This window comes from Rosa rugosa, chromosome 1 (genome assembly GCF_958449725.1).
Source record: "Rosa rugosa chromosome 1, drRosRugo1.1, whole genome shotgun sequence".
NCBI classification, from domain to species: Eukaryota; Viridiplantae; Streptophyta; class Magnoliopsida; order Rosales; family Rosaceae; genus Rosa; species Rosa rugosa.
Window position 1 is genome coordinate 33241311 of NC_084820.1, and position 68266 is coordinate 33309576.

A 68266-nucleotide genomic window follows, 5' to 3' on the forward strand; every position below is an offset into this window, starting at 1 on the left:
ACATATGTGACTTTATTCATTGCTGGAATTAATAATAAAAAGAGTAAATAAAGATTGAAACTATACCAACATACCTGAGTTTCTTTCAATTATGTGTAGTTCCAATGATGTGATTCAATTCGCACTGTACCACACTATATTTCAATTCGGGTATTGCATATATGATATGATGAATATCAATTTTGAAACATAATACACAGTAGCACCATTAGCTAGCATCGATTATACAATAAAATATGCTATACTATAAAAGATCCACTATGCTAGCTCTAATATCAAAAAACAAAATGTCATGGTCTAAATGAAAGGAGCAGGCTGCAATTGAAATTAAACAAAAGTACATATATAACACAGTAGTGATTATAAGGTACGGTCAAAAGCAACAAATTGGAAAAGTTAAGCAATTATATAATATGTAGAGAATCAAGTCATTCGTCATCTAGGAGTTCTTTGTAAAAAAAAAATCTAGGAGTTAAGAAACAAATCATATATCAGTTTTTGCATAATTGGAAAAGTTAAGCAGTCCTGCAATATGTAGATATCAAGGCAGGCGTATATCGTCTCGGGCTCTGTATCTATGCATATAACCGACTTGCAATATACAGGTATCGCAAAAAAAAAATCATCACAAGAATATGCAAGTTCTTTGTAAAAAAAAAATCTAGGAGTTAAGAAACAAATCATATATCAGTTTTTGCATAATTGGAAAAGTTAAGTAGTCCTGCAATATGTAGATATCAAGGCAGGCGTATATCGTCTCGGGCTCTGTATCTATGCATATAACCGACTTGCAATATACAGGTATCGAAAAAAAAAATCATCACAAGAATATGCAATCGCATAGGTCAATCTAAAAGGATAAACCCATAGATCATGAATTAGGTCAAAAAGCAACCGGCTTGCACCAAAAACTCTTAGATCATCATAGGGTTTTCAGAAAAATAAATAAGAGCAAAGCATGCTGATAACGTGTTATAAAGTAGAGAGAAGATGGAGAGAAAATAGTTGGGAGGAAGTAGAAAATGTTCAGATTCAGTCTCATTAGCCTCCTTTATATAGAGGTAGGGTTTACATCAAAGTACATAACTAATGAGTATTTACGTGGATAGCCACATAGATAATAATATTTACAACTGTTTGATTGTTCTTCTTTGTTGTTTTTGTCCTTGTTGTTTTGTAGTAATGTCGAATTATGAAAGCAATGAAGATTTTAACTATGAAGATATTGGCTTGGACAATGCAAACCAATCACAGCTTCACAACAATGTGGGTTTTGATGATAGTGAAACACAAGATGTAGGAGGTCTATATAATGCTCAAATTGAAGTCAATGGAGGCACAAATCTGGGAGGTAATCTGAGTCGTGCTCAACCTAAAGTCAATGAAAGCACAAATCTAGAAGCCAATGTAAGTGGTACAAAAAAGTCCAAAGGTCCAAATATTATTCACTGTGGAGAAGATATAGTCAGAGAAAGAATTAAGTGGGACAAGTTTGGAGATCCTTTGTGAATGAGAAAGAAATGTGCATAATTCCCAAAATTTATTGGGTCTTTAGCTGCTGACGGTGAGCTCTACCCTATCAATGTTACTGATTATCGTCACTTAAAAAGTGAGTCATAAAAAGGCATGGGAAGGAGTGAAGGTATAGATATTGATTTATGTTCTTTCACTTATGTTTTACATGAGATGTGAATATCTCATGATCTGATACTTTGAATCAAATGTAGGGTACTATTGATTGGTCGGATCCACAGACGGCTTGTAGGAGATCTATAATAAAAACTTATGTTTTTAAAAGGCTACAAGACCATTGGAAGCATCACAAGTCACAATTGAAGCAGAAATATTGGGTACCGAATCAAGGGAAACCTAAATGATCTAATTGCAATCTTGAATTGGTGGATAAAATTCAATGGAAGGAGTTTGTTGAATATTTGGATAAGATACTCAAGTAATGGAAATACTTGTCAAATTAATGTGAACTATCAATATGTGTTTTGAACTCAAATTCTAATTTACATGTTACTTGTCAGTTTTAACAGATGAAGGTTGCCATAAATGTTAATAATCGTTCTCAAAGGATAATACATCATAGCACAAGAACAAGGACTTTTCTGGCTGTTGTACATGAATGGGTAAGTTTTGATAAAAGTGCATTTCAAATAGGAGGCATATTAGTTAAAGGATTTATTGTTATAGTATTCTGCATACATTCTTGACATATATAAACTTTTGGGGTTGACTATCAATAAGAAAAGTACATAGACTGAAAACTTTGGACAATCACTTTTGTGGCTTATCCAATAAATTCTTCCATTGCTGAATACCCCACAAATGTGGCAATATCAGATTTCTTGAGGAAAATAGACTCAAGGGTCAAGAAGTCAAAGTTGAAATCTAAGACAGGCATATCTCCATCTGAAACTAAAAATCTGATATTGAATTTTGATGTGAATACCTTTATGAGTTTCAGGAAAAAGTCATTTCATGAAAATAAGATAACTCCATTTCATAGGTTTAGACACTAATAAAGATTCTATTAAGTCAATAAATGCTTTATATTGCTATAACTTCTTATCAGCATCTAGAAAAACAACATCACAAGTTCCACCCAGCCCTAAGAGTCCAAAGAATGTAACTTAATTTGAGGATTTGACATTAGCTGGATAAAAAGGAATCCCTTGCTGCCTCCCTATCTCCATCATATAAGATTGTTATAAATAGTGATATCTTTGTATCTACAACTTCAATGCAAAATATAACACAGTGAAATATGCATTAAGATTTGATACGCTCAAAAGGAGTGCCAATTTAAACCCTGAAAAGAAACAAAGCAGGGATCGTTCAAACCGGAGATTAAGGGTACTTACATGCAATACACTAAATTAAGAGAAAGAATCATACAATTTCACACGAAAATTTAAGAGAACAACATAAAAGCAACGAAAATAACAAGTATATATACATACAATTTCGAACCAAAGAGAGAAATACAAAATAGAATGGGTTTTGGAAATCCTACTCCTACTTATATACATTTGACAAGTCATAGTCACATTAGGAACTCACATACAACAAGGATTACTAGTCATACACTAATTAGGAATCCAAATACAAGTAGGAAACAAAATCCCTAAAAAACACAATTCCTAAAAAACACACAACAAATCCCTAAAACCCACCAAAACAATCCCTACAAAACACCAACTATAAAAGTCGGCCAACACTACTAGGATTTTTGCCTTAGACATTGGCCAGAAACCAATGTTAAAACAAAATTCATCCGATGTCTTAGTGGGTGATGTTAAAGATCACGAACAAAAAGACATCGGTCAAAAACCGATGTCCAGTTCAACAATAGATATCGAATAAGCTTATGGAGCCGATGTAAAACCGTTATTACGATGACATATTAGTGTGTTTAGATATTGTTAAATCTTCATATTTTGGCATGTAATGCTTAATGAAGTATAGGTCCAATAGCAGAAGTATTCATTTTAACATCGTTACTCATATTAGAAACGATGTTTTATATGGTATCAAACATCGAATTCTTTTCGTTTTGCCTGCCGTTTGTGAGGTTCACGCATATTTTCCATATATCCTACTATTTAAGATTCAATCTACATTCCTTAGTATTGTATGAATGATGTGCAATATTATAATAAACATCGTTTCCTTTTATAAAGTGATGTCCATTTTACTATATTACATCAGATTTTAGGTTAACAACGATGTCCATAATAATATTGGACATCGTTTCCCAAATTGTAAATCGATGTCCATTTTGATTCTAGACATCGTTTTCCAAATTGTAAATCGATGTCCATATTGATTTCCATCGTTTTCCAAATTGATGCTAGACATCGTTCCCTTTAGTTTACATCGACGTCCATTAGTTTTTTTAACATCGCTTCTTAAATATGGGGCATTGCATTAATTCAAGCAATTTGATTATACACAATCTTAAAGCATCAGTCAGTGAACAGATTTTGGACATACAAACCACGCCAAAATCGAATCAATACATCTTATTTCCTTAAGTACATCATAAATTGAGTAAAACTACAACCTTTCTTGAAACATCAAGTATCTAGATTGCTTCACGGTTTAGATAAGTGAGAGCCAGAGTGTAACAAATGTTGAATAAGAGAATGTATCCAGCCAATGCTCCTGCGCCAATCCAATACCAATATGCATGCGTACGAAATCCACGAGATTTCAGAATTTCAACTCCTAATCATTCGTTTGAGTTTGGAAGAACCTTTAACAGTAATAGATCAAAATCAGAGAATTACTTAGAGATGAACAACTACAAAATGTTTGAAATGGCTCAATGAAGGACTTACATGTGACCAACTCTTGCCAAGGAATTCATTAACTACAATTGCATTCTGCCCATACATCAAAGGTGATATCCAGTAGCCCCATATCCACCATTTCTTTATATTTTATGTGGAGTCAACCAAAAAACAATTCCAAAACTCATATTTACGTTTTTAATTGAATATTTTCAGATTATATCAAGTATTATTTACGGTTTCATGCTACCTTAAAATCCTAAATCGATTTTACATATGAACAAACACATAAACGTAAGAACAAGGGGGGTTTTAAAGATCGAAATTATAAATTTTCAGAAAACATAAAGTAAAGAAATTTTTTTTATTAACATAGGTGGGAAAAGAAGAATCTTTGGAAAACAATTCATCAAGAACAATTCAAGATCAATTCATTCATGCATCCCTTAATATTTATTAGTTACCATGGAAAATTATCAACCAAGAAACAAAGATCTAAGCAACCAATGTCCTTTTAATTTTCGATCTTCTTTAATCAATTGAGTTAGCAAAGCACTAAAACAATTTATTTTGAAAAGTAGACATCGCACAATCAAAGCAACTGCATTGAAAATCCGTTTTCAAATCATTAAGTCCAAGAAATAATTGATAAACATGCAAATCCAAGCACTCAAAGCAATTCAATTCATTACATGCACAATCTGATTTCGACTCAAAGCAAGCATTTACTACTTTTTTGAATTAGAGTTACAAAGTATAAACCTAATTACTAGCTAATTACATGCAAGTATTCCTATGTTTCGAACCAAGACAATAGTTAACATGCGTTAATCACAAAATCAGATTATTAATCCAAGTTTCGGCAACTAATAAAGATCAAGAACACATAAACGAATCAAACATTGAAAAAAACATCAAAATTGCATCAAAAAATCAGATTGTCAACTCATAGTTTCGGTTTACACAACATAAATTCCAAAGAAGATTTTCTAACTACAAAAAGACTAAACCGTGAAAAATAAAAGTACATGGAAGAGGTGGTATGAACAACCCTTGATCATGTCCTAAAGATCCAAAGCATATCCAAGGTGGTGCACAAGTGATGATCACGGTAAGGAAGGTGGATGGTCACGGCAAAGCTCCTTGAATATTGTGAAAAACCTAAAAACTAGAGATAACAAGTGAGAAACCAAAATTGTGGAGAAAGAATGTCACCTTGGAACGTCAAATACATTAAGTATATATAGGAGGACGTCCAAGGCTCTCCCAATCCGTTCCCAACTAATTTCTCCTAGTTCGTGTTGATTCAGGCTTTCCTTCTAATTTTCTGATTGGTTGACACATCCCTTGACCAATAAAATAATTCCACATCATCAAAGTAGTGTCACAGCCTCTAATCCATGTCCTTCTTGCCTTTTTTGAAGGGTTGACGTCAAGAAACCTCTAGATCTTTCATGACGTTCACGGCAAAATCCAATCCAAAACCAACTAGAAATCCAAACTCCACATTGCTTTGAAATCCGAGTTCCTTGTGACTTTCTCCAAGTGTGCACCGCACATGATCATTCACATGGCTTCTAGACATTTCTTGAGTCTTCCAAGACGTCTCCTAGCTTCCACAGGACTCCTAGTGCAAGTAGAACTCCGTATACAATCACGTTTCCTAGTTGAATACAAACTTCTTTCTCGAGATGTTTCTACACTCTTCCGGAACCTTCTTGAGTAATCCTTATCCAACAGGGACTCCTTATCACACTAGGTTTCCTTATCTGAGTAGAACTGAGTTTCATTGGTCAAGTAGAACTCCTAGTCCAAGTCAGCTTCAGACTCCTACTCCAACTGGGATTCCTTTTCCTAGTCAAACTGGGAGAACTTCCATTTCTTCATTTTTCCTTATTTCTGCATCAATTGTGCTTTCCTTAGTCTTTTTTGGACTTTGAGACTCCATTTTACCTATAAAACAAAAACTAAGTTAAATTGATCAAGTTAAAGGAAATAACTTAGCAAAATATAGGGTTTAAACATTATAAACGTCGCATTTTATGCTCCTATCAAGATTGTAAATATAGATTCTGATTTTCCTTATTATAATTTGCAGCAAGTTGAAATTTGAGTTGAGAAGGAACTTGACAGGTGGGATATTCAAGTTGACTCATTCTAGGAAAGGTTTTAAAGACCAGTACGTTGATGCTGCATCTACCATGGCAGTGGTGAGAATTTGTTTTTTCTTTTTAAGTTATGACTTGCACTATTACTCAGGTTAGCACTCATATTAAGCAATCATCTCTTAGAATGTTTTTATTTTAGTATTGATATGTTAAACAGATTGCAATCATCTCTTGTATTGTTTCTATTTTAGTATTGATATGTTAAACAAATTGTAGATTTAGTCATATCCACTACATGTTTTTTACGAATATTCCACTTTTTTTTAAATATAGTTTTGTTATGGTAAATATAAAATGTATAAGATGGATAAGATCGTAAAACAAACATATATAGCAGAAAATATCATTGTCATTTATTATATTGCAGTTGATGTTCAAGATTATTAAACTATTCTTTCTGCCCATTAATTGAATCACTAGTTCATACTATGTATAACTTGATTGCAGATGGAATATGAACATGTCGAGGAGGAAAGAAAGAAGTTGAATATTGAAATAAATCCACAAGTTAGAGAAGATATTTGTGTGGAAGTTCTTAGGGTAGAGAAGCGTAATATAGTGAGGGGGCTTGGAGCAAGAGTCAAATAGCGGGATGTTTCCTTACATTCAAACTGAAAAGAGGGTAGTTTCAAGAACTGTGGAAGCTTTCCAAGCAAGGTTTGAGGAATAACGGTTGGAAGCTGCAAGAATAAGAAGTGAAGCTGAAAGGGAGAAGGTTGAGGCTGCTAAGAGAGGAAAAGTTCGAATCTAAACTTGCTGAAAGGGAGAAGAAGATGGCTGAAGAGATGAAAAATTTTAGAGGATCAGATGACACTAATGGAAGAGAACTTGAAGATGGTGAAGGAAAGAGCAATTCTAAGAATGGGTCAATGGATGAAAGAAGATGAATTTTCAGGCATAGACACAGCATCACAAGCAGTTGTGGAGTAGATCACACAAGTTACTTCAACCCAGCCACAAAGTAGTATTCTAGTCATCCCAACATCATCTATGCAGTATGGATATCGCCCAGAAATGTCCAGAACTTTGACAAACTGATATGGTGAGTTATGGCAATGTAAATGTCATGAGAGTAGCTTTTTGTCTTTTTCTTTTTTTAAACTACTCTTAATCTAATCTTAAGGAAGTGTGGATGGTAAATATAAATGGGCTAGAATAGTGATGTTGTTGGACAAGGAATTTGTTGTTGAAGGGGAAAGTCATACTGGTCTTCCACCTTTTGTAGACTAGAAATGGAGCATCAAATGTTTGAAGTTCGTAGTTGAAAACATTTATTACTCCACTTGGAGTAGGTTTGCTTTTTGGCAAAGCAACAGCCGTCAACGGTCTTGATGAGTCTTTACCGTCTGCCGTTTGAGACGGGCTAGCCAATCCTTTACCCTGGATTGATCAGTTGAAACTAGTCCCTTGGGGCCTAGCAGGAACCTTTTGAGGATTTTTTCTTTGGGATCCTCCTGGGTTTCATGTTCTTTCCCAGTTGTTCTTCTACTTCTGGGATTGCGACCTTCGTCGTCTTCTTTCCGGCTGAACATGGCCAGTTCCCTGGTTAAGGCGTCTGGAAGATAGTTCTTGCTTCCTGTAATTAATTCAACAATGTAATCATATTGGTTAAGAAACAATTGTCAGTTGGCTAATCTTCCTCTATCAGCAGCTTTATCAAGTTTAAATTTTTTTGAATTCTTTACTCTAGCACAATCGGTGCGAACAGTAAAGGGTTTTCCAAGAAAAGCTGGAGAATTTAAAATCGTTTTTTTGACTGCCATAATTCCTTTTCCCCTGTGGGATAATTTAGTTCTGCAGGGCTGAACTTGCCACTACAAAATTTGCAGATCTTTTCAATGTTAGTTCCAGGCGTTTTCGCCAGAACCACACCAGACCAATAATTATCACTCACATCTGTTTGGAGGATAATTTCATCATTCTCTTCTGGTTGTTGAAGAGGAGGGAGGTTTTTGCAGAAATTTTTTATCTGCTTCACGATTTTCTCATCATCTTCTGTGAAGTTCCATTTTCTTTTGGAACTTGTCTTAGGAGATAACATTGCTGTTAATCCTGATATTTTGGGTATGAAATCTCTCCCATAGTTGATGACACCAAGGAATCTCTCTAGACTCTTAGCATCAGGAATTCTATCTGGGAATTTCCAGATTTTTTCAAGGATATGAGGTTGGAGTTTTATCACTCCATTCTTGATGTTTATTCATAGGAAATCAACTTCATCGAGGATAAAGAAGATCTTCTTTTCACCTAGGATAATTCCATGCTGAACTATCAGCTTTACAATCTCATGGAGGTGTTTCATATGTTCTTCTCTGTTTTTGGAGAAGACAAGGATGTCATCTATGTAGATGACACAGAACTCTGCAACATGTTTGAAGATGTTGTCCATCTTTCTCTAGAAGATTGAGGGAGCTTGCTTTAGACCAAAAGGCATTACCATCCATTCGTAATGTCCTTATGGCATTCCAAATGTAGTGAGAGGTATACTCTCAGGATGCATCTTGACTTGCCAAAAACCCGATTTTGCATCGAATTTTGAAAAAACTTTAGCTCCTCTGAGCTGGTTGATCAATACTCTTACTTGCGCAATTTGATAACCGTCGTTGACAGTCTTTTTGTTGACATCTCTGTAGTCAATCACCATTCTAGCTTTTTCTCTTAGATTTTCTGCATGATTTCTCACATAGAATGCTGGAGCATGATGAGGGCTAGTGGAATACTGAATTAATCTCTTGTTCAGGAGATCTTCGATATCTTTTCTGAATTCTTTTTTATCTTCCTCTTTATATTGAGGAATGGCTTTGACATGACAGATAGCATTCATGTCATGCATTCTTAATTTACAGACCACTGGGTCTTTTTCCCAAAACTTCTGGGGGTCTATATCGATATTCTGTTCGAGTAGTTTGTTGACTATAAATGAAGGACGATTTTGTAGACTGTTATGTTTTAAAATGTTACTTGAGTAGGTTTGTTTTCATTAAAATTTCGTGCAATGGGTTGTTGAGTTGAGAGTCAGAGCATGTGGATTTCTAGTTATTATTTAACTTATGTTAGCATGATATTGTAGGATTCGAACTTGATGTTCATTTGCATATCGATTGGTTAGGTTGAGATGATTTATGCATGTTTTTCCGTTTAGTTGTTTTGAATTTACTCACACGAGCTTGTAACAGCTTACCGAGTTTGTTGTTTCAATCCGGTGCACTATTCTATGGTGTAGGGGTTATCTTACAGGTTAAGATGAATGTAGTTGAAGCTGAAGGGTCCCTGTTGTTGCAGTTCTAGGTTTAGAAACTTATTGTTGTTTTTTTTTTTTTTTACTTGTGAGTCTTCCGCTGTATATATAGTAGTGGGGTGGGTGCATTTATATATTGAGTTGTTATTTCAGTTTAATTTGTAAACTTGATGGAATGTAATATGAGACTCTAAAGAACGAGTCAATATTGACATTGTGGGTGGTTCAATACATCTTCTTATACATGTTTTTAAAATGAAGACAATTTCCTAGTGTTTGTGTTGATGTCTGAACCCTCAAGCCCGAAGTAATTGTGTTTGTTTATTTTGTTATTATTTATCCTTGAAAATCGGGGGGTGACACAGACCGCCTCCTGTCGTGAAACTTGGTCACTAGAAGCGCCTCGACTTCAGGATCTAGGAACTGGAAGAACTTCAAGAACCGGCCGGAAAAGCACCGAACCGACCTCCTAAATGGCTGAACCGCCTACTAGAAACTACTTCGGCCAACCACCAGCCAGATGCACTTTTTTTTTGCCAACCTCTGGCAAAAGGATCTCGCAACCCCGATTGACCCTTTTCAAGGTAAGTTTTTCTAAAAAGTTCCCGCTTTTGAGTACTTTTCATTCTTTTCTTTTCTTCGGGGACTTGCAACCTCCCTTCTTCTACCTCCCACTTCTTTCTGTGTGGGAAGATTAAGCCGAACTATAGGGGTTCTTGCTATCTTCAAAGTTAGAGTGTGTTGAGATCTCCAAACTTAGAGTTTGTAGAGAATTTACAATCGACCATATACATCATTGTTTCGATCAAATCCAAGATCTCTTGGAAGCAAATTTCTTGGGATCAATTACGCTCGGATATTCTCTTTCTTTTCATGGTAGCCTTTTTGCTCCGAAACTAACCCATTTTCTTGTTCTTTTTCAGGATGAGTAACCTGAACAAACTGGACTTTGCTCCACATAACTGACACTGGATATCACAAGTGGGTTTGTGATGTTCGCCAGCATCGCAAGGCTCAAGTGATCCTATCAACGATCCTTTAGCCCTCTCAAGACGTGCCTACCATAGCCCAGGCTTAAGCTTTGGAACCAAATAGAGCAGCTATGGATGCAAACAAGGCAAAAGTCGTCATCCTAATGACTCATCATATGGATGATTCGCTCCAATACGAGTACCTGAATGAAGAATACCCCAGAAGGCTGTAAGTCTCACTCGAAGAGCGCTTTGGCAACGTCTATGACTCCCTGCTTCCATACCTAGAAGTGAGATGGCATAGTCTCAGTTTCTGTGATTTCATGACTGTTCTTGATTACAATTCGGAAGCACTTTGCATCAAATCCTTGATGGAATTCTATGGCAAAGAGATCACAGATGCGATGATGATTGAGAGGACTCTCTCAACCTTCCCCATCCTTGCATTGATGGTTGCTAAAAGCTATCAAATCGATGTTATAGCAAGACGGATCATAAGGTTTCAAGAGCTCATTAGAGCCATGAATGTCGCTGAAAAGCATGACAACATCCTTGTGAAGAACTATAATTTGAGACCCGTGGGAACAGAGCCTATTCCGGAATCCTATTATAGTCGTTCGCCCTAATCTTAGGGATACTTCTGTATGTTTTGGTCCATATAATCGTTCTACTTGGGAAGGTAACCGCCATAATAAGCGGACACGGAACCGAAGAGGTCATCGTGGAATAAGAGAGGGAGGCAAGGCCTCTAGCCATGTTGGTGGCGCCACCAACATTAAGAGTCATCCTAATAACGCTTTTTAAAACGCCTCAATGAAGGGAGCTTGAGCACAGAGATGTATGCTCTCGATGTGGAGCACCAGATCATTGGGCACACATTTGTAAAGCCTGTGAGAGTATTGTCACCGCCTACAAATTGTAGTCCCCGTGAAATTCCGAACGTCACTTTTGGAAATAGCTTGGGCTTGGGCTTTAGGCCCAAAAATAGCTTATGGTTAGAGTCAATAATTTACTTTGGACACCCAACAAACGGGTATGCTAGTGTACCTAGCCCAATGAGTTAGTTAACCTTTGACCCGAATATCTCACTTGACCCAATAAAGTTCTTGCAGCTCATGACATCATCCTTGCATAATCTTGAAATCAACTTGTGCATGCATTTACAATTTTCTTATTTTACTTTATTTCTTAAAAATTTGTGGAATTTCTATTCGCCTTACCCGACGCTTACTCATCAACCATCCCTCCGTCTTTCAAAAATACTATTTATTTACTCAATATATTTTTCAAACTCTAGCAAATTTCCGACAAAACTTACCTTGCCATTTTTCTGTTTAAATATAAGTTTGGTAAAACCAAATTCTTATTTAGTCTTGTCAACATTTTAATTTTGAGTTTTTCTTGTATTTATCTTTTCTACTTTTATCTCCCCACCATTCTAGTTTTACAACCTATTTTCTTACCCCATAACTTATCTGATTCAAACTCTTTTACTGCCCACAAGTTGAGCTTTCTACCTTACACGCAAAGCCCAAGTCTTTCTTTCTCTTGTTCCAGTCAAATTCCGTAGAGGGAAAGGAAAATCTCGATCAGCTAGTACTGTTCCACGTTGCCACCATGCATATGGAAACGTTTCCTAGAAAATCATCCCAGGCCTTCAAAAGGAAATATCCAAGCCAGAGGTTATCGTTCACGCTTCTCTTCTCACCCTTCCTCTCGTTCCTGTGCATATCAGTCTAATTGCATGCCCCAAAACACCTATTTTGGGACGTCTGATCAAAGTGTCTTCTTCATCGAAGTTGTTCGTCTTTGTCTCTTCTATCTGAGTTAAAAATTTCAGCCCTATTGGAGTCATTTTGAGACCTGTACACCAATCGAAGTGGGAGCCGCACAGAAATGAATCTGCTCCTAATTTCTGCTTGTATTCCTCCCCTTGCTCTACCCGAATCCCCCAAATCTTGTTTGAGATTGATTCCAATAATTGGTGAGATTATTGTGCCATCAAGTTCCTACCTCTTTCCTCAATTTTTTAGGCTCAAGATGTTGAAACAACTTTCCTACGTATTGAGAAATTTCTGTTTCACTTTGCATGTCCGAGATCAAGTAAACTTCTTGGCATGCAACTGAGCTTGATCAAATCAAATTCCCTCAGCTCTCTTTCAAATGAAGCCCTCAAGAAAACTCACCTTTTTGGTTGGTCTTGAAGGAATTGATGGATTTCAAAACTTTTTAATTAGTGCGGAATTAGTTTAACCATTAAACTACTAACTAAACATAAAAATCATTCTTTTAACCCATGATCTTGGCTTATTATGATATGTATATAAACATAGCATGCTTAGTAAGGAAGAACAAAGAGGGAGTTTATGTTCTACTCACTTTTGGAGCGTGATTTCAATCCGATCCAAGTGAACCACCAAAGTTCCTCTCCTTGATCTCTCCTTGTTTGTGTTTCCTCCACCTTGAAGCACCTTGGATTAAGAACTCCTTCTTGTGCTTGTAGACTCCTCTTTGATGTTACAAGTAGAGCTATAAAAGAATGTGGCATCTAAGGATCTTCACCAAGTGAATCAAGAGATGAAGAAAGATGAAAGGAAAGGAAGAAGTATGCAAGTGTTCTTCCTTCCTTGTTATAACACCAACTTGTGCAATTAGACAAAGAGAGAACTCTCTCCTACCAACTAAAAGATGATAGTGTGAAGACACACACTTGCTTGCTTTCTCTCTTTGTCCATGCTTTCACCTGATATAATAGGAAATAACTCCAACTACTAAAAGTGAAATATTGACTTTCACAAAGCCAATACGTTGGCTGGTCTATACATGCTATTGGGCACTAAAAATGTGTCTTGAGCTTTCATTTAAGTCTCACTTAGTGAAGCCCAAGTCTACACCAAAACCCGACAATCGTTTAGGCCCAATAGGTTCGGTTTTACCCGAAAAACCTAATTATGTCCAAATAATAAATCCAATTAATTATTTGGTCATAACCAACTCTTGTTTAATCTTCTTCATATACAATCTCAAGGATCCACTTAGATGGTGTGCGATCTCTTAGGTTCTAATTAACAATGCAGTGAAGTTTATAGAACCATTGTATTTCGTTTACGAATCAAAACTCTATTTTGATTCTCCCTTGTTATTAGGATCATAAATGATTATCAATCCTCGGGGACTTCACAAGTCATGAGTGACGTCTTGCAACATATCATGACTACCCTAGTTAATATAGAATTATAATTAACCTATTCAATTGGAATTACAATACAATACAGGCCTTTTCTAACACGAAGTTCTAAATCACATCATTGGGGTATGGAATTGATATGTCAACCCCCTAATGTGATTTCCATTCTTATGTGATTCTTAGAATGTGATTAGAAACTCCTTTTTAATCTCATTCAATGCTTTGGTCAAAGACTCATTGAATCACATCTTTGAACATACACCTTATTTACTTAAGGATAGAGATTCCTTATTGTACACTCACATGTCTCTATGACTGAATTTATTATACCAATGAATGCATAAATCATATCCATTAAGGGACATGATATTATTGCATCATCAAGAGTTAATCCACTCACTCATAAGACAACCATGGTGTCTCAGGTCAAAGGACTAATTTGTATTATTGCAATTTAGAGTTCAAGTTTGACATGTAAGTAAAACTCCATACAAGAACTATAATGATCGCGTTCAGTGTACTCTTTAAGATAACAACACCCACATACTTGTATTAGTGTCTCCACACGAATGACAAGAGACATATCATTCTCCATATTGAGCATACATAGTATGTGCTAGTCTTTCCGGATCATCAATGTTCAAATGATAATCCTATGACTAGGAACCTTTTAGGATAAGAGTGTAAAAGAGTAAAGGTCTCACATATCTAACTCTTTTGATTACTTTCTCTTTAACTCATTGTTAAGTGCATCACGAGTATGAAAATATGTGCAAATTGTGTGATGTTACCTACTCCCAAGATTAGGAGGTCAAGTTTTAGTAAAGGGAGACAGTAAGAGTATCGTACCCAAGGGATTGAGTAACTCTACCCTAACTAGATCACCGCGAAAATAAAACCTAGAAAACACATGCAAGTCTATCTTTTTACAAATTAATAGTTTTGGCCCTTTGGAAGCTAAAACTATCAATAATGATAATAAAATAGAGACTTTGATCAATGAGATAAATAGGAGCATAGGTTTTTGCACCTAGCCTCTCTCATGCATATAATGTAACCCATTTTCTAATAACAACATGCTTTGATAAATTTCCCCTTAGTGCTTTGATGAAGCTACCAAGAAACCAACTAATCGTGCAATTTAACAATCTCTTCCGAAGCAAAGCTAAATTACACAACTTTTATACCATTCAAATCTTCTGGATCCTAAATGGCCTATGGTGCTGTGAGCCTAAATTCTTCCGGAACATAAACCCACAACATCATGCTTTAATTTCTAGGTAAAAAACCCAAGCAATCTAGTTCTTCCCGTAAGAATAAGCTAGACCACCACCCTATTAGCTACACATGCTTCCCGGTCACAAAAGATTGTCAAGCTTAAGTTTCCGATTTCATTAATTCCTACAACATGCTTCTAGGTGACAAATCCAAAAACACATGTAAGAAAGCATTAAAGTAAAGTAGCTAAAGGATTCAAAACATGCATATTCATCAAAAACATGGCATCACACTATTTCATACATGAGTTTGGATAGGGCTAAGGCCTAGCTCCAAATCTATTCTACTCATAACCCATAGTTACATACATCAAACCCATAAACATAATAACATCAAGCAAAAGAGAGGAAGAGTGGAGAAAGTGGTTAGTTACCAAACTAGCTCCCCTTGATGCAAAACTAGTGAGAGATCAATGTTTTAAAGTATGGAAATTTTGGTTTTCTCAAACCCAAATTGCCATACAAATCCACAAAACTCTTAGAAAACTTGAAGAACAAAGGCTTGAAATGATGAAACTAAGGTGTGATTGATCAAAGATGTAAAGGATCTTTGGTTTTTGGTAAAAACCCAAGACACTTTACACTTTTCTCTACACAAAAGCTAAGAACTATGAATTACATGATGAAGAACTATGGAAAATGGATAGAGAAAGGAGATGAAATGGATGAAGGAAGGCATGAAAAACGTCCAAAGTGAGGGGAGGGTGTTTTTATAGGCCAAAAGTGATGAATGGAGGGTGGAGATCAAAGGAATTGAAGGGCTAGATGTGATTGACAAATGTGTAAGCACAAAATGTGGATCTAGTCTTTAACTCCACATAGAAATGACCTAGAAAGCCCATAGATATTTTGGTGGAGGAGAAAAAGTAAGGGTAGAAGGGTCATTGTGTAAGGAAATAAGATAATAAATGGGAAACAAAGGTGTAAGGTGTAAGAATGGAACCACTTGTCATATTTTAAATTTTGGATTTCAAAATAACCTAGACCTAAAGTCTCTAACCCTAATTAGCTCTTCCTTCTCCTCTGCACATAGTCTTGGCCGGCCAACTTGGGCAGAATCCGGCGTTGACTCTCATTTAGTCATGTTTTCGCACTTTCTTCCTTCAATTTAATCTCCACTAAAACTTCGGAATTAGCCTTCATTTTCTTCATACCAAATGTTCCTCCATGAGTGAACATCATCTTTGTAAAATTTCAGAGCTTAGTTCGCTGTGGTGTGGCCGGAAATATATGCTGCTGGAATCAGTACAGGTCTGGTTTTGCAGTTTTTGTCTTCTAGTGCAAGAATTTTCACCAATCTTTTGAAGGCCTTCCATTCCGAACTAGCTCTTTCACTCTTCATAACAAATGATCCTTAGGATGTCTAGAATGGATCTGGAAAGTTTCAACTCATTTGGAGTTCATTTGGTCAGTCTGCCGCTCCTCCTTCCTTGCCTAGCTCAGTTTCTCCTAACCGGAGTAGGAAAATGTGCTAAAGTTGAGTTTTTAGGGCATTTCCAAGCTTTTCCATTATTCCCTAGCATGATAAGAAAAACATAATAAATATATATAAATAAACACAAAGGTTAAGCAAAAGTGCAATATTAGGGGAATAATTACTAGGTAATTATGGACCTAACACTCATATTCCTTGGACCTTGTTCAATCAAATATTAAATATAAGTAATGAACAATAAACTTGCCCTTTTGTTTAATAATAATTACAATAATAATTTCATCAAAATGATTGTTTTAGGACACAACTCCTTCAGGTCTTTGTTGAGTATCATGCTTTCCTTAACACTATGTTTAATTTGGTTGTTGTTACGAATTCTTGAAGATTACAAACTTGTCACTGTTGTTGTTGGTATCTTGCTGCTTTAATTTTGATTTCTCATTCATCCTAATGTCTAGGACTTTTTCTAGGTCATGGCCATATCATGAGTATTAAAATCGTACTTGGTTTAAGGGTTTATTTGTTATTTATAGCTGTTCAAACATCATGTTTCAATACATCATATCATTGAGCTACAACACCTGCCCATTTAGTATCAGAAAGTGACTCAAGCTTTTGGTCTTTAGAAGCATTAGACATATCCCTCAAGTGTCTTGGGTTCTCTTTGACTAGCCATATTGGGTACCAAAAGAACTTTGAACAAAAGAACAACTCTCTGCAATTTTTCAGTTTTCAGTACATTCTGACCCAGTTGCATTTATTTCAAAACTGGTGCTAAACCGGTGGGAATTTTGGATCAGTTTCTTCTAGAGAAAAATAGTAGACACAAAAATGAATGTTTCAGAATATGAATCACTCCAAAAAAATTTTTCTATAATTAGTTATGGAATTTTGAAATATGTGTACAAAAACTTATATTTCTGGAAAAGATCTGCACATTGTTTTACTCTAGCATTTATGTCCTTTACTCTATGAATGGCTTAACTTAAAATTCAATAACCATTTCAATCTTACTGAGTTGGTTGTTAAACAATCCTTCTTTCAAAATTTTCTCAAGAATTTACCTTTAGTATTTTAAACAATTTTCCTTGACCTATGACAGTTCGTTTTTAAGCTCTGTTTTCAGCTTTTAGCAGCTTGTCTTTTAAAAGTGTTCTTACCACTTTTTTGTAACAACAAGCTCCTTCTTGGAACCCAAATGGTCTAGTTATTAGCTAGTAAATTAGATTAGAGGAGGAGTTTTCTTCGGAGAGTATTGAGAATGAATTGCTAGCCTTGTTTACCGTTGTTTGTGTCGCTTATTTGATCTAGGCTCGACATCTTGGTTGGATCTTGTGAGGTTGGTGGTTGATATAAGGTTGCATTTGGGCCAAGTACTGCAAGAGAAAGCTCGGATTCCGGGTAGGGGATGCCTTTAACTCTATCTATGCTTTTCTTACATATACTACGTTTTATATGAGGCCTCTTGCATGATTTGAAAATTATCTGTTTTTACACTTGAAATGGTTTGCATGGTTGGAATGTAGTGTTGGCAATTGATGGGGATGTAAGGAGATGGTTTGACCCTCCTTGGGGATTGGATATCCCAAACCACCGGTGGTGGGCAGCGTGCATGGCCCGCGGCTGACGTATGTTGTGTAGGGCACAAGTACATCCTGGTAATGTATGATGGGCACCTATAGTGAGTCATGCGTCTATGCTATCCTTGTTATTGATTTTCTTTCTTTGTCTCTAGCCTTGTGATAATGATTGAATTCTGGAAAGTGATTGGCTAGATTGACGGTTATGATGGAAGTTGTGGAAGGAGATCAATTGCCGTGTATTTACATTTACGTGATGAAGATCATGTGGGATTGCAAACTGGTTTTATCTACTACATTTTTATCAAAAATATAACTTGTGTTTTCAAACTTAGACATGGGGGCGGGCATGGGCAATGACTGGATGTAGGAGTTTAACCCCTACCTTAGTTTGTTTTGCAGACTGTTGCTGTCCAAGCTTGGGTACAGAGGATTATTTTTGGAGGCCACAAATTGTTTCATCTAAAGTTTATTTTCCTAAAAAATTTCAGTTTACCCCCCTGAGGTTTGGGGGTGTCATCATTTCACCTCCCAAACTCTCAATTTCACTTTTTTACCCCCTGAACTTTCCAATTTCAATCAGTCGTGTCCAATTTCTACTATTTCGTCCAAATTGGACTTTGACTCTGACTTTTGAGGGGTAAAATGGTAATTTCAAGACAAAAAAAATAAAAAAAATAAAATAATAAAATAAAATAATTCGTTTTTTTTTTTTTTTTTTTTTCTGTTTTTTCGTTTTTTTTTTTAATTTTTAATTTTATGTTTCTTCGTTTTTTTTTTTTATATTTTATTTTGTCTTCAACCTATACACCACAAGTTATAATAGGTTTATAAAAATAAAAAAAATACTCTAGGTGGTTAAAAGCCGCTCGCTGGTCTACGATATTTGTTATATATTTCCGATAAAGTGAAGAATTTTAGGATATATCCCCAATAAAGTGAAGAAATATCTGTAAAAAATAATTTTACACTTTATCTGTAAATAAATATCTGTATATCCCCAATAAAGTGAAGAAATATCTGTGTAAAATCATTTTTGGTCTACGATATTTGTGATATATCTCCAATAAAGTGAAGAATTTTAGGATATATCCCCAATAAAGTGAAGAAATATCTGTAAAAAATGATCTTACACTTTATCTGTAAATATCTGTATATCCCTAATAAAGTGAAGAAATATCTGTTTAAAATCATTTTTTACAGATATTTATTTACAGATAAAGTGTAAAATTATTTTTTATAGATATTTCTTCACTTTATTGGGGATATATCCTAAAATTCTTCACTTTATCAGAGATATATCACAAATATCGTAGACCAGCGAGTGTGTAAAATCATTTTTTACAGATATTTATTTACAGATAAAGTGTAAAATTATTTTTTACAGATATTTCTTCACTTTATTGGGGATATATCCTAAAATTCTTCACTTTATCGGAGATATATAACAAATATCGTAGACCAGCGAGCGGCTTTTAACCACCTAGAGTATTTTTTTATTTTTATAAACCTATTATAACTTGTGGTGTATAGGTTGAAGACAAAATAAAATATAAAAAAAAAAAAAAAAAAAACTAATTATTTTATTTTATTTATTTATTTTTTTTATTTTTTTGTCTTGAAATGACCATTTTACCCCTCAAAAGTCAGAGTCAAAGTCCAATTTGGACGGAATAGTAGAAATTGGACACGACTGATTGAAATTGGAAAGTTCAGGGGGTAAAAAAGTGAAATTGAGAGTTTGGGGGTGAAATGATGACACCCCCAAACCTCAGGGGGGTAAACTGTAATTAATCCTTCTTTTTATTTAACATGTCTGATCTCGTTAAATTTTTGTAATGGTTGATAATGTGTGTGATTGCTTACCACCAAAGTGGAACATTATGGTTAGATTTGGTCATAGTGGGCTCGAACTAAAAGACTCGCATTAAAATTCCATTTAATGAACCTATTGTAAACTTGGGCTAAAAACTAAAAATGATGTAGGTTCCAAATACAACACAACACCACCTTCCTTTTTCTCATCCTTGCCTAGTTCGTAACCTTATGGTTACGATCTAAGCCCACTAATGCAAGACTAACAATATTGGGCTTATAGACTTCTTGTGTTTCAACTTAAAAGCTTTGTCTCTTTAAGGAATTCTAGGCCCAAAACACTTACTCTCTACGTGTCGCGGGTGTAAGGTTCCTTAGAGAGGCGGCGATGTGGTGGTCCGGTCTTCAGGATGCTACAACAAAGCATATTGTGAAACAAGAGAAGTTCACTATGTGGAACAAGAAGATCAAGAAGATGATCTCGAGTTAAGGGTGGAAGACTTCAAATCAGGCCAAGATCAAGAGACTGGCAATTTTGTATAAGTCTTTATTTTTTCAAAAGATGTAACAAGGCAATTGCCATAGTATCTTTAGTAAATGTCATTCGTTTGATTTTTCTTCAATTAGGCTCATCTAAAGTGAGTATGATGTCTAGTAAAGTTTTGAGATAAATGGTACTTAAGTGAGCTTTGATCCACCGACATCTCTTTACTTTCCTGGTCATATTTATTTTAGAGTTACTGAAAGAAGCTAAACGACTACCTTTGTCTGTATTAGTTAGTTTCGGATTAGATTTTCTTTATGGATAAAGAAACAATGATGTAACCTGTTGACTCATTAATAAAACTTTGAGTTCATTTCAACTCTATGTTTGTTTTATTTGCACCAATGGTTCTCATGCGAAACTGAGTTCCTTTGCAACACCTCTAATGATTGTGAAAGACTGCGCATCTTAGAGAAACTTATGTGTCTCTCTAGTGGACTTTATGTCACCACTTTCGAGCTATTGAGTCCAATAAAGTTATGACAAAAGATCTCTTGGATATAGACACATATTGGCTTTGGCATGACAGATTATATCATCCTAGTCGTGACATGATGATCCGTATACTAAAGACTTCACATGGACATCCATCCTTTCGAGCAAAAAGAAGCAAAAATCAAAAGTTGATTCCTAGACCAAGTGAGACCGCAGCCGCCATCCTTGGCGCCACCGCCGTCCCCTCCCATGGCGTCCATTATGGTGATGATGCCATTGGTGATGTTGTAGTCACCAACTTTGCTTCCTATAGCATTTCAGACGCTCAGGCCCAACCAAAATCCTCATTGGTAGCTTTTAAGACCCCTCGCTCGTTCTGCAAAGCATGTTCCTTAGGGAAATTAAGACCGAGACCGTGTGGACTGATTCAACCAACTTGTGGATTTTTTAAATATTTCATGATGTTAGTTGACGTGCAAACACGTTGGTCACGTGTCATGCTATTGTCCACTTGTATTAATGCTGCTTATGCTACACTCCTAGCACAGATCATATGGCGATGGGCTCACTACCCGGATCATCCCATTCAGTCAATTCGGACTTGACAATGCCGGAGAGTTTACATCGAAGACTTTCGATGATTATTGCATATCATTGGGACTAATATTGGTCATCATATTCCCATGTACACACCCAAAGAGTCTCGCAGAAATGACTACAATGGTAGCCCGGACATTGGTAATGCGCACCAATATCGCATGCAGCTATGCTAATTCGTCTACGACCCACCTCCACTCACTCTATCTCTGCGTTACAGCTAGTGATTGGGTACCAGTATCTCGTACTTATGCATATTTGAGTGCACGATTTATGTACCAACTGCGTCACCACAGCGCACCAGGATGGGTCTTAGGATATCACACATATCAGTTGCAAACGTGCCTACAAGGATGGGCGTCCCTACGAGAGGACGTAGCGCCACCCTACAAAGAGGTAGGCATGGCACCAACGCCATAGATAGTGGCACTCTGGCGTCACAGGCCATATCCTCAGCTAGGATGCGTGGGAGGCTCGTGGGTTCGAATGATACTTTGACACAACCTGATCCTTTGATCATCGACACTCAAAATCTGTCTCATGAGAATATTCTGGACTATGGTTATTATTGGGGGACGCCTCAACGTCAGAACCTATTCTTGAGAATATGGAGATATCTGAAAATTACACTAGTATACATGAGACATGGGATAGAAACTCCATCATTATTAATGATGTATTCACTCATTTCATTGCACATTAGTTTGTTTAGTCTGATGATATCGAACCACGCTCCATTGATGAATGATGCATGCCAGCGTAGAGAAAATTAGCCTAAACGGAAAGATGCAATCTAGGTTGAATTTGATTCTCTAACGAAGAGGAAGGTTCTTCGGCCAGTGATGCCAACACCTTCTAATATAAAACCTGTTAACTAATGGGTCTTCGTTAGAAAGTGTGTTGAGAAAAAGAGTTTGTAGACTCGCCTTGAGTCGCAAGGGTTCTCACAAACACCTTGGAATCGACTACGAGGAGACATATTCTCCCTTAATGGATGTCATTACACTCCACTACCTTGTCAGTTTGGTAGTTTCTGAATAACTAAACATGCAGCTTACGAATGTGGTCACTACGTATCTTTGTGGGGATCTAGATACGGGAATATACATGAAGGTTCATGGTGGACTTCATTTATCCAAGTCAAGTGGCTCTAGACCACGGAGCGCGTTTGCAATGAGGTTGATACGCTCACTAAATGACTACTTGATAAGGAAGAGATATGTCAATGATGAACTATGCCCGCGCGTTTTTATGACAAGTTTCAGATTCAATCATGATTCATGTTGGTGACATGAATTTCATTGGAAGCTCTTAAAGAGTTACGGTAAACCGTTGAACACTTGAAATCCGAGTTTGAGATGAAAGATCTTGGGAGAACATGATTTTGTCTCGGTTTGGAACTTGAGCACCTTGTTGATGGATGCTTAGGCATTTTGACAATGTCAAGCCTTCAAGCACGCCCATGATCGTCCGTAGTCTTGATCCTAAAAGAGATCCATTTCATTTTAAAGATGATTATGAAGATGTGCGAGAGGCAGAGGTGCCCTACTTGAGTGCAATAAGCGCATTATTGTACCTAGCTCAATGCACAAGACCGGACATCTCATTTGCAATGAAATTGTTAGCTAGATATAGATCTACACTAACGCGATGCCATTGGACTGATGTTAAAGATATCTTTCGATACTTGAGTGGTACAATTGATACGGGCTTGTTCTATCCCTATAAAGAGATAATGAATTTGGACCCATCACACATCAGGAACACCTCCAACACTGGCCTACATCCCTATCCCCATCCCAAAACTATATTAGCGTTTTGGAAGATTTTGTTGATGCTGGGTACCTCTTTAACCCACATAAAAGGTCATTCCCAAACTGGTTATGTGTTCACCATGGGTAAGACTGCGATATCTTAGAGGTCTATAAAACATATCATTGTCACTACATCTTCGAACCATGCAAAGATTATTGTTCTTCACGAAGTAGTTCGTTAATGTATATGGATTAGATCCATAATTATGCATGTCCGAAACAATTGTGGTTTGTAGTCTATCACAGATGACCATACGAGCATTTATGAGGATAATGTTGCTTGCATTGAACAAATGAAGCAAGACTACATTAATGGCTACAACACCAAGCATATATCGCCCAAGTTCTTTTATAATCAGCAACAACAAAAGCACCTCAAGATCAAAATGAACTAGGTTCAAAATGAGGACTATGTGGCAGACTTGTTTACTAAGTCATTGCCTAAATTCACTTTCTAGAAACATGTTGCTAGCACCGGTTTATGGAAGTTATCCGAACTCCCATGATTGTAGTTATCAGAGGGAGATGTAGACATCAGGGGAAAATGTCTACATGTATGGTCTCGAAACGTGAAACGTGTGTTGTACTCTTTTTCTCCTTCGATTGAGATTATTTTTGTCCTACCAGGTCTTTGTTACTTGACAAAGTTTTTGACGAGGCAACGAGAAGAGCAGCACGTTTGGGTGACACAAAGTGGAGTGTTTAAGGACACCTAATTTGTGTGTTTGACCCAAACTGTAGTTACTTATTCAAGTTATAATAGAGTTAGTCTTACAGATATCTATAGAGATATTCCAATCATTGTACTATTCAGTTTCCTTGTAACACGCAGATTCTTTGCTTATAATTATCTATATAAAAACAACTTTAGCAGACTCTCTATTTTGACTCCTTAGCTATTTTGGAGAGCATGTTTAGCTTTTTATATATTTTAGCAGCTACACCAGACTCCTAAGTGGCTCTCCATTATAACTTTTAGCTATCTCGCTCCTAAATATAGAGAGCGAGATGAGACTCTCTATAATTTAAAACATTCTATTTGAGTTATCTTATGTAACTTATAAGTATATTTAAACTATTTAATCTTCATTTAAAAAATAATATAAATTCAAAACTAGCTAAAATAGAGAGCACTGGTACAGTTGTATTTCTAAAGTGGCTAACTAAAATGACTTTTTAGTTTGACTAAAAAATAGCTAGAATTGCTAAAGATTATAAGTATATTTAAACTATTTAATCTTCATTTAAAAAATAATATAAATTCAAAACTAGCTAAAATAGAAAGCACTGGTACAGCTGATAGGCTAGCGCACCTTGCTAGTTTATTTTCTATTGATGATGTATGATTAGATGAGACTCCTGCTATTATTCAGGATGTTCTCTACGAGGATTATTGTAATAGTAATTCTGTAGCTCGGGGTTCAGGTTTTATGTCCCCCCCCGATGCAAAATTTTAATTCAATAAATGGAACCGGGCGTGGGGCTGAGCCTCCCAGCTAGGCTGGGTTCCAAACCCTTTTCAAAAAAAAAAAAAAACAAATTCCTATTTTCAATTAAAAAAAAAAAAACGAATTTCTATTTGTAAAAAAAATAAATTGAGTTTGATTGGGACGGGTTCGGGTTGGCCCGTAGGATTATCACGCCAGGTGATTTTAGCTTGTAAGCAACCAATTGTGGTCTCGTCTACTCCAAAACTCTGGTTTGAAATCAAACCAACATTTTAGTTCCGTGTGGCGTTCCAAATTGGTTGCTACTTTCTTTAAATAGATATATAAATGGAAAGTTCCAACATTGAGATTGTCGGATGGGTTGCGGAGTAGTCTCTCTGCCACCTTATCCTCCTTTTCTTAATTTCCCAATATCCCAATCCCAATTTCATATTCCCAATCGTATCAGATCAATCAAAGCGGCGTCACCACCATATCGATATCCATATCGTTATCCTTTCACACTTCCCCATAAATCCAATTTCTATTTGTTGGTATTGTATTGGTTTTCGTTTATTTAATAACTCGCGCCTTCCTTTCTAAGCAGACCTGGAATCTCATTATTCTGGGTTTCTCTTTGTAGGTACTAAGAACCCATTTTTCTCCCAATTTGTGTTTGGTAAAACCCAGTTGGGTTTTCAAATTCTGGGGTTCTTCAAGGATTGGTTGGGGAAACCCACCTAGCTGTTGAGCTGGTGGGTCTTGCAAATTGCGGATTTGGGGTCAAGTTTCTCTGCTGGGACTTGGAAAGCTTCAAAGAGGTTGGAAAATGTTTCATGTGCAAATAGTGGTTTTCTTGTTTCATTTGTTGGGTACCGTCTTGTTTCAATTGACCTGAAGGTTCAAGAATTTAGAAATATCTGATCATTGAGATTCTGGAATCTTTTGCTCCTTTGCAATTGTTCAATTTAGGTTCATAGAGGCCATTCAATTGTCTTTCTCATTCTTTTGTAAACTTGGAGAGCTAAAACTGATTTGTATGTTAGTAGAGCTCTTCAGCTTTGTTGATCTAGGATACTGACCTTTCCCTCAAAGATACAAATACATACATTCTGCTTATTCCAAAGTCATGGATATAAGTAATGAAGCCAGTGTTGATCCATTTCCTATTGGACCTTCAACCTTTGTTGGTCGGACCATTGCTTTCCGGGTTTTGTTCTGCAAGTCAATGTCGCATTTGAGACATCAAATCTTTCATATGTTGTTTAGCCTCGTCTTTAGATTCAGGGACTTTTTGGCTCCTATGTTCTCATGGTTGCATCCTCGAAACCCGCAAGGGATATTGGCAATGGTGACAATCATCGCCTTTCTGTTGAAACGATACACAAATGTTAAAGTGAAGGCTGAAATGGCTTATCGGAGGAAATTTTGGAGAAATATGATGAGGACTGCATTGACATATGAGGAGTGGGCTCATGCTGCTAAAATGCTTGATAAGGAGACCCCAAAGATGAATGAATCAGACCTTTATGATGAAGAAGTGGTTAAGAACAAGCTTCAAGAACTCCACCACCGTCGTGAAGAGGGTTCTCTCCGAGATATAATATTCTGTATGCGAGCAGATCTTGTTAGAAATCTGGGTAACATGTGCAACCCTGAGCTTCACAAGGGGAGACTTCATGTGCCCAAACTTATAAAGGAATATATTGATGAGGTCTCAACTCAGTTGAGAATGGTTTGCGATTCAGACTCAGAAGAGCTCTCATTGGAAGAGAAGCTTGCTTTCATGCATGAAACAAGACACGCTTTTGGGAGAACTGCCTTGCTCTTGAGTGGGGGTGCTTCTCTTGGATCGTTTCATGTCGGTGTAGTTAAAACGCTGGTGGAACATAAGCTTATGCCGAGAATAATTGCTGGTTCTAGTGTGGGGTCCATTATGTGTTCTGTTGTTGCCACTAGGTCTTGGCCAGAGCTGCAAAGTTTTTTTGAGGATTCTTGGCACTCGTTGCAGTTTTTTGATCAGATGGGTGGGATTTTTACAGTTGTGAAGAGGGTCATGACTCGTGGAGCTGTCCATGAGATCAGGCAGTTGCAAATGATGTTAAGGCATTTAACCAGTAATCTAACATTTCAAGAAGCTTATGACATGACAGGTCGAATTCTTGGGATAACTGTTTGCTCCCCAAGGAAGCATGAGCCACCTAGATGCCTTAACTACTTGACTTCACCTCATGTTGTTATATGGAGTGCAGTGACAGCTTCTTGTGCTTTCCCAGGCCTTTTTGAGGCCCAGGAGCTAATGGCGAAAGATAGAAGTGGTGAGATTGTTCCTTATCATCCTCCATTTAATTTGGGTCCAGAGGCAGGGACAATGCCAGTGCGCAGGTGGCGGGATGGTAGCTTGGAGATTGATTTACCTATGATGCAGCTAAAAGAATTGTTCAACGTTAATCATTTTATAGTCAGTCAGGCAAATCCTCATATTGCACCATTATTAAGACTAAAGGAATTTGTGAGAGCTTGTGGAGGCAACTTTGCTGCCAAGGTATGTATCTATGAACCTCACTTTAGTTCTTTTTATATCTATTGTCTTTGTCCAACGGTTCGTGTTCTGTTTGTGTAGCTTTAGTTCACTCATTAGAAGTATCAATGGCTGTAGCCTTTTCAACATGATCTTTCCTTATTACTGCTTCCTTTTCTTCTTCTTCTTCTTCCCTTCATTATCCTCTTCCACCTGTTTGAATTATAATCTTTAGCTGAAATAATACAATAGTAAATTAATAATAATCTGCTTATGTTCACAACAAGTTGGAGGCCAATTCTTAATAGTCAACTTGTATATCACTTTGAACCACAACTTGGGCAGAATGTTGCTTGAAATGTGATGCACCAAAATTTTCCATTTATGTCCTGGGTGCAGTTCTTGTTTTTCTGTATCATTGCTTGTTCACCCCCCTGCTTCTTAAAAAAGTGTTTTCTAGTAGCTGGTGTATAACAGCTGATGCCGTTCTCGACTGCTTTGTCAACATGTCATTAGAGCTTCAGTTAGAGAAATCCAATTAGTTTAAACTCGTGGTGAGAATTAATGACATAGAAAATGTTTCTTTAAAAGCGAAGATCAGGCTACATCTTTTGGGACTCCAGGTCCCATGGCTTTGGCAAGGTTACTGTTGATAAGATTTGAATTAGTCTTTCATCTTAGTTAATCAATAAGCACCTCATTGCAAGAATAGGAACTGTAGAAATTGGAGCATCCAAATCAAAACTTAATGGCAATGGGTGAAGAGGCCCAAGATCTTATAAATTGCTATGCAAGACCATCCCACTCTGGGAGATACTTTCGACAACAACATATGCTGAATTGTTTGTCTGTTGTCTCAAAAAAAAAAAAAAATGCTTGTCTGTACTTGTCCATTGGTGGTGGTTATTATTGATGGATTACTGTTATACTATTTGTTGGTTTTAACATTCTGATGAGATAAAATTAATTCATTTTAGTATATGGATTGTGTAGCTTGCTCATCTTGTTGAGATGGAGGTTAAACATAGATGTAACCAGATCCTGGAACTTGGTTTTCCATTAGGTGGACTTGCAAAGCTGTTTGCTCAAGATTGGGAGGGTGATGTTACTGTTGTGATGCCTGCCACACTAGCTCAGGTAAATGGAGGATAAACAGATAATTATAGACAACATTTCAGCTAGTCAGTACTAGTGAATTAGGCTTATTTTTTTCTTTTCTTTTTCCTGGCTAAATATCATTAGAATTTAAATATCATTAGAATTTATTGAATGAAGAAAGAGAAGACCAAGGGGATCTTAATCTTTAGGCTTAGGCTTCATTTTAAGGGAATCTTAATTTGTTGTTCTTGCTTAAAAATATTTTTAAATTATTTGATTTTTAATTAGGATTGATTAAATTGAACAAAGTCAAGTGCTACAAAGTTTTGTTTTGGAATATTTGAAGATCTCTTTTTTCTCTTTTATCATGTGGACCAATTGCTAGTATTGAGAGAGACTGATAACCTCTTCTTCTTTTTTCCTTATTAGTATTCAAAAATTATACAAAACCCAACATATGTTGAGCTTCAAAAGGCAGCTAACCAAGGTAGACGGTGCACTTGGGAGAAACTATCAGCCATAAAAGCAAACTGTGGCATTGAGCTTGCTCTTGATGAGTCTGTTGTTATTCTCAATCACATGCGTAGACTGAAAAGGAGTGCTGAAAGAGCTGCTGCTTCTTCTCATGGCCTACCTAGCACGGTCAGGTTCAGTGCATCAAGAAGAATTCCATCTTGGAATTGCATTGCTCGTGAGAATTCTAGTGGTTCCCTTGAAGAAGACCTCCTTGGAGATACTGGTTCCTCATTCCATCATGGAGTTGGTCCATCCACCAGTGGTAAAATCTTCCATACCCACCGTAACATACATGATGGTCATGGAAGTGACAGCGAATCTGAGAGTGCCGATTTAAATTCTTGGACAAGATCCGGTGGACCCTTGATGAGGACGACATCAGCAACTAAATTCATCGACTTTGTCCAAAACTTGGACGTTGATGCTGAACTGAACAGAGGTTTGTTGGTTAATCCTAACTCAGTTGCGACGCTTCAGTTGGGGGGCAGTAATCAATACTATCACAGCCCAAGGGGGACCACACCAGACCGTAGCCCTGACAGCACAAAATTTGATAAGAGGGATTTCTCGAGTGTGGCTTCAGTAAACGGTTCTAGCATTATGGTGACAGCAGGTGATCTTTTGCAGCCGGAAAGGATACATAACGGGATTGTGTTCAACGTTGTGAAGAAAGAAGACTTGTCATTGTCAAGTAGTAGGAGTCAGGATATGGAAAATTATAACAGTGAAGTTGCTGAGTGTGTGCAACTTGACTCTCTTGAAAAGGAGATGGATACTAGATCTGCATCTGAATATGGCGATGCTGATACTGCTTCAGAAATCGGGTTAAATGATACAGCACCTTGCCAGTCCACAGATCAATCTAACATTGCTGATGATTCTAATAATCAGAGCTCTGCAGAGTGCAGATAGTTGTTAGTTTTGACAGAATATGAAGTTTTTGTTTATTCAAGAAATCAAAATAAATGTTTCAAGTTGATTAAAATCTCGATTTCTTCATATATGAAGGCGTATTCTGTAAAAGTAGTATGTAGTGCTTTATGTAAATGGTATAGAATAGTGTCATTCTTATAGCTCAGTCTCTCTCTGATACATGCCTTGTGCTGACCGAGAATTTTGATTCAATCTCACCTTCAGTCAAATGGTAGGCTTCCACTTGTTTGAGTAGTCGAGTAGGCTTTCCGATTAAGTGAAGGTGACTCCAAAGTTGACCTCCACCTTCCCTAAAACCTGACCTTAACCCATTTTCAAGTGCTTTCTGGAGGCCATCACGAAATGCACACATTACACCACCCTCATGGGGCTACCATTTATATTATATATGAGGTCATAGTAGTTGACTGAGTGGATCGGTGTTGAAACAAAATTGAGAGCGGATAATATTTTGGCCATGAAAAAAAAAATTTAATCTTCTCATTCAACGATCGGTTTCTTTAGTTTCGTATGTTGTGATGTGATAGCTTTTTGAGGAATCTAATTAATAAATATAAAGTTAAAAAGATAACTTGGGTTAACGATATGAATCGAAGTTTTGAATTGAGGAAAATATTGGCTAATTATTTTGGAATAGGCATAAATCCGATTCATATTATGTTTTCCTATTTCTAAATTCTCAGTGTTTGTTAGTTTCGAATTGTTAATTCTTCTTTAAATTATATTATTGTATCCCCTTTTAGCAGATTTAGGTGATAGTTTTTATTTCATCGATCTCTGGTAATGTGTCTTTTTTCCTGTCACTGGATAATTTTAGCTGTGGTGGGTTTCTAATTGTTTTTGTATTGGGGTTCAGGTGTGATGAGTTTCTATTCCAGCACATCTTGGATTGGTCATCTTGAACGTTAACACTCAAGATGTGCAATGGTCCTCTTGGGTTTTGAATTTCATCAGTGTTATAGCCTTGCATCCAAGTAGTTTATAATTATAGTTATGTTTTTTTTTTTTGGATTAATTTCAGTTTACCCTCCTGAGGTTTGGGGGTGACATGATGTCACCCCTCGACTCTCAATTTTGATCTTTTACCCCCCAAACTTTTCAATTTCAGTCAGTCATGTCCAATTTCTCAGATTCCTTCCAAATTAGACGTTAATTCTAACGATCTAATCCACTTTGAAGCCTTTTATGGTCATTTCAAGATAAAAAAAAAACTCATGTGTCCTTAAAAGGCTTCAAAGTGGGTTAGATAGTCAGAATTAATGTCCAATTTGGACGGAATCTGAGAAATTGGACATGACTGACTGAAATTGAAAAGTTTGGGGGGTAAAAAGTCAAAATTGAGAGTCGAGGGGGTAACATGATGACACCCCCAAACCTCAGGAGGGTAAACTGAAATTAATTTTTTTTTTTTTTTTTTTGGGTCTAATGGACAGCTATATGCATGAACTTCTTATTACACTTCGAACAGAAATTTGGCGTTGGAGTATGGCTATTGTAATTGACCATTGTTTTCCTTTTTCTTATGGTTAATGAGAGTTGAAAGATGGTTCCAACACATACTTGGATTTGAATTATAGATTTCCACTGGAAAATTATACAGGCATACCCACCTATATGTTCTTATGCTGTTTCTTTTTTCTGTATCCAGCCTTTACACTCTTGAAGAACATGGAGTTATCATATGATACTAATCGGAAATAACATCGCTCAGGTGAGGATTGTATCCTTGCATACAGTAGTCTGTTTCTGTAATTTGAATGTGTTCTGAGTTATATCTATTGAGTTAGCTTCAACTATGGTGCCAAGTTACTTTTGTCTGTGATCTGAAGTGTTCAAAATATTTTGACACCAATGTCTCCTCAAAATTATACAAATAATTCATAAATTCAATCTTGTTTTGGTTCTATTGTGCGCATTAACTTTTCATATAAATAAATAGTTAACCTTAAAGAGTCTTCAACATTTGTCTATCCAAGCTTTAGGTAACCATCCAGTTTTCACATGGAATCTTATTCATGGAAAGAAATTAATTCTTTACTTCTTCGGTACAACCTTGCTCCCAGACTTCTACACTCTCTTTGGGCACTCCCATTAAACAACTGCTCTTTGATCTAATGTTTATACAGAGGTAAGAACCATACCCTTAATTGAATTGAGAACAAAGCTAGCTTATGTTTATGAGGCTCACAAAATTTCTCGTGGATACCTAAAGCTCTCTACATTGCTCCCGATCATATTCCAATGAGAATTAGTAGGAAATGAACTAAGAAGAGAAGTGTGAGTTTGTCACACCCCAATTTTTCAACACAAATAACAAAAAAAATAAGAATGACAAAGTAAACGTGGCGTGATGATTTAGACCGACCCTAAATACTAGGAAATTTTTTTCTTTTAAACTAGTGTACAACGAGTCATGAACTCACAATGTCAATACAGATTAGTTCTTTAGAGTCATATATTACATTAGACAAAGTTTACGAATTAAATTGCGTTACCAAAATAATAAGTAAACGCTCCCTCAAAGTTTACTACAAAATGGAAGTCTAAAAAGAACAAAGCAACAAAACAAGCTTCCAACACCTACAACAACGACCGCAAGATTTTGACTTCAGTTATGATTACTCTGACCTGCAGGATTAACCTCTACACTATCAAATAGTACACAGGGTTGTAACAAACAAATCCGGTAAACTTTTGAAGCTCGTATGAGTAAACTCCAACCAACAAAATAGAACACTGCAAAATCAACAATTCAAAAGATGGTAATCTTTGCATATAATTTAGTTTAGGAGATTACATTAAAATCATACAATTCTACATATGATAAATCCCTGCATATAATTTAGTTCAGGTGATTGAAATATAAACAAACAATTGTAAACATATAGTAATCCTTACGTATAATTTAGTTCAGGCGATTACATCAAAATCAGACACTTTAAGATCCAAGTGGTGCAAAGCCACCAACAATCAATAATCTCAAAATCAATATGCATTTAACTACGAGAAAAACATAAGTCACTACAACGACAAACACAATCATTTTTATCTAACAATAAACCGACGCATTTTACACAAAACAAATAGTACACGGGGTTGTAACAAACAAATCCGGTAAACTTTTGAAGCTCGTATGAGTAAACTCCAACCAACAAAATAGAACACTGCAAAATCAACAATTCAAAAGATGGTAATCTTTGCATATAATTTAGTTTAGGAGATTACATTAAAATCATACAATTCTACATATGATAAATCCCTGCATATAATTTAGTTCAGGTGATTGAAATATAAACAAACAATTGTAAACATATAGTAATCCTTACGTATAATTTAGTTCAGGAGATTACATCAAAATCAGACACTTTAAGATCCAAGTGGTGCAAAGCCACCAACAATCAATAATCTCAAAATCAATATGCATTTAACTACGAGAAAAACATAAGTCACTACAACGACAAACACAATCATTTTTATCTAACAATAAACCGACGCATTTTACACAAAACAAATAGTACACAGGGTTGTAACAAACAAATCCGGTAAACTTTTGAAGCTCGTATGAGTAAACTCCAACCAACAAAATAGAACACTGCAAAATCAACAATTCAAAAGATGGTAATCTTTGCATATAATTTAGTTTAGGAGATTACATTAAAATCATACAATTCTACATATGATAAATCCCTGCATATAATTTAGTTCAGGTGATTGAAATATAAACAAACAATTGTAAACATATTGTTTGGCTCCAATTTTGCTGCAGCTGGTCAACAGTCTCTTTTCTTGCGCGGGCGTGCCAGCACCGTTCGGGTGCGGTCGTCGGGGGTGTCCCTTGACCTGACTTCTTTCAAGCAATTGTGGACGAGGAGAGCACCAACCTCGTCGTGGGATTCTTTCTGCCTCGTGGCGAGGACTTTTGCTGAGCTTCTTGAAAATCACAATCGATACTCGATGTTGTAGATCGAGCAGAGCGAGAACCACCGGGAAGTAGAGAGAACTTGCTAAAGCGTGACTTTAGCTTGGCTGGGTTGCTAGGGCGTTACCCTTGCTTGGTTGGTTCTGTAACCGTTGTGGTCGCGGCACTACCGTCGGCTCCCGAGGAGACTAGGACCGAAGCACGTTGACAGAGGGTTTGGTGGCACTGAAAGTCGGCTTCTGAGAAGACTAGGACTAAGAGTGTGATCACCGCTAAGAGAAAGAGAAGGAGAGGAGTTGCTCTTAGAGAGGTTTGCTCTAGAGAGAACTTAGATCATCTTAGAGATGTTGTTGTTGTATGTGAATGTGTTGTGAATGAGAGGAGAAGGTGTTTATATAGGGAAGAAAAAGAAGAGTGAAATGATGAGTGGAAGAAAAATAATGAAAGTAGATCTAAGTTCACTTGTAAAATATGGAAAAGATAGAGAAAAGATGAAATGAAAGCAAAGCATGAAGGTGCAGCAACATGGAAGTGGTGATGATCTATTAATGAGATTGTAGAAGAAAAATATATCCAAGGAAAAAGAGAAAAGCATCTAGCTTTCTTCATGTGGGTAGGAAACATGAACATGTGAATATTGCGCTGGTTTTAGGTCAGTTTCTGCCCCTTTATTCCTTCAATTATTTCTCCAACAAGACTTCATTATATGCCTTCGACTTCTTCATATGAAATGTTCCACTATGAGTGTAGATCATCCTAAAAAATTTTCAGATTTTTATTCCATGTGGTTGGGCCGAAAATGCTGCTGGACCTCTTATAGGTCCAGTTTTCCAGTTTTGCTTCTGTAGAAAATTGGGCTGATTGTTTGAAGGCCTTCCACTCAAAAAAAGCTCTTGCACTCTTCATAAGAAATGATCCTTGGGCTGTCTAGAATGGATCTGGAAAGTTTCAGCACATTTTGATTTCATTTGGTTAGTCTGCCGCCCCTCCTTTCTTGTTTAGCTCGGTTTCTCCTAGCCGAAGTAGGAAAATGTGCTAAAGTTAACTTTTCATGCTTCCATGCTTCCATAGTAGGTTTTATTTAGCCTCTAAATATATATTTCGAGCTTGTCGACAATATATAGCTTGAGCCACTGACATTGGCTCAATTTCTCCAACACATGCCTTGTCAGGCCAAAATGTTCATTTTGGGTCCAAACATTGCCCCCCAGACCTCGAAGTCAAAGGTCCTCGTCTTGACTGAAGAGGTCTTGAATCAGCACTCCTCTTATAATGTCGTTGCTCCAAAGCCACTTGTATTGGCTTGACTAAAATTACTTGAACAGTAGCCTCTCTCCCTCTTAATTATACATAGTGAGCATACATATATTAATCGCCAGTCTTCCTTCGCGAACCATCCTTTGCGAGGCCATGTAATTAAAACCACTTCGCTGCCAACAATTCGCAACCCAGCTTTAGCCACAATTATTGGCAAAAATATTGATTTGACCTCCTCCACTGCTAATACCATACTAGGCATATTAAATGCCTCTTGTATATGTGCCCAGACCAATACCAATGGCCTCTTAAGTATATTAGCAAGTTCCAGCCACTATTAGGCAAGAACACAATTTTTTTTGCATCCTCCGCGACGCACAAATTTGAAACTCTTTTTGTATTTTTGTATATATTTTTTTTTTTTAATTTTTTTAACTGATTTTTTTTTTTTTAATGAAAAGAAAACTAGAAACGAAAAAATTAACAGAAAATTAAAAGCAAAGAAAGAAAGAAGCTAGCAGCACCATGTTTGGCTAACCTCTAGAAGACCACGGGGGAGGCCATCTATGCTTCATTCCAAGCTCCGATGTATCAAAATTGGTAGGGTAAAAATCCCTCCTGTGAGAGCTTGTAGGAAAAGAACAAAGATACTTCTCGTTGAAGAATTTGGAGGAATTTGGCTCGTGAGAGGAGTCATCTTGCCCCCCAAGTATCTTTGTTGGTTGACGAGGCATGATCTTCAATTGTAATTTGGGAGATGACGGTGTCCCAAGATCGGCTTTGTCGCCAACTGTCGCCAACTTCTCTTGATCAAAGGGATGATCATGGGTCATATCTTGCCCCCCATGCATCTGATCAGTAGCCACATATTTGGCTTGATCAGTGGAGACATCAGATATTTGTTCAGAGACAATTTTCTTGTCTGAAGAACAATCTTGTTGATGACGTTCTCCATAAGTAGCCTCTATGTAAGGCTGTGATTCACCAGTGAGGCCATTAGGTTGATTGCCACCTATAGGCAAATCAGCCTCATAAATGACCTCTTCTCGAGCGTTCTGCTCAATTTCTAGGTCCCAATCGCGAAACCTCTGCTTTGTTTTTGCGATCAAAATGGCCATGTCCCTGGCTTGCTTTTCTTTATTCCTCTCGATGTTGGCCATGATGATCGCGAGCTGTTCATCAATGCTTGCCCCCTCTGGGATGGGAATAGGCATAAACTCATCATTAATGGCGGTATCGCCAATGGTGGCAACATTGTCCATCAATTCACTTTAGGAATTTCTTTTGGTAAAGATTTTCCCCTGGCATCTCAATGATGACGAAAAAAGACTCTAGTATAGTCCCACTGGGCGTGCCAAAATGTTTGTTTTGAAGCCCGGTGGTTGAATGTGCTTCAAGAGAAAAACTTTTGATGTAGTCCCACTGGGCGTGCCAAAATGTTTGTTTTGAAGCCCGGTGGTTGAATGTGCTTCAAGAGAAAAACTTTTGATGTAGTCCCACTGGGCGTGCCAAAATGTTTGTTTTGAAGGCCGGTGGTTGAATGTCTTCAAGAAAAAAAAAATTCTAACCTTGTCCCACTGGGCGTGCCAAAATGTTTGGCTCCAATTTTGCTGCAGCTGGTCAACAGTCTCTTTTCTGCGCGGGCGTTCCAGCACCGTTCGGGTGCGGTCGTCGGGGGTGTCCCTTGACCTGACTTCTTTCAAGCAATTGTGGACGAGGAGAGTACCAACCTCGTCGTGGGATTCTTTGTGCCTCGTGGTGAGGACTTTTGCTAATCTTCTTGCGTCACCAAATCGATACTCAATGTTGTAGATCGAGCAGAGCGAGAACCACCGGGAAGTAGAGAGAACTTGCTAAAGCGTGACTTTAGCTTGGCTGGGTTGCTAGGGCGTTACCCTTGCTTGGCTGGTTCTGTAACCGTTGTGGTCGCGACACTACCGTCGGCTCCCGAGGAGACTAGGACCGAAGCACGTTGACAGAGGGTTTGGTGGCACTGAAAGTCGGCTTCTGAGAAGACTAGGACTAGGAGTATGATCACCGGTAAGAGAAAGAGAAGGAGAGGAGTTGCTCTTAGAGAGGTTTGCTCTAGAGAGAACTTAGATCATCTTAGAGATGTTGTTGTTGAATGTGAATGTGTCTTTTGTGTTTCAATGTAACCTCTATTTATAGGCTACCATGCCAACTACTTTGGCATTAAACAAATGAAAGTGGAGCACTAATTGGAGATAAGGGAGGTGGAGGTGTAGGTGGAGCACTAATAGGAATGATGAATTTGGGAGATAAGGGAGGTGGAGATGGAGGTGGAGCACTAATAGGAATGATGAATTTGGGAGATAAGGAAGCACTTTCGGCTCCTTTATTCCTTCATGTATATCTCCATCAGAAATTCAGATTCTGGCCATGATGTCTTCATAAAAAATGTTCCACTATGAATCTAGATCATGCTGACCAAATTTCAGAGCTCCCTTCCATGTGGTTGGGCCGAAAATGCTGCTGGACCTCTTACAGGTCCAGTTTTCCAGTTTTGCTTCTGTAGAAAATTGGGCTGATTGTTTGAAGGCCTTCCACTCAAAAAAAGCTCTTGCACTCTTCATAAGAAATGATCCTTGGGCTGTCTAGAATGGATCTGGAAAGTTTCAGCACATTTCGATTTCATTTGGTTAGTCTGCCACCCCTCCTTCCTTGTCTAGCTCGGTTTTTCCTAGCCGAAGTAGGAAAATATGCTAAAGTTGACTTGTCATACTTCCATAGTAGGCTTTATTTAGCCTCTAAATATATATTTCGAGCTTGTCGACAAGGAAAATTCTACAATATGTTAACGTATGACATGCATACAATTGCCTTAAAAGTTGTAAAATGAGTCCTCAAAATAGTAATATTAGTCCTCAAAGTGGTAACATGAGTCCTTAAAGTGGTAAATTTTCTTAGTTACTACATGAGACCTCAAAATAGTAATATTAGTCCTCAAAGTGGTAACATGAGTCCTTAAAGTGGTAAATTTTCTTAGTTTACCATATGAGTCCTCAAAATAGTAATATTAGTCCTCAAAGTGGTAACATGAGTCTTTAAAGTGGTAAAAATAGTTGATGTATGAGAAATGTTAACATACCATAGCTTTACCCTGTCGACAATATATAGCTTGAGCCACTGACATTGGCTCAATTTCTCCAAGACACGTCTTGTCAGGCCAAAATGTTCATTTTGGGTCCAAACACATATAGTAATCCTTACGTATAATTTAATTCAGGAGATTACATCAAAATCAGACACTTTAAGATCCAAGTGGTGCAAAGCCACCAACAATCAATAATCTCAAAATCAATATGCATTTAACTACGAGAAAAACATAAGTCACTGCAACGACAAACACAATCATTTTTATCTAACAATAAACCGACGCATTTTACACAAAACAAATAGTACACGGGGTTGTAACAAACAAATCCGGTAAACTTTTGAAGCTCGTATGAGTAAACTCCAACCAACAAAATAGAACACTGCAAAATCAACAATTCAAAAGATGGTAATCTTTGCATATAATTTAGTTTAGGAGATTACATTAAAATCATACAATTCTACATATGATAAATCCCTGCATATAATTTAGTTCAGGTGATTGAAATATAAACAAACAATTGTAAACATATAGTAATCCTTACGTATAATTTAGTTCAGGAGATTACATCAAAATCAGACACTTTAAGATCCAAGTGGTGCAAAGCCACCAACAATCAATAATCTCAAAATCAATATGCATTTAACTACGAGAAAAACATAAGTCACTACAACGACAAACACAATCATTTTTATCTAACAATAAACCGACGCATTTTACACAAAACAAATAGTACACGGGGTTGTAACAAACAAATCCAGTAAACTTTTGAAGCTCGTATGAGTAAACTCCAACCAACAAAATAGAACACTGCAAAATCAACAATTCAAAAGATGGTAATCTTTGCATATAATTTAGTTTAGGAGATTACATTAAAATCATACAATTCTACATATGATAAATCCCTGCATATAATTTAGTTCAGGTGATTGAAATATAAACAAACAATTGTAAACATATAGTAATCCTTACGTATAATTTAGTTCAGGAGATTACATCAAAATCAGACACTTTAAGATCCAAGTGGTGCAAAGCCACCAACAATCAATAATCTCAAAATCAATATGCATTTAACTACGAGAAACATAAGTCACTACAACGACAAACACAATCATTTTTATCTAACAATAAACCGACGCATTTTACACAAAACTTACTTACATTGATCACCGCACAGATTGTTGTCATGACAACCCACTACAGGCCACTACACTGGTTCCCCCATACCAGACACCATGTACATTCTGCTACGTAAGCCACTCCATTGGTACAACGACAATAGTTCAATCACATCTCAAAACACTCACAATAATAGTAAATTTTTTTTTTCAATCAAAATAAAAAGTCAATACTTTCATAAATCTTTTCTAAACTCATTTGTTTTCCTCAAAGAACAAGTCACCAAATAATATTGATCATAATCGCAAAACATATTATTTTCACATCAAGACTCAAATGCAACCAGACACATAAATATATATACACACACACACGTAGTCATCCACTCAGGGATACCACTAATACCAACTATAGTTCACAATTTTCAAAACTCGAAAATCATTTTATAACAAAACTTCGTTTTAACTTATCCATGAACTGTTAACAATCAAGTTCATATATTTCAAAACAAATATTTATTTTCGATAAATATGATTTTATAGTTAACAATCAATCCTAATAAAACAATAAAATAGACTCAATCATGACCCAAACCAATGTGAGATTTACTTACCTCAAAATTCAATTGTGTCTTCACACAAAACTAGAATAAGCACAGTACCACAAAAACTCCGCTCAAAATGATCTTGTCAGGCACCTAAGCAACACGGTCTCAACTCAGTAAAACAAAGCATCAAAACGTTTAAAGTCCGAAACATATACTTGAACTAAAAACCAAAGGTTCTGTCAATCGAGACAAAAGTTTACTTAAGATCACCCAAGGTCTTCGGAACACTTCTAGGATCAAAATGACAAGAAGAAAGGACAATCCAACGATTGGATCCTCACGAATTGAAAACGGAATGAACTGAAACTGCCTAACTCGTCCAAAAGATCGAGCAATGGCAAAACTAAACACACTTACACGTTCTTATCGACGAGCGGAGGCTAAGAGAGCAAACAACTACTCAAAAGAAGGCAGGACGCGCCACCCAACCAACTTCAAAATCTGCAAAATCACCTCCGATAAACTTATAGAGCACAACAAGAGGAGCAACCTTTCATTCCTACCACTAAGGCTAATTCGGCCTGGATTAAGCTAGATCAAGCTCGAAAGTTTTCGGTGGCCGAAACTTTAAATCATGATCCTGAGCTCTACACTTCAAATCGGTCTTCAAGACTTGTATAGATTGAAAGAGGAAGCAAGGATCTTCAAAACCAAATCGGTTTCAAGCCGTGAGGTTGCCAAAAAACAAAGATAGAATCGGGTCATTTCCGTCGTGACTTTCAGCCTTCGATCCACCTTGTACGGTGTAAACCGGTGGACATGAGTGGCAGATGGAGCAAGAGGAGACATCGGCGAGTTGATCTGGGCCAGTAGCGCGGCCTATCGTCACCAGACCGAGGAGAAAATGTCGTGTTGGGTCGTCTATTATCCGGGTTAGGTCGGCCGGTATCCCGGTCGAGTTAGGGTTTCTGGAGAGAGAGAAACGGGACAAAACTTTCCAAAAATAGTAAGTTTTGGAATTTGTGATATTTTCTTGAATTTTTTCTATTTATAGGAAAATTTTCAAAAATAGAAAATCTTCTACTGACCATAACTTCTTTATACAATCTCGAAAAAATGTGTATCGCGTGTCTACGAACTCGTATCAACGTGCTCTACGACATTTGTGGAGAAAGTTTTTTGAGAATCAACAAATAAAAAGTCGACTCTCGACCCCCTCAAACATAAAAAGTCTTTGAGAAATAAAAATCCAAAATACAAATACTTCATCGACGACTTCAGAAAAGCCATACCAACAAGAGTAAATGCACAAACCAACATATCACTAATTTCAATAAATTAACCAAAATCTAAAACGAATTTTTGAGGTATAACAATTTACCCTCCTTAAAGAAATTTCGTCTCAAAATTTAAGCTCACAAAGCAGTATAAAGATACGGATAACATGTCTATAAATAGTAACTAAATCAAAACACTGATAATGAAACACATGCTTCTCAAGAATCACAATGACTACCATTTCAAATCAATCAACAAGCATAGATTTGCCATAGTCACACCATTCCCAACATCACCACAAGCATTGCACATAATCAAAATTGCTAGAAATCTCTAGCACGACAAAAATGAGAGATGCATCACACAACAAACCACAATCAACACGTAATAAAAAATGAAGCTACACGCAAATTTTAGCGAGGCAACAGAGTAAACTCAACACATCGCACAATAACAAGGGAAAGAGGTAATCTAATGTCATAATTCACCCCAGCAGATAAATTGAAGACCGATAAGGTACCTTCTTCCCTTGCACCTTATTGACAAATAGCAAACACTCTAGGTTACCCCAGAGGCTGCTGCCTCTACTGATTCCCCTGTCTCATTCCCTAAGGCTGGATACACTCCTCGGCTCAATGTCTTGCCTACCCACAATTATAACATGACCTAGTTTTCAGCATCAAATAATTCCTTGCCTGTGATACCCCGGAAATTTGTTATTAATTTTCGATGATTTTCCAGATATTATTAAGTTGGTTGTTAGGAGTTAGGACGACTAGGTGGTTTAATGGGACCTGCCCCGAATTTCACCCTGAATCCAAGGTGAATTTAGGAATAACTCTACCTAAAATTCGGCAGAGTCACCCCTAAAAATAGACTACCCAAAACCTGTAAAAAACACATCCACACTTCTAACCTGTAAAAAACTCTGATACTCAAGAAAATAAGACCAACCCCACTGGTTAAACAAGATCGGACTAGTCCCGACTAGTCAAGTAACAGAAGGATATGGGGAAGAAAATATCACCATACGAGTAAGGGATCCTCCTAGGCTCGGGTCGGAGCCTCCCAGGCTCTAGAGCATCCCATGCTCTTTGCCCGACTTACCCACAAACACATAGTAAGCGGGGAGGAGTACTAATAGGCTAGCTAGAAATAAAATAAAACGACCCAGGTATGGTTGAGTAAAATCATACGAAAACCGAAAACCAATAAGACTTCCCCAAAATCTCGCAAAAGAAAGCACGAGCACGATTCCCAACCGTATTAGGTAAATTTCGTGATAACCAAATAAATCAACGAAGTGTCCCACACGCCAAAATGATATTCTCAAATCCATAAACAAATAAGCGAGAAATAATAGATGAATACAATTTCCTCGAAAATCCCATTTTCGAAAACCTTTCAAAAATTTCAAAATCGACGAATAGCATATAATGTTTAATTCCGGAAATCACCTCGGAAAATAATTTGTCGAAAATCAACATAAATCATAAATCCAAATCCGAGCATAACAAACTCATATCCGAAATTCATGATGGAAATCCAATCAATAATCCAAATTATAATCCGAAACCAATTCATTTCTGAAATGAAGTTATAATCCAAAACTAAAATATATGCTCGATAATTGAAATGATAAATCAATAAATCAATAATTCGGAAAATATTTGCATGCATCATTTAAATCAAAGGTCCACTCACTTGAAATCCTTATAACTTCTTCGTTACAACTTCAATTTTAGAGTGTCACATGTCCACGAACTTGGTTTAATGTCCTATACAACTTCTGTGAAGAAAATTTTCTCAAAAACTGAGCTGAACAAAAAGTCAACTTTTAGGGCCACTAAATGATAAAAATGAAGGTAAAAGTAAATATTTTATTCCTTTACAGTCTAAATGACCAGTAAATGAGTAAACTAACGTACAGGACGTAACATGGTTCGTGGATTGTACGGAATTATTTTCGGACAAATAATTATTCGAAACGCATAGTTTTAGGGAGCTCAAAGGTTTACTTTTATACATTGAGTTTCTCTAAAAATTTCCTTCACGAAAGTCGTAGAACGCGTCGATACGAGTTCGTAAACATGTGTAACGCGTAAATCGGAGTTTGTATGCGAAAGTTATGGTCTGTGTAAGTTATTTCCATTTTTGGAAATTTTGTATAAATAGGGAAATTTTCGGAAAAAGAGCCACTTTCCCATTTTCGCAAGATTTCCAGAAAATTGTAGAAACTATTCTCTCTCAACTTTCCGGTTAACCCGACCCGGACCCAGATTGAAGATCCGACTTTTCCAGCGAACCCAGGCGACGACACGTACCCAGATCTCTTCCTCTCCTCCGTTCGGTCCTCCCTATGGAGGTCTCTAGTGCCGATTCTCACCCACTGCAGCGCATCAAAGCGTCGAAGGTTAGAGGTGGCGGACCCGATTAATTCTCTGATCTTCGGTGACAGCTGGACTTGAAACTGGTCTTGTTTTTCTCGTGGAAGCATCCTCGTTCGATCTTTGGTAGTGGTGTTGCTCGATTTTCACCAGTGGAGCTTCAACTCACGGTAAACAGTGGTTTTTTGCTTGCAGTAGCAATTTAAGCTGAGTTAGCTTGAATTCCAGGTATTAAAGTTGCTCCACTTGATGTAAACTCCATTTTGGACGATTGGATCAAGATGGTTTTGTGTTTGGCACAGCGGCACGTGGAACCCACGTGTAGCCACATGTGGCGGCGCGTCCGGCCATGTCTGGGGAAGTTTCTCACTTCATTATCATCTACTCGTCAATTCGAGCATTTTGATATATGATTTGTAACTTTTGGAGATCGTTTGTTAATGTTAATGTTAGGGTTTTTCCGTAATTTTGATTATCTCGGTTTTCGATCTGTGAGGATCCGACCGTTTGATCAACTTGTTGTTTTGACATATAGATCCTAGAAGTATTCCGGAGACTTTGGGTGGTCTCAGATGAGGTTTCACCTCGATTGGCGTTACTTTTGGATTTTAGTTCAAAAAGGGGGGATTCGGACTTTATTCGCATTGTGAATCGTGTACTGAGTTGAGACCATATTTTCCTTAAGTGCTTGACAGAGTGTGTTCTGTAAGTGTACTTGCATAAGCATTTGCCAAGCATAATTAGCTATAATGAGCCACGCTCATGCTACAGCCAGCTGTACCAACAATTACGAACAGTATGACCTACGGAAACACAGCCAAGCAGGCTATCACCTGAGCCCCGACTTACCCCCAGATCACCGCTAACAAGCCGCCACGCGCCGCGCCAGTGTCGGCTCACATAAACTAGTTCGTAGAAGTGCAACACCTCCGCCACTGTCAGACCTTCTCAACCAGAGAGCCGCCACAGTGAGTTGAGCGCCATCAGTAGTCTCCACATATTAGGGAAAATTTTCCCAAAGGCAAGGTCGAACTCGCAGAGCAAGATCTGGAGATTTGGCAGTAGCGGAAGCGTTACTCCCTAGCTGAAGATGGCCTCGTGAACGGCGGCGTACCCCGCCGGCAGAATTTACTCCTTCTCATCCCTCGTCGGCGGTCGTAACTTCACCTCGCCAGGGAGACGAAACACCCTCTTCAGATGGCTAACAGCCGATGCAGTCATCGGACCGCCCGCCTCATCAATCGGCGTACCATCACGAAGAACCCAGGCCGATTTTTTCTCGTCACCACCAGCATCTTCCCCACCAGCAGAACCGCTAGCCGCATTGTTGCTGGCCAACCTCTCCTAGAGCCGCTTACGAGCGGCAGGTTCTTCCCTTGCCGTCGAACTTTCCGGGCACCCACCTCGAGCCATAGCCACTTCCCAGGGTATGGTTTGTAGGGGTTCAATATCTAGCGGTTCCGGCAATGAGGTTCCTGCAGGGGAAGATGGACGCAACGAGTCAATAAACATCCTATATGAACCGCTGAGCGACATATCAAACCCAGAATCCTCACTGCTCGAAATCTCTATGACACTAATCATCGGAAACACCCTAAAACCCAAGTCATCAGTCAGTTCCAAAACAATCTAAACTATCCCTATGACAGACTTTAGCCCAGAACACCAAGAACAGGCATACCCAGAAAACCCAGAAAATACCAAAACAAGAAAGCAACATATGCATACCCAAAACCCAGATTAGACCATCTAGCAAGTATACAAGCATCAACTCTCTGCCACAAACTCCCAAACCCGCCCCCAAAACCCTTCTAGACCCTCAGACACCATAGCATAGCAGCAATCGCTTCGAACAACCAAAACATCAACTGACAGAAACAAGAAGCAACAAAATCAACACGGGGCTTAGATTACCAACCTAAAGAGTGGGAACTCTGATGCACTTTGAGATGCGTGTCTTCGCTTCAAGAGATCTCTGTCCTCCAAGATTAACAACCTGGCATGATTTGCAGAGCCCTCGCCTCAATGCTCAGAGCAAAAGTTGGAAGACGACGATATTGGTTCACAGTGCAGAAAGTGTTAAACCACTTGGTTTCCCTCTCTTTTATGTCAACATCAACCAGATCCGAGCCATCCGCTAAAAAACGACATCACACGACAGCCGTACACTTGCCCCACGATCGTACTTACTCTCCGGATTAACTGAGGCGTCGCCTCGGTTACAAAATCGATAATTACTTGCATTAATGGCGAAGAGATGGGCATGCTGAGGAGATATTATCCCACACGCTAACCCAATGCATGGTGGCCACGTGTCTGGCGCTGTCAGACGAAGCGTCTATCCGAAGTAACCGTCCATACCGGGCATACCAATCGGCAAGTGAGACAGTCACCGCTAAGCGCAACACCGCTAGCGGAACTTCTCCCTTTCGTCTTGCAAGTGAGACAGTCACCGCTAAGCGCAGCACCGCTAGCAGAACTTCTCCCTTTTGTCTTGCAAGTGAGACAGTCACCGCTAAGCGCAACACCGCTAGCGGAACTTCTCCCTTTCATCTTGTAAGTGAGACAGTCACCGCTAAGCGCAACACCGCTAGCAGAACTTCTCCCTTTCATCTCGTAAGTGAGACAATCACCGCTAAGTGCAACACCGCTAGCGGAACTTCTCCATCCAACAAGCAAGAAGGTCCCCGCGACACTTCTTACCTCTTACTATCAGCGGCGAGGCTTCCGCCATTGATGATTCCTGAGGGAATGCCCCACAGTGACAATGACCGCTACGCGACATTGTAGTCAAGTTATGTTCCTCCAGGACAAGTAAGGGAACACGTCAACAGTCTTCGACGGTGATCAAGCACGTTGACCCCCGCTACTCAGGTATCAAAGATTGGGTTCGCTACCCAACACCCTCTGCTCAGCGCAGCTCCCCTCAACAAACAATATACCGGCCAAACGGAGGTCTATCTTAGCCGGGGAGTGGGGGACTCCCTGGGGGGCCTAGCAGGGGCCCACCCGAAATGGTATAAAGCGTTTGCTCATAACAATCCATGGTTGACAACGCACTGACGCTAATTATGCCTGTGCAAGACTAGCAGAAGTAACGTTTCAAAACCGCTAGGCAACTCCCCAACCAAGATTGACCTCCTTGACTGGGGACTTGGGGCACTTGTACTTGCATAAGCATTTTCCAAGCATAATTAGTTATAATGAGCGACACTCATGCTATCGCCAGCGGTACCAACAATTACCACGGTATAACCTACGGAAACACAGCCAAGCAGGCTATCACCTGAGCCCCGGATCACAGCTGACGCGCCGCGCCAGAGTCACCTCGCTGAAGCATCAGAAGATGGGAACTGAAGCATATCAGTCCCACATCGATAACAAGGAAGAGGTCAGCCTCTTCCCCACCTATAAAAGGTTCACTCCTCTCTCCTCATTAATTACGCATTTACTACTTACCTACTGTTATTCTGTCAACATAAATACATTGACTAAATTAGGCATCAGAGAAGAGAAGACCACCCAACGCGGTCTCCCTCTGACGCCCCTTTGTATTTTACTTGATAGATAACAGAAGCTCCGAGAACATCACAAGTAGCGGTCCGCCCACCGGACCTGCGTTAACCGAGATTAGGCTACCGCCCAATCATAAACATTAACAGTAAGTTACCTAGTTATGTGAAGACACAGCGGGAATTTCGAGGTGAGTAATCTCACAATGTGCATTTACGAACGAAATTACCTTATCGTTTTGGGAGTTATTTATTTAACTGCAAACTATAGTTGGTATTAGTGGCATTCCTGAGTGAATGATTATGTGTGTGTATATATATTTACGTGAAATATATATGTATTTGTGGATTTGTTGGGTGATGAAAACAATATGCATGTTGGTGCTCATTGATTGTTTTGAAATATGGCTTTTCGGTAAACAAAATGTTGTGGAAATGATGATTTATATTGTTTGAAAAACATTGTGATTTGTGTAACATTTTGAGTCGTGTGCGATTTCTTTAAATGTTTTATTCCGAGGGACAGAGACGCCCGAGGATTTAAGGTCACAGGGTGATGTTAGGTTCATAATTACCTAGTAATTATTCTCCTAATCTTGCACTTTTGCTTAACCTTTGTGTTTATTCATATATATTTATTATGTTTTCCTTATCATGCTAGAAAATGATGGAGGAGCATGGAAATGCACTAAAAAGTCAACCTTAGCACATTTTCCTACTTCGGGTAAGAGAAAGCGAGCTAGATAAGGAAGGAGGGGCGGTAGCCTGAACAAACAAACTCTAAATGATTTGAAAATTTTCAGATCCATTCTAGACATCCTAAGTATCATTTTTTATGAAGAGTGCAAGATCTAGTTCGGAATGGAACGCCTTCAAAAGATCCGTGCAAATTTCTGCACTAAAAGACAAACTGTAAAACTGGACCTGTACGGATTCCGGCAGCATTTTCGGCCAAACCACTATGAATCAAGCTCTGAAATTTTACAAGGATATTCTACACATATGGAGGATCATTTGGTATGAAGAAGTCGAAGGCCAATTCTGAAGTCTCGGTGGAGATTCAATTGAAGGAAGAAAGGAGAAGAAAGTGCGCTAAAGGACGAAAAAGAAGTCAACAGAGGTCAACGCCGGATTCCGACCAAGTTGGCCAGTCAAGAACATGTGTGGAGGACAAGGAACAGCTGTTGACAAGTTTAGAGACTTTAGGTGAGAAGATGTAGTGTAGGTTGTTTTGAAATTCAAAATTTAAAAGATGACAAGTGGTGCCCCTCTTAAATCTTATATCTTTGTCTGTCATTTATTACTTTGTTCCCTTACATAATGACCCTCATACCCTTACTTTATCTTCTCCACCAAAATATCTATAGGCTTTTAAGTCATTTTGATGTGAATTTAATGACTAGATCCACATTTTGTGCTTACACATTTATCCACCACATCCAACCGATCATTTTCTTTGATCTCCACCCTCCATTCATCACTTTTGGCCTATATATAGACCCTCCCCTCACTTTGGACGTGTTACATGTATTCCTTCATCCATTTCATCTCCTTTCTCTCTCCATTTCCTCTCCATTCTCCTTAGTTCTTCATCTTGTAGTTCTTAGTTCATAGTTTTTGTGTAGAGAAGAGTGTATAGCTTCTTGGGTTTTGTTCTAAAACATAAGAGTCTATACATCTTTGATCAATCACATTCTAGTTTTCATATATACAAGCCTTGTTCTTCATGGCTTCTAAGAGTGTTGTGGATTTGTATGGCAATTTGGGTTTGAGAAAACCAAAATTTCCATACTTTGAAACATCTCTCACTAGTTTTGCATCAAGGGGAGCTAGTTTGGTAACCAACCACTTTCTCCACTCTTCCTCTCTTTTGCTTGATGTTATTATGTTTATGGGTTTGATGTATATAACTATGGATTGTGAGTAGAATAAATTTGGGGCTAGGCCTTAGCCTTGGCCAAACTCATGTATAAAACAATGTGATGCCATGTTTTTGATAAATATGCATGTTTTGAATCCTTTAGCTACTTTACTTTAATGATTTCTTACATGTGTTTTTGGATTTGTCACCTAGAAGCATTTTGTAGGAATTAATGAAATCGGCAACTTAGGCTTGACAATATTTTGTAACCGAGAAGCATGTGTAGCTAATAGGGTGGTGGTCTAGCTTATTTTTACGGGAAGAACTAGATTGCTTGTGTTTCTTACCTAGAAATTAAAGTATGATGTTGTGGGTTTACGTTTTGGAAGAATTTAGGCTCACGGCACCATAGGCCATTTAGGATCCGGAAGATTTGAATGGTATAAAGGTTGTGTAATTTACCTTTGCTTTGGAAGAAATTGTTAAATTGCATGACTAGTTGGTTTCTTAGTAGCTTCATCAAAGCACTAAGGGAAAATTTATCAAAGCATGTTGTTATTTAAAAATGGTTTACATTATATGCATGAGGAAGGCTAGGTGTGAAACCTATGCTCCTATTTATCTCATTGATCAAAGTCTCTATCATATTTTTATTTGCTTACTTTATTTTCGTGCACTTTAATTTTGTTTGCTTAAAAATTAAAATCAACCAAGCCGTTCATTACCACAATTGTTAATATCATCCTCATGTTCTTTAGCTTCCAAAAGGCTAAGATTGTAAACTTGTAAAAAGGTAGACTTTACATGTGTTTTCTAGGTTTCTTTTTTTGCGGTAACCTAGATAGGGTAGAGTTACTCAATCCCTTGGGTACGATACTCTCACTTTCCCTTTACTAAAACTTGACCTCCTATACTTGGGAGTAGGAGACATCATACACCAAATTTGCACTTATTTTATACTCAATGATGTCCCTAACATGTGACTCTAGGCAGTAAATCAAGTAACCATGCCCTTAGCCGGGTTATGGTTACTATTCAGTTAGAGCTCTAGTCTGTTTGTCAGGATATCTCATGGGGTAACAGAGCGAGGTTATTTTCAACTCATGAGTATGTGTTTTGAAAGGAACCAAACTGTGAGTTGTTTTCCTTTATTACGATTTGACAGAAATCAAAGTGTGAGTTGTTTTCCTTATTTTTAGTGTGAGTTGCTTCCTCAAGTTGATTTGATTGGATTCTCATGGATTATGTGAATTTGTAATTCGCCTTCGAGCGTGAAAATGATTTCAAACATTACTTAATGTGGTTTTGTTTTGACTATGATAGTGAAATTGAGTGCTGATTTGATGTTTGAGCATATTGATTTGGTCACAAGTGGATATGTCGATGCATGCTATTGAATGATGCTAAATTGATAGTTGATACCTGATTTATGCTTATTTACTGTTAGGTTGAGAGGATTTAAGCATGTGTTCTGTTTTTGGTTGTTGAGTTTACTTATACAAGCTTGCACTATTCCATGGGTGAGAGTGGTTGAAGCCATAGAACTTCCTTGCTGTTGCAGTGGTAGGGTTAGTACCTAGCTGTGTACTACACTTGTTAGTCTTCCGCTGTGTAATGAGTGTAGTGTGTGCTGTTACTTATTGAATTAATGTTTCAGTTTAATTTGTAAATTTTGTGTAATGTAATATGTGACTCTAAAGAACGAGTCTGTACTCACATTGTGGGTTCAAGACATCGTTGGTTGCCTTTGTTAAAGGAAAAATTTCACAGTTATTAGTATTGATGTCTGAACCATCACGCCAGGGTATTTTATTTATTTGTATTATTTGTGATTGAAATTCGGGGCTTGACATTGCCAAATGACCAACCTCCTTGCAGTTATAAAATGTCAAGGGCATAACCTGCCTAATAGGTATAGCCCTAATATGTTCAGCTGCAACTCCAGCTGGAGCCTGCCCATGAGTCCTCTGCCTTTTCCAGGACCCACCCTAAGTACCTAGCGCACTACTTTTCTCTACAACTACTTTTCCCTTCCTTTAGGTATCTCTTATAGCCAACATTCCCTTCTGACAAGTTAGATGATTCTGTTCAATTGTCATAGATCAATCCATGATGCGAGATACAGAAGGGAGGCGAAGGCTAACTACACCATGTCTGATTGAGGGATGTAATCATCGCTCGAACTTTCGAGCCATAGTCTCTACATCCATTGGCCTGACAAAGCGATACAACTGTAAGAAACGAGCCTTATACTCCCTGACGTTCATATCTTTCTAGACTAGATAAAGGAATTCACTCTCCATTTGTTCCCTCACGGAAGCTAGAAAATACTTGTCTGGGAAGAGTTCTACAAAACCTTCCCAGGTCAAGGTGGCCACATCCTTAGTCCTCTATACGCAATTCCACCATTGTCTTGCCTCATCCTGGAGGAGAAACGTAACTATCTTCCTCTTCTCAATGTTGGTACAGATGATCATCTCAAAATAGCTCTCCATGTTCTCAATCCAACGATTAGCTAACATGAAATTTGTAGCACCTTGAAATGCGATTGCTCCCAACCTAGTGACCTTTCTAGCCAATCTAGATAGGTGAGTAGCATCAACTGCCTCAACAACAGATGGTACAGGTTGCACCACCTCATCCTGTTCGTAGAACTCCTCCTAAGGGGGAACCCTGCCTCTACCTCTGGCCCTACCCCTACCTCGGGGTCTGCCTCGGCCCCTAACTCTGCCTCTTAGATGATCCATCACCTAATAAGCATAGCAACACCTAGTTAAATTACTTGTACCACTTCGAAAAATGAGTACATGTCAAACACCATGACCCTAACAACCAACACAACTGAGATAACAAAGATGGAAACAAATCCTATGAAAATAATCACACCCGGTCATTTGTATTAAGGTTCGTCTACAATATATCAATATACTTATTTATGAAGTATACTAATTCGATTGACAAATAAAATTGAAGACAAGGTAAGACTTAGGCTCTCTCTCTCTCTCTCTCTCTCTCTCTCTCTCTCTCTCTCTCTCTCTCTCTCTCTCTCTCTCTCTCTCTCTCTCTCTCTCTCTCTCTCTCTCTCTCGAAAGAAGAGGGTGGCTAGGGTTTCCTTTGGTAAGCTTGGAGGCTCTCGTTCGACGGCTCCCATGCCGTGCTAGACTTTTAGCCTTGTCGGTAAGCGGTGAGTACAGCTGGGCGGGGATGTTTTTTTTATGGCTGTTTCTCAGCCTGTTACTGCGGCGGCGTGGCTCGAACCTTGACGAGCTTGCAAGCCTTGTGGTGGTCATGCATCTTCTAATCGCTTAGAGGCTCTGGCGAGAGCAGTCTGGTGGTACCGACATTTTGTCCCTTGATCGGAGGCGACTGGCGGGATAGTGTGAGGTGGGGTTTCGACGGGCTCTTTTGGATCGAAGTTCTCCGATCTGATATGGGTGCTTTGGAACCATGCGGGGAGAATGTGTTTTGGGGGAGGTGGTGGTTCTTGTCGGCGTGCTGGCGATAATGGAGGAGTGGATGGTGGCCGACGGCTACTCGTGGCGGTGGCTAGAGTCTTGTAAGTTGTAACCGTGGTGAAGACGTGGTGGCTGCTGCAGCTTGGAGTTGGCTAGGGTTTGAGTGCTTTTGGGTCTGGGCTTTGCTTTGGGCCCAACTTCATTTTTTTGTTATTTCTTTTTGTCTAATAAGGCTCCCTCTTTTACGGGTGGGTGCAGTGGGCCTTGGCCTTGTATACCTTGTTTCTCTAGGACGTTACAATGTGCCCAAGGATCAGTACTGATGTACACCATGAGGGTCTTAGGCGGATGTACTGATTTTTTGGTGTTGTAGCTTCTTAGAGTTCAAGGCGTAGTAGTCTAGGCTAGTAGTCATTTTTAATGTGCAGTCAGTGCACTACTTGAGCAATGATTGATATGAGGGGTGTTTGTACCCTTCATGCTTGACTGAGTGAGGTCGTATGATGTTATATCAATGGATCAGTCTTCCGTTCCCCTCAAAAAAAAAAAAAAGTATACTAATTCGATTGATAAGTAGACTGACCCATTTACTGGTGGACTGATATGAGAATATTTTATTTCCATATCAAACTAATCTATCTCTATATCGATCTAAATCTACTTGATTTATCGATACCTTAACGTAATTGATGTTATATAAAATTTTTCTTTTATATTATATATGAATTTTATACTCACAAATTCACAATGCAATCATGTATACCAAAGTGGGTAGAGTAATAACTAATTAGTAATGAATGACATAACTTGTGTGGTTAGACAGCGTCGCTATCAATGAGTGTATTAAATGTTATGGCAGCAACTGAATGTAAAAATCTGGGCAAACTAAAGGAGTGGTTAGCAAAGAGTCAAGCATCATCGGCTGTCTAACATTCAATCATATATTTATGTGAGACATGCGTGGTGGTGGTCCAGCATACTGAGACTGATCGTGGCTGTGTCACATTGCCCCCTTTCTCTCTTCTTTTGGTGAAACTGAAAAGCGGGAATGAATGAATGAATATCCAATTCCAATTCCACCAACAGTGAATAATGGCATGGGTGAAGTGAAAGGGAATGAGTGAGCTGTTTTGTGTTTAGTTGGTTTTATCGTGTCGTTTCCGCGTGCTCAACAGTCAACAGTTTTCCGTTTCCGCGTGCTTCCCATATGTATCCTTTGATTCCTTTCATCCATTTCTTAATTTCCGCTTCTTCTTCTTGTTTTTTGAAGTATAATACAATAATATGACCCACGACAGACCAAAAAAATAAATAAAAAAATAACATGATCAACATTACCTGAGACTTCAACAACCAACCGGCAACTCACCGGCCAAGCAAACGGCAACCTCATCAATCAAATCGTTGAGGTCAAATTGGTAAGAGGTTTTCATTGACAGAGATAATCATGCTTCTTTTTTTTTTTTTTTGGAAAATAGAGATAATCATGCTTTGATCTACGTAATACTGTGGTTGTGATGTTTTTAGCATAAATGATATATAGTATTTATAAATAGAGAGAATGATATTGTATAAGCATATCGTGATGTAAAGATATAAAATAAAAACAATACATAAAAAAAAGCCACCACATGCAGTGACAAAAATGACTATACTACCTTAGTTATAAGATACAAGATGATCCACTTCAGCATCATTTTACCGAAGTTGTATTCAACAATTTCAAGAGTGTAATCGAAAATAAACCAAGCGGCACTCTCTTCTAGGGTTGGCGAGCACAGAGAAGCGCCTGCGTTTGTTACCAGTAGAACGATTTCCAGTTTTGGGCTAGTGTCCTGTTGGTTGGGTGGTCGGATCCCGGAGGCTTTCGGGTGGTCAGCAACATGAGTGCAGCGGCTTGAGGGTGCGATCTCGATCCATGAGGCCAGTAGGTGCAGGTATCAGCGATACAGCCGCGGTCGGGCAAGTCAGGGAGTGGCAGGCTTCATTCGTGTTCCGGCAAGGCGTGGCCGAGGATTGCTGCAGCTGAGACTAGGTTGTTCCTACTCGATCTGATGCTGTGGTCAAAATGACATGACGGCGGCAGAGGCAAAGGAGCAGCAGTGCAATGACGCTCCTCCTCTCTCTTCTTGGGTTTGGGCCTGCAGGCTAGGGTTCAGGTCAAGGCAATCTGGGCCCTAATGTATTAGGGTATCGAGCCTGTTTAAGGTTGAATAAACTTCTATGAGTCTTGTATGACGGTTTTAATTTCTTACTTGTACCATAATTGCTTGATTGGCAAGTGAGGGCTAGTTGAACGAATTCATTTTCATAGGAGGCGAGGTTGGTTCCATTCTTGTATAGACTCGCTTAATTGTGAGCGTCCCAGAGATCCTTAATGGTTTGCTTTGGTTTAGTTCGGATTTTCTTGCCGGATTTCTTATGTAAGCTCTGAAGATTATAGCATTTGGTTGTTGATCTAATGCATTCAACTTCTATTTCAAAAAAAAGATGATCCACATGGAGATAAATTTTCCCTGCACCTTAAAAGGTTTTCATTACTAATATTGGTGAACAATGATACATGCCCATGATCAAGAAGAGAGGCTAATAGAACTCTCTACTTTTGGGCCAATCAATACAAATATCTAGTGCGAGTTCGAAAATTTATTTGACTTGGATATCGAAGTCCTAAATTTGATTTCAAACCTGACCTAGATCGCATACTCGAGTTTTCCCAAATTGGACAGATTGAGATTATTTAGTTTATTTTGATGTCATACTGAAGAACTGTTTGATCGAGTTATCAGTATAAAAATACTTCGTTAACGAAAAGGTTTTCAATACTGCCCATCAGTTTTGCTCACCTAAGAGACAATTCAATGGATTGTAAAAGACAGTAAGAGACAGGTGAATCTCAGCCACATATATTAAATTTAAACTGTTCAATTATTTTCAAACGTTAGATTTACGTGTATGTTACCCTTTTCCAAATTTGTTTTTTGTGGAATTTTCATTAAAAAAAATTATAATCGGTAAGTAGGTTAGTTGCGAACGATATTCATTATTCAAAATGAATTGTTCTTTACTATATATCTATCTCATTATTCTCCTGATCACAATTTGACCCTTAAACTCAATACCAAAACTAGGCATCATCACTTGGCCAGGGGATCAAATGGGCCGATGTAGGCCTGCAAGGCCTGATGGGTAAAAGTTTGGCCCGACCTGCATTAAAGCCTGCAAAAAACCCGGCTCGATGGGTAGAGGGCTGGACTTGGTTTAGGAGTTTGTAGCCCTGCCCGACCCGCCAAAGCCCTGTAAACGCAAATGCCCGGCCCGTAAATACCTGACCCGTAAGCCTGCAAATGAAATACTATACAATATGTAGTTAATTATATATAACACATACTGACATACATGCATTTATATGTGTGTGTATCTTAACCTCAGTTGCACTCATAATCTTGCGTTCTTGCCAATCAAATTAAGAGCCATTAAGAATTTGACTAGTAAGCAAATCAAGAAAGCCATTACTTCTCCCTTTTCATAATCGCAGTTGTATCAATATTTTCATGTAATGCAAATCAAGAACGTCACAAACATAACCAAAAACCATCAATTTGAATACCAAATACATAAATAAAACTTGTTATGCAGACCTTTGAGCATATCTTTCCCTATTGCATTTTTCACTTGAGGTCTCTCCAAACTACAACAATTCCTGTCACCCGGAAAACCCAAATGGGTTTATGGTTTAGGGACTAGAGAATTATTTGGATAAACGAGAGAACATAGAGAACAAGGCCCGGCCCAGGCCGGATAAATGAGGGCTACCTGGCTCGGCGCGAAAAAGCCATCAAGGCCCGGTTTATATGGACGGGCTTGGATCTTGAAATTTATAATGAAGCCCGGCCCGTCATTATGTAAAAATATTATAAGACCCGGCTAGATTTTTTTTTTTGATGAAATAAGACCCGGCTAGTTAACAACCCCTAAAACGGATTAATTCAAGTTTGGCATCTCGGGATCAATCATTACTCCAATGTAATCCCCTGTAGCAAGACACCATAAAACGCACTTGGAGCCATCAACAATGCCAAAGAAGAGACATCTCAGTCGTTAATTGCTAGAGTAATTGAGAAGCCCATAACAATCATCAACATCACTAATAAAAATTGGTCTATAACAACAATAACCTCTAAATGTAGAAGAAGACCACCGTTCCGAAGCCAAATAGGGATACCTTCAAATGTCTACACTCCACAATCAAGAACAAAATCCCATTGTTGCACACGAATATAAGAGAATCGTCTTGGGTTCCATAATGTCAAAAATGACCTCGTCGTTGTCTTAGACTGTTGTTGGATGCCTCTAACCATCGATATAAACATCATTGACCGACAACACATTGTAGGAAACCTCGGTGTCGTAATGTGTAAAGCTCGACGAACAAAAACCAAGAACAAAGGTTCGATGTCGCCGGTTGAGAGAAAACCATGCTCAAAATAGTAATGTCAAGTTGAATGAGACTTTATCACTAATCTCAAAGTTCTTTGTAAAAAACTCTAGTACAAAAAATCATCGCATGTTTCGACTCTGAAAAGAGAGTGATTTATTTTTTAAAAAACCTAGAATAAAGGTTTGATGTCGCCGGTTGAGAGAAAACCATGCTCGAAATAGTAATGTCAAGTTGAATGAGACTTTATCACTAATCCCAAAATTCTTTGTAAAAAACTCTAGTACAAAAAATTACTGCATGTTTCGACTCTGAAAAAAGAGTGATTTGTTTTCTTAAAAAAAAAAAAAATTAGATCTCTCTAAGAGTGCCACGTATTTGGAGTTGGGCTCAAGTCCGAACCAAACACATGATAGAATCTCGTCCCCCTGAAAATAAACGGAAAGGTGAATACAAAAGAAGATGTTCTTTTACACAATAAAGTGGTAAACAACGAGCCCCAAGTTCCCAACTAAGAAGGAAACTAAACTGAACCCCAACAAGCTCCAAACGGAGGTCCTACCTTGTATTATTATTATTTTATTTTATTTTTGTGAAAACGACGTTGTATTATACAATGATTTTTTTGTTTGTTTGAGGAATTAATGGAATTGGAATAAAAATTAGAAGTTAATTAGGCGAAATATTCGTTTTAAAAAACATTAATTGAGAGATATCAAAGTCTTAATTTGCGGAATAAGGATATAAATAAGCCGCATGAAAAGGTTCGCAACGAAACTTCGAGGAAGCTGCCATGGCACTCCCTTCACTCCCACCATTTAACCCCTCTCCCCTTCCTCTCTCCTTCCCATTCCCATTCTCCCCCCCTTCTTCTTCTTCTTCTCTCTTTCTCATCACCAACCTGCCTGCCCCTTCTGCTTCTTCTCATCATTTTCATCTTCAGCCATGAAGCTCATGAAAATCAACAGCCTCAGCCTCAGCCCCAAACGCCTCTTCCGCTCCAAGAAGGACCGCTCCGCCGTTTCCCGCTCCGACCCACCGTCCTTTGGCTCCGGAACGGCGTCGTCTTCCTCCTCGGATCCCCTGCCGTCCGACCACAAGCCCGGGCCCGGCGGCATGGGGACTCCCACGAGCGTTCTGCCGGAAATATCCGGGGACTGGTCGGATTTCTCTGCCGACACTCATCTCGACGTGGCCCAGGCGTTTAAGCTGATCGACAGAGACAACGACGGAGTGGTGTCGAGAAAAGAGCTGGAGGCTCTGCTGAAGCGGCTGGGGGCGGAGCCGCCGAGCCAGGAAGAGGTGGCGATGATGTTGAGCGAGGTGGACCGGGACGGCGACGGCTGCATACCCCTGGAGGCCTTGTTGCACCGGTTCGGACCGGCTTGCGAACCGGCGGCCGACTCGGAGCTGCGGGAGGCTTTTGAGGTGTTCGACGCGGATCACGACGGCAAAATATCGGCGGAGGAGCTGTTCAGCGTGTTCACGGCCATAGGGGACGACCGGTGCACGTTAGAGGACTGCCGGCGCATGATAGCCGAGGTCGATAAGAACGGGGATGGGTTCGTCTGCTTTCAGGACTTTGCTCTTATGATGGAGCTGCAGAGATGATCTTAGATCGCTCCATATCACGTTTGATCTCTCCGGAACAAGTCTCTGAATTTTTTTTTTTTTTTTTTGAATGGATAATGGATGTTTGGTTTTTCACCGTATAAAATGGAGGAAATGATCAGAGAATCTGACGGCTTCGATTCGTCAGTTAATTGTTCAGTACTTGGTGGTTATATAATTTTATGCGATGTTTACGGTATCTCGGTTATTTTAAATAAGCAACAGATTGCAGTTCACCGGCAAATTAGAGTATTATTAGGTTTAAAATATATTATAGTATGGAACTTAATAGCCGAAGATAATAGATTATGAATATTCTGTACCTGATGTTTTTTTTTCTTTCTGGTGGAATGTGATGTTTTTATTTTTTCTTTTCTTCTATTTTCCATTTTCGTGGGTGGGGGATATGATAAAATTAAGTGATTGGACCTCCTATTTTCAACCGGAAACATTGAACCAAGTGACGAGAAAATGTGAAGCCTCGGCATGGAATCAAATTTTCTCAACATCATACCGGTGTGCTGAATTGGTACATTCTTAAGTGAATGCCCTTAAATGTAGAAGTCAATACTTTTACTTGAGAAATAACGTCTGAATTCTTCGAAATACTTTGTATCTAGTGTGGTTTCAAGTGTGTGTTCGGAGGTGGAACAAGCTGAATTTTGCGCTTAAAGCCAATGACAGTGTTTCAGATGGCTAGCGGCCGATTGGATTAGATTTGCAGGCTCAGACGAGAGCTGGCCATTATGTATAATTTCACTAGGTATGGCAAAGTTCACCATCTTCATAAAAAACAAAAACAAAAAGTCAAAAGAAACGGGTGGACAATAACAGTATAACACTTAGGCCACGTTTGGTTCGTGGAAAGTAAGTATCAGGAAACTTGTTCCTTTCTTGCATTTGTGATGCAAAAAGAAATGAAATCATTTCCTGAAGGAAGGAAAAATAAAGGGGAAAGTGGTTCATTCCAAACCCCAAAGGAATTACTTTCCCCCCTTCTTTCTTTGCATTTATTACTCACAACATATTTTTTTATTATATTATTTATCAACTTTTTAATAACTTTTCTTACGTTATCAAACATCGGAATGGAAAGTTGTTAAGAAATTTTCATTTCTCTTCCCATGAAAAAGACAAAGATATTACTTTCCTTGCCGTGAACCAAATAAGGCTTTATAGTTACTTTCCTGTATGTATTCCCTACCATTGTAAGCATGACGCATGAGCTTGAATATTGTTCAAATTGTCTTTACTAACGTTTTTATAGTGTTAATTATTCTAGATAACTAAATAAATAAAATATGAGTGGAATAAATTTCAAGGAAAATCAAGTCGGAGAATAATAGGGGGCGGTTTGGCGTGGAGTGTGGAGTTGTACTGTTGTAGGGTGAGGTGAGTTTACTGACGGCGATGAACATGTATGCCATGTCAAGTCACAACAAACCCTTTCTTGTTTTTGGTTTGTTCCTGGTTTGAAAATGTCAATTAACTTATAAATTTCTTGTAAAAAAGTATACTGAGTTCAAGAATATATATGTTAATGTGGTAGTATGATATGAAGATGGCTTATAGATTTGCCCATGTTAGTTGTCCTATATGGGGACTTTGTCTAAGGCTTCCGACTTCCAGGAAACTTCATGGCCTGCCTTTCGCTATCAGACACAAAAATCTTGGCTGGACTGTTTTGTTATCACTGGTGGTTTTGGTGGAAAAACACTATACAAAAGTCAAATAAATGTTATCAAAGTGATTGCGGTTCTCGTCCCAATCACCAATGTGTGTAGTGTGTACATTGGAAAACTTGCATTAATTAGACATACAAAAAAACAAAACCACTATTTTTGTAAATTGCACAAACAAACATTGGACTATTGGAGTGAAGGACCATATAGGATTAGAGATTTTGGAGTGCAACTCATGTGTATTTGTAAAAATTCTTAGAATATATATATATATATAAATTAGACATATACACCAAAACAAAACCACTATTTTTGTAAATTGCACAAACAAACATTGGACTATTGGAGTGAAGGACCATATAGGATTAGAGATTTTGGAGTGCAACTCATGTGTATTTGTAAAAATTCTTAGAATATATATATATATATATATATATATATATATATATATATATACAGGCCCGTTCCAAAGCGGACGTCCGCACTTTCGCTAAAGTGCGGACGTCGATCTTCTGCAGCGTTTCAGGCCGCGACGGTGGGGCGAATCGGGCAGGACGGAGGCCGGAGGCATCCCAGACAGCTTCTGGGCAGCGATCGAGGTCGAGGTTGTAGGTTTCTGGGCAGCGCTGCAACCACGTCGCCGGCGACTCCACTGACTGCAGACCGGTCCGTCCAACCCCTGGCCTCAGTCCGGCGAGCCCCACCACTCGGTCGCGCCCCGAGCCGAGCTGCAGCGTTGACGTCCGCACTTGCGAAAGTGCGGACGTCCTCTTTGGAACGGCTCGGTATATATATATATATATATATATATATATATATATATATATATATATATATATATATATATATAGGATTTTTCTCAGGTAAGGATGTCCTTACCTAAGTTTTAGGCACGGATTTGGTGTTTTTACCTATTTTTCGATCACATTTTCACATCTTAACCGTTCTGTTTTTAGGTCCTAATGTATATATCACCTCTGCAAAATTTCAGCCAATTTGGTGATCGTTAAGGCATTCAAAACTGCAATTTACACGAACGAACCAAATCTGTCGAACCGGAACCGTTCTTATATATTGTTGTAATTTGCAGTTTTGAATGCCTTAATGATCACCAAATTTGCTGAAATTTTACAGAGGTGATCTATACATTAGGACCTAAAAACTGAACGGTTAAGATGTGAAAATGTGATCGAAAAGTGGATCAAAACTGGAAATCCGTACGGATCAAAAAACTGTGGACGTCTGCAGTGGAGAACCGCTGTATATATAATCATAATCTTGCTCTGCTAAGGAGGTCCTTAACTTGGCTTAAGGAATGGATTTCCATATTTTGACCACTTTTCGATCATATATTCACATCTTAACCGTTCAGTTTTTAGGTATATATGAGTAGATAATCTCTACAAATTTTCAGTCAAATTGATTATCATTAAGGCATCTAAAACTGTAATTTACACGAACGAACCAAATCTGTCCAACCTGAACCGTTCGTGTAAATTGCAGTTTTGGATGCCTTAACGATCATCAATTTGGCTGAAAATTTGCAGAAATGATCTACTCATATATAATTAAAAATTGAAGGGTTAAGATGTGAATTTGCGATCGAAAAGTTGTCAAAATATGGAAATCCGTTCCTTAAGCTATATATATATATATATATATATATATATATATATATATATATATATATACAGTCCGGCTACACTAAGGACGTCCTTAGTTTTTCTTAGGTACGGATTTCCTGTTTTCACCCACTTTCCGATCAAATTTTCACATCTTAACTGTTCAGTTTTTAGGTCCTAATGTATAGATCACCTCTGAAAAATTTCAGCTAAATTGGTGATCATTAAGGCATCCAAAACTGCAAATTACAACAATGTAAACGAACGGTTCCGGTTCGACAGATTTGGTTCGTTCGTGTAAATTGCAGTTTTGGACGCCTTAACGATCACCAAATTGGCTGAAATTTTGCAGAGGTGATCCATACATTAGGACCTAAAAACTGAACGGTTAAGATGTGAAAATGTGATCGGAAAGTGGGTGAAAACAGTAAATCCGTTCCATAAGAAAAACTAAGGACATCCTTACCTGAGAAAAATCCTATATATATATATATATATATATAGGCAGTACTTTTGCATCTGTGCGGACGTCCACTTCTGATTCGGCCCATACATACATACAGGCCTTCGAGGCTGCGTAAGGGGATCAGGAATGAAATGATTGTTTTTGGGTGAGAATAGGGGAACAAAGTAAGAAGCATGATGGAGAGAGAGAGAGAGAGAGAGAGATGACACCGGGTGTATAGTGGTTCACTTTGCCTAAGAGGCAATGCTACATCCACTTTGAGCTTTCATTATGAGTGAGGCCAAGTAGCCTTTTGTAATAATACATGTGTGAGGATAATAGATCTCATCATCTTCTAAGAAGGGGAGGATTTCCTTTTATAGCTAGAAGGAGTCTCCTTCTAGTTTACATTTCCGATGTGGGACATAATACACATATTTGCTTCTCTTGAAGTTTTTTGGAGAGCATGGGAGGGTGGTCTCCCAGTGAGATATCGGTCGACCTCCATCTTGGCGACGTAGCTCGGGTGTCGGTCTATCGGTTGCATGCCATGGGCGGGGCTAGTCATGTCACGGGGACCACCTACACAACTGTTTCTTATGCTTGGCGGTATGTAATATAGGTGGTATCTATAAGTCCCCGAGTAAGAGGCGCTTCTTGGTTGAGGAGTTTAAACATGATGCCGCAAAGTATAAGTGACGATCGCACCCATACTAGTCCCCCAACTCCGTAAGCAATAAGGGACTCTTCGGGTCTTGTAAAGTGTCAGGACCCACTCCGGAATTACCCTCCTAACTCCAGGATGGACCTGCGGGGCCCACTTTTCGGGAAAATTCGACAGAACTTCCCCTAAAAGTTGACAACCCTAACCCTGCTGAAAACACTTCGAAGTATAAAAAAAATTTTATGCTTGAAGCCACCCTGCTTCCTAGCAACAATCCGCAAATTTCCAAATATAAACATCGTACTACACCAACATAATCACTGATATAAATTACAACCCAGCAATTCAAATCTTTCAACTTCCCCCAATATTATACAACTCCCATACACTCAAAATTATACAAATGTATAAATCCAACCTTTTAAGGTACTCAGAGCAATCTATAGAACACACTCGAAATATGATACATAAGGTAGGTTAATAAATAACCTACTGAGGATAGATAGCAAAGGTGGTGCTAGCCTCCACTCCTAAGCCGGTCAGCAACGCTGCGATCTGGGCAATTGAAACCAAAGGGCCCAGGGGGAAAGTACATAAAAAACGTTAGCGTGAGTGGACAAAATAAATAAGCATAACGGAAGAAAAGTTTATACTTTCCCACAAATTTAAATTTATAAAATCTCGATGCATGCAACGTTTATAAAACATATTTCTTTAAACTCAAAAACTCGTGAAAAAACATACCAGCCCCGCTGGTTAAAAGAAATCAGACTAGCCCCGCTAGTCAAATAACGATAAAATATGGGGAAGAAATTTCACCATACGAAAGAAGGGAGCCTCCCAGGCTCGGGTCGGAGTGTCCCACACTCTGGAGCATCCCATGCTCTGCTCTTACTCACCCACAAACACATAGTAAGCAGGGAGGAGTACTAATAGGCTAGCTAGCAATAAATATGACGACCCAGGTATGGCGGGTAAAAATCATACGAAAAATCGAAAATCAGTAAGGCTTCCCCATAAGTCCTGCGAATAAAGAAAACACGGGTACGATTCCCAACCGTACCCGAAAATTCTCGTAGAAAGTCACATAAATCTACAGCGTGTCCCACACGCTAAAAGAATAATTAGATCAATCGTTTCCTCGACAAAAATTCCATTTAAAATTCGAAAACAATTCATTCCCGAAATCACTTTATAATATTTCATAAATCTCAAAACACAATCAAATCTGAAATCACTTTATTATCCAAAAACCAAAATCACTATCGATAGCAAATCATACTTTATTTCGAAATTCGCAATATCCTTTTAAAACTTAGAGCCAAAATCATTCTGAAATTATAACCGAGATAAATCAATTTATATTCTCAAATAAATAAACGTAATAATTAATTACGAAATAATATTGCATGCATCACTTAAAATCAAAAGTCCACTCACAGTGTGCGGCTAAACCTGCCGTCGATCCGAACCCTCCTCGAGGGAATCCTCCTCAGGTCCTGTACAATATAATGTTCGTAAAACCATAATTACTGGATGGAAAACTATATTACGATAAATAAAACCAAATCCTAACATTATCTTTATTTGCCCAAAACCTCCCAATCTTCTTCACTAATGTCATTCCCTTAATTTAAGGGCTCTAGGGTAGAACCAAGGAAATCCGATGAATAAATTCCTTGTAAATAAATTAACCAACTCCACCCTTAGAACAATATATCAAAACCCATACTCACACTTCTACAAAATTCACCAAACTTCACATACAAGCTCTACAACATCTCTACAATTTAATGGGCTAAAACACTACCCTACACGCCTCCACGCGCCACCAACAGTGGCAGAGCGTGGGCCCCACTCGCCGGAGGCCACCACCTCCGATGGCCATCAAATTCTGGCAGCACCACCTACTCAATAGACCCAACATTTTTCATAACTACAACAAGTTCCAATTTTACCTTGAAGGGCTCCAAACTGGCCGGTGAAGTTTTTCCAGAAAAACCCAAGAACCCTAGATATTGCAATTGTCAATCCGGCCTCCACACAGCAAATTGGAATGCAAGACCTTAGGGGAAATGATCCTTGGCAAAAACCCGACCTTCGACGTCCGTTTGGTGACCGGAGGTGGCCGGAATCGCCGGAAATCGACGAAAACTCCAAACTGCAGCTGTGAAGAATTTTGCTTCGATCCGAGGTTTCTTGGCCAAATCGTCACAACCCAAGGCCGCTAGGGTGTAGGGAGGAAGGAGGCGCTCACGTGGTGGCCGGCTGTTCGCCGGTTGGTGGCCGGACGACGAAAAATCGAGGGGGAGGCAGAGTGACCGAAAGGGAAAGAGAGAGTTCGGGGGAGAGGAGAGAGAAGAGGGTGGGTTTCCGGTTTTGGAAACCTACCACAGTAATTTCTTCTTTTATAACCAAATGTTACCATGAATAGTAATATTTACATTTTCGGCCATAACTTTCACATACTAAGTCCAAATTTTACGCACCACATATGCACGCGCTCGGTTTAAAGTCCTCTACAACTTTTATGAAGGAAATTTTCTCATAAACGGCCCCGAACAAAAGTCAACCTTTTAGGGCCACTAAAGTATCGAAACAAGGTAAAAAGTGAAAGTAGTTGTCGTTTACCGTCCAAATGACTAGTAAACGGGTAAATTTAGGTTCGGGACGTCACATAAAGTCTGTCATGGCAGGTTGGTGCCACGGGGGCTCATCATCGATTTAGTACCTGCAAATAAGATAGGAGTGTACAAAGAGCATATTGATTGCACTAGGGCAATCTAAGTGACGTTTGAGTCACATGCATCGAGGTGCATAAATGGATATATGAGATGCCTGTTACACATTGCGTGTATGCCCATATTATGTAGTGTTGAAATACGACGTATGAATCTAAAATGTATGTGGTTGTGATAGCATATAAAGTGCATATGATGCAAAGATGTTTGATGAACGCGATGACACATACATAATTGATATGTATATGTTGTATGCATATGATGTACATGTGTTGGGATCGGGAGTGTTGTTACTCGCCGAGTCCCCCAAGTCATGTAGTTAGTAAAATGGAAGTTTGGACTTGGGTTACGCTCGAGCATGCCGGTGAGGCTAAGCATAGAGCTCCGGTATCGAACTAACTATTTGCCCATACTAGCGAGATCATGGCGTGGCCATGATAGTCCCCCAAGTATAGGTTAAAGGAAAGAACTTTAACTTGCTTAACCCGAACATAGAAGCCATAACTCTATTGTTTGGCTCATGTGTTACGAGAATAAAAGAGTTGAGTTCGCTCATGTCGAGCGGGTGATAGGTTGTGTGAGTTTTGTCATATGGTCTCATTAATGGGATGTAAAAAGAATTTAATTGTTGCGAACAACAATAGATGAAAAATTTAATATTTCCATTAATTGACCAGAACATGAAACTTACACGTACCGTTGAGGCACAAGCGTGATGCTTAGAGATGTCCGAAAAGTATGAGAGCGAAGCTCAATGATAGTCCCCGGTCGGGTGCTACCTCCACTTGTGATAAGTGATATGTATAAGTCTTCTAAGTGTAGAGAACGCTCGGGAGGTGAGATGACTTAAAAGTAAGGGACTGGACCTTGACTTACCCCTTGGGGGTATCTCGCTCAGGGCGAGGACTTTGATGCAAGGGACTGGACCTTGGCTTAAATAAGGGAGCTACCCTTTAGTGATCCCAGTGGGATAACCCGCTCAAGTAGAGGATTTATCGGGGCTTGAGCCTGTTTGGACCCAAAATGAGCATTTTGGCCAGACAATGCGTGTCTTGGAGAAATTGAGCCAATGTCAGTGGCTCAAGCCATATATTGTTGACAAGTTCAAAATATATTATTTAGAGGCTAAATAAAGCCTATAACTGCATAATTATGGAAAGAAAAGGAAATGATGGAAGCATGGAAATGAAAAGTCAACTTTAGCATAGTTTCCTACTTCAGCTAGGAGAAACCGAGCTAAACAAGAAAGGAAGGGCGGCAGACTAACCAAAAGAAAATCCAAATGAGCTGAAACTTTCCAGATTAATTCTAGACATCCCAAGGATCATTTCTTGTGAAGAGTGCCAGAGCTAGTTTTGAGTGGAAAGCCTTCAAACAATCAGTCCAATTTTCTGCAGAAGCAAAACTGGAAAACTGGACCTGTAAGGAGTACAGCAGCTTTTCCGGCCCAACCACTTGGAATTAAGCTCTGAAATTTCACCACAATGATCTACACTCATTATGGATCATTTGATATGAAGAAGTCGAAGACCCATTCTGATTTCTTGGTAGAGATATAACTGAAGGAATAAAGGAGCAGAAAGTGACTCAAACCTAACAATTCCATTCATGTTTCAGTGCTTAAACCTAACAATTCCATTAGTGTTGAAGTGCTCAAACCTAACCCATCATGATTTGTTTAAGGCCAACCACTATGGCTTGGTATCCTATATATAGAGGCTACAACAAGTAACAATAGATAACACAATTCATCAAACAATCTCTAAGATTATCCAAGCCTCTCTAGAGCAACTCCTCTCTTTCTCTTACCGGTGATCACACTCCAGTCCTAGTCTTCTCAGGAGCCGACTGTCAGTGTCACCAAACCCTCTGTCAACGTGCTTCGGTCATAGTCTCCTCGGGAGCCGACTGTAGTACAGCAACCACAACGGTTACGGAACCAGCCAAGCAAGGGTAACACCCTCGCAAACCAGCTAAGCTAAAGTCACGCTTTAGCAAGTTCTCTCCACTTCCCAGTGATTTTCGCTCTGCTCGATCTACGACGTCAAGTATCGATTGTGATATTGAAGAAACTCAACAAAACCCTAAACCCTAAACAATCTCTAAGATTATCCAAGCCTCTCTAGAGCAACCCCTCTCTAAGAGCAAATCCTCTCCTTCTCTTACCAGTGATCACACTCCAGTCCTAGTCTTCTCAGGAGCCGACTGTCAGTGCCACCAAACCCTCTGTCAAAGTGCTTCGGTCCTAGTCTTCTCGGGAGCCGACTGTAGTACGGTGACCACAACGGTTACGGAACCAACCAAGCAAGGGTAACGCCTGTTTGGACCCAAAATGAACATTTTGGCCTGAAAAGGCGTGTCTTGGAGAGATTGAGGCAATGTCAGTGGCTCAAGCTATATATTGTCGACAAGCTCGAAATATATATTTAGAGGCTAAATAAAGCCTACTATGGAAGTATGACAAGTCAACTTTAGCATATTTTCCTACTTCGGCTAAAAAAAACCGAGCTAGACAAGGAAGGAGGGGTGGCAGACTTACCAAATGAAATCGAAATGTGCTGAAACTTTCCAGATCCATTCTAGACAGCCCAAGGATCATTTCTTATGAAGAGTGCAAGAGTTTTTTTTTTGAGTGGAAGGCCTTCAAACAATCAGCCCAATTTTCTACAGAAGCAAAACTGGAAAACTGGACCTGTAAGAGGTCCAGCAGCATTTTCGGCCCAACCACATGGAATAAAAATCTGAAATTTTACCAG

The 68266-nt window shown here is 38.6% G+C and overlaps 2 protein-coding genes and 1 long non-coding RNA gene across 5 annotated transcripts; all 3 read left to right on the forward strand.

Annotated features, from left to right (window-relative positions):
- The first annotated feature begins 25052 nt into the window (after positions 1–25052).
- LOC133724707 (triacylglycerol lipase SDP1) lies at positions 25053–30016 on the forward strand. 3 transcript variants are annotated; one of them, XM_062151530.1, is made up of 4 exons: positions 25053–25343; positions 25433–27334; positions 28304–28447; positions 28838–30016. In XM_062151530.1, exons 2-4 carry the CDS (start codon positions 25919–25921, stop codon positions 29834–29836), a joined length of 2559 nt encoding a protein of 852 aa, XP_062007514.1. In that variant the 5' UTR covers positions 25053–25343; positions 25433–25918; the 3' UTR covers positions 29837–30016. The 3 variants fall into 3 exon arrangements, with proteins under 3 accessions (XP_062007514.1, XP_062007515.1, XP_062007513.1); XM_062151531.1 differs by having other exon boundaries at positions 25053–25339; XM_062151529.1 differs by having other exon boundaries at positions 25053–27334.
- Positions 30017–53337: 23321 nt separating this feature from the next.
- LOC133735661 (uncharacterized) lies at positions 53338–54769 on the forward strand. Its single transcript, XR_009859204.1, has 2 exons — positions 53338–53725; positions 54074–54769. It is a non-coding gene; the product is annotated as an uncharacterized LOC133735661 (long non-coding RNA).
- Positions 54770–57522: 2753 nt separating this feature from the next.
- On the forward strand, positions 57523–58555 carry LOC133724708 (probable calcium-binding protein CML36). Its single transcript, XM_062151532.1, has one exon. It carries the CDS (start codon positions 57691–57693, stop codon positions 58354–58356), a length of 666 nt encoding a protein of 221 aa, XP_062007516.1. The 5' UTR covers positions 57523–57690; the 3' UTR covers positions 58357–58555.
- Positions 58556–68266: the final 9711 nt, after the last annotated feature.

What these genes read in the sequence shown, in the direction of transcription:
- LOC133724707 (XM_062151529.1), top strand. Translation starts at nt 25,919, where the DNA reads ATGGATATAAGTAATGAAGCCAGTGTTGATCCATTTCCTATTGGACCT. An exon ending in GAGGCAACTTTGCTGCCAAG is followed by an intron (nt 27,335 to 28,303) that starts GTATGTATCTAT and finishes TGGATTGTGTAG; the next exon opens with CTTGCTCATCTTGTTGAGAT. An exon ending in TGCCTGCCACACTAGCTCAG is followed by an intron (nt 28,448 to 28,837) that starts GTAAATGGAGGA and finishes TTTCCTTATTAG; the next exon opens with TATTCAAAAATTATACAAAA.
- LOC133724708 (XM_062151532.1), top strand. Translation starts at nt 57,691, where the DNA reads ATGAAGCTCATGAAAATCAACAGCCTCAGCCTCAGCCCCAAACGCCTC.